A 67,715-nucleotide genomic window follows, 5' to 3' on the forward strand; every position below is an offset into this window, starting at 1 on the left:
CTTTACAGTATTTGAAATAAAAATTTAATTTCGTCTAATTTTCTGTGACATTGTTTAGAAATAGACCATTCATATCTGTCAGAATGAAATGCAAATGACCCCTTTAGCAAATGAAAGTGTGATTTCTGACTGATATTTTGTAAGACCTGATTGTTATGATTGCTACCCAGTTGTATATCCTCACCTTCCCCCAGAAGAAAATGTAATGGAAAACATAACCCTAACAATTACATACAGATGGCACCATCCACATGATTTCAGCCCTGTGTAGTGGCTTATGTTTCTGTAGTACAACTGGTGTAGATTAAATTGTAGTTGTCTTCTGCACACGTATTATATCGTATCTTTGCTAGCATAGGAACAAGAGCCGCACATCTGTTGGGTGAGAGGACACGTTGGCAGTATTGTTTATATGGCTATTGCGTGTTGTTAATGCCAGTGAGGTCCCAGGGATCCAGCTGAATTTGTGGGAAATGCTATTGGATTTCTTATATCACCCTAGCAACAATTTTTTGTCTTTGCACTGTGACAGAGCAGGCTGTGGTGTAATTCTATCTTCATTTTCTCGCACACCAGCCTTTTCCAACTGGAGTTATGGGATCGGGGAGGGGAGTATCATGTACAGGGGAGGAGGATTGGGTCTGCTGAAAGCGGAGGAGGGTGAAAGGGAAATTAGTGCACTTTGCTCAGCCTTCAAAATCCATTCTCTATTTTTCCTCTCTTACTGAATCTTGAATAAGATTTCAGAGAGGGAATAGACAAGGCCTCCTATTTCATAGAATCACAGAATGGCTTGTGTTCAAAGGGACCTAAAAGCCCACCCAGACCCAACCCCTGCTATGGGCTGGCTGCCCCCCACCAGCTCAGGCTGCTCAGGGCCCCATCCCACCTGACCTTGAGGACCTCCAGGGATGGGGCACCCACAGCTTTCTGGGCAGCAGTGCCAGGGCTTTACCACTTTCCAAGTAAAGAATTTCTCACATCTAACATAAATCTCCCTTTTTAGTTTAAAACTATTTCCTCTTGTCCTCTCATTATCTGTTCATGTAAAAAGTCAGTCTTCTTCCTGGTTTATATGATCACTTTATGTACTGGAATGAGACTTCACTTCTCCAAACTGAACACCCACAGCTCCCCCAGTCTTTTTTCATGGGGGAGGTTCTCCAGCCCTTTGGGCATCCTCATTGCCCTGCTCTGGACCTGCTTCAACAGCTTCACGTCTTTCCTGTGCTGGGTGTCCGAGATCAGGATGCTGTACTGTGGATGGGGCTTCACAAGGGGCAGAGCAGCAGGGACAATCCCATCCCACTCCCTGCTGCCACCCCTCTGTTAATGCAGCCCAGGATACTGTTAGCGTATTGGGCTACTTCATTCAGTCCGTCTTTCCTCATTGTCACAATTAATGTAATTCACTAAATAGTAACATTCTGCTTTGGCTCTGAACCACCATCAGCAACCACAGGCACTTTCCAGGTTTGGGGCTGAGGTAGGCATGGTTCCAGCCAGCTCTGGAGTGGGCAGAGGAGCTCCCATCTGCCTGCACCTGTCTGAGCAGACATACTCCAAAATTGCTGCTGCTACTGTGGGCAGGAATCAACTTTCTGTATTGTCTTCCTACAGTATTGGCTGCAGAAGAGTGCAGCGTGTGCTGGGGTCCCTGAGCTGCAGTTGGGATGCAACCAACATCTGTAATAAATGCTGTGGTTGCCAGATGCTGTACTGTTGTCATTGCCCCTGTTTAAATCTGGCATAATGCAACAGCTTTAGTAGACTTAGTCTTAATTTAAGCTGAGGTAAGTGAGAACATCTTTTAGAGGCTACGTAAAATGATTTGGGAGCTTGTCAGAAGAGTCAAAACATTAGCAATCGGCTCTTACCTGCTTTATTCATCCACAGTCCCAGGGCTCTTGCTGTAGTGATTCAGCTAATTAAAATTCCTTTTTCCTACATTTTCCTTTACAGCTTCAGGTGGCTGTATGAGCTTTCATTTCATGTCCCAAACCATTACAATGTGTAAAACAGCTGCTGCGTTCCACTCTGCAGTGGCAGCATTTCAGCAGTACATCCAGTGGTCCTCCTGAATACTGTCTCTTCCTGGCTGGTGCCACAAAGATCGCATGGAGTATTTTAGTCAAATGGTGAAGAAGAATGTGTCATTTCCGGATACTAAGGTTCTGTGAAGTAGAAGGTGCTGTTTTTATTTTACCTTCTTTCCACTCCGTGTGTGTGCGCACGTGTTTTATGTACGGACGCAAACATTGAATTAGGAGCTCTGTCTAAATATCACGCGTGAGATACAGACAATGCCAAACACGTGAGTCGTTAGTTACTGAAAGATTATGGGCCCAATCTCATTCCCAGGGAAGTTTGTTTAAAGCAGGGTTTTCTACAGAAAAGCCTGAGACAGTAACCTTAGGAGAATGAAATGTGAAACCCTCCTGGCAATTTAAATAGGGCCACAGTTGAAAAGCAGTGAGAACAGGTTCCCTTTGTACTTCTCTGAGCTACACTTGGCATCCCTTGGGGCAAATTGGGAGAGTTTCAGCCTCCAATGTCTACACAATCCCTCATTTTTCAGGAGCAAAGAGGCTTGTTACAGAAGAATGCTTTCTGTTCCTTGTAAGCCTAGAGTGGAAGGAGATCACTGATTAAAGCAGAGCTTTTGATTAAATGATGAGGCTACTTTCAGTGATTAAACCAAAAAAAAAGGTATTTTGGGGCCCACTTTCTGCAGAAGCTTGGGCTAAAATAGGCGTCTATAGAAGCAAACAAGAAAGCAGCTCAATAGCCATTTGGAGGTTGGGAAGGTGCATAGCATGGAAGGGGAAATAGCAATTTTGGGATTATGCTAGTATTCATCTGTAATGGGATCACTGTTTATTTTTGTTTCTTGAGATGCTGTCACAGGCACGTATTGTATTTATCTTCGTAATTCAAGACACACAATGCTCTGTCACTCATCAGAGATAAAAGGCTTCAGTGTCCTTAGATAATTATGGAAGTTTTATTAGCTATGATGAGACAATGATAAAAGGTATCAGGGCTTTGATTTCATGTTAAAGACTGTCTGCCTATTTTGTTTTGGTTTGGTTTTGGGTTTTTTTTCTGGTCCATATTTTCTATTTCTTTGGACAGTATTTCAAGTCTGTTAATCTTTTACGTTAGTCAAACTACCCATTTCTTATAAGCTTTTGCCTACATTCCCAAGACGAGCATCAGTAGCCATAACACTTATCATTACATAAACGCCAACTACAGCAAAATGATCTAGTGACAGGCCAGGGCAGAAATCTCACACGCCTTAATCTTAGTGCTCCATGCAGTCACAGCCAGTTTGTTTATCTGGGGCACAGATGCTCTGGTTTATGTGCAACTGCTTTGGTTTGCATGTGCATGCCCAGGTCTGTGGAACTCCCATAAAAACAAGGAAAGGCAGTTCTGTTAAAATCTGTTTCTATGTATTTCACAGAGTTGCTATGCTTGCATTTTTTAGTGTTTACATGCTGCAGTCATGTAAAAGCATAAGGTTATGGGGAAAAGGGCAGAGCTTGCTTCACATTATCATTGAAAGAAATAAAAAATGCAGAGAAATGTCAGGAGATCTTGATGAACATGTTTCTGCGGGAACTGGAAAAGAGACCAAGCCACAAGCTTGAGAACCAGATCCAGATTCCATATCCTTCAGCCTCACCCCTACGGGGATGAAAAACTCAGAACTGAAATACCACAAGTTTGGACTCAGGTTTTTTTTTTGTACTTCCTTTTGCACAGCCTGGTTACACCGACAATCTCTGAACAAACAATTGGTACCAGTTATACCTGTACCTGATTGCTGTATCTGAGCAGAACAGCAGCTTGTAATATGGGATAATATGGGACAACGCATATATGTAATTTCTTCCTAATGTTTTTTTCTTCCAGCGTTTTAATGCCGTGATCAAATCTGGCAGTTCTGCTAAATATTACTGAGCTGCCTACAAAAACACTGGGAGATGTTTCCTCCTTTTAAATGAGGTCTAAGAAAATCAGAGGACTTGTTTCCACTCCAGCCCTTATACTGATAAAAGGTAAATTACTGATTGAAAGAGATGGGTAAACATGTCAGCTTTTGGACTGAAACTTAAGGGTGTTTTATTTTGGAAAATTAATTTGATTCCAAACCACTCCAACCACGAGATTGTATCAGAAACTGCATTTAACTAAATCATCCAAGCCTTTATCTCTGCTGTTTGATTTTCTGTTATGATTAATATTTGTCAGAAACTTGGGATACTCCCTTTAATTTCTGAATATTCCTGTATTATGTGAGAGCAAGTTGTAGCATACCTCTCTGTGGCACTGCAGTATTTCCTTGTCTTTATTGTGTATCAACAATGAAGGTAAAACAAAAGAATTCTTCATGTCAGTTTTAAAAGCCACTTTAATACTGTTACGGTAATTGAATTAAATCTATTTGCAGTGGCAGTATATCCTGCCTGTTCTCGGTTAGCAAGAATATGCAGTGTACAATAAAGTGTGCTTATGCCAGAAGCATTAGTTTATGACACAACACCGGTTACCTGTTGTGATTTAAGTAGTGTGACTAAAACAGAGATCTACATTTCCTTGACCTTCAGTATTACTGCACCTAGAAAAGCAGAATTTTCTGCTGGGTCACCTTCTATCTGGGACTTTGAAAAGGTTTAGTCGTTTAATTAATTACATAATATACATTTTAATTTATTAATGTTTTATTATGTAGTATATCTTTATTGTGTAGTACTGTGCTAATTATCTTAAAGCTCAGAATGTTTCTTTCCAGTTCTCCCCCTTCTGACAAAATAATCCTGATAAACTAGAGGTAGCACAATTCTTTGATGATGATGGGAAGGAAAAGCCACATTTGTTATTGTAAAGGCAGCCAAGATGTAAAGGCTGAGATAAAGAGTCACACAGAGGAATATATTTACATTAACCTGCACCTAGCATTCCACCTTGTTGCTTTATTCCTTGGTTCTTTCCCGTATTGGTACCGGCTTGCCTCTCTGTATCTCTAAGTCAGAAGTGTCATGCCAGGTCTGCTTTCAAGTCAGCTGCAATGAAAGTCTGCTTTATTCCTATAAAGAAAAAGCAACTTTTGAACAGGCAAAATTGCATAGTTTAGAAAAATAGCCATGATGGAGAAAATTTTGAGTAGAAGTAAGTGGTGGCTGCTGCACAAGTTCAGTTGCTTCAGCCATGCCAAGTCACAGCCTTGCAAGTGGCCTTCAGTGACACAATTACATCTAAGTAAAACGTATCCTAGTTCATTTAGCACAGGTCAGTTATTTTATTGACTAGAAGTGTTACAACCTTTGACAAAAAGTGCTTGTGATATTCTTACCTTGTTCAAATTCTGCAGTGTCAAGACATCATCTTGTAGATAAGAGATCATAGAAGCACAGAACAGTCAAAGCCCACCCACCTCCAACCCCTGCTGTGGACTGTCTGCCCCTACCAGGTCAGCCTGATGGTGGTCCCATCCAGCACGGCCTTGAGTACCTTCAGGGATGAGGCATCCACAGATGTTCAGGTACGTCTGACTCAATTCATGTTGAGCTACCTTCTCTTTTTTTGTCTGTCTCAGAACCAGGAATACAAAACTGTTAATGTGTCAGACCAGGAGTGATCGAATTTGGAAGCATTTGGGTCCTGTATTTTGACAGGACTCTCTATGATATATGGAAATTCTACCATGAAAAACAATTTACATTTTTAAAGGCTTTTTTTTAGTGATACATCTTTTTGGTGTTGTATTCTGTTGACATTGGCAGAGGAAATGCTCAGAAGGTGTGTCATTTGACTTCTGTGTTCTGAAGTTCCCTGAGACAGAACATCAGAGATGGAGGCAACAGGATCTGGGCATTGAGAAGATACCATTTAGGTTTGACTCAATAGCTAACTCCTAAGTTCTGGTGTCCAGAAAATGTTGTTTGGGAAAGACTGGTATCTGGATGCTGAGTAGTGTTCAACAATTGACCTTGATAGGAGGAGAAATGATTTCAAACGAGAAGAGGAGAAATTTAGGTCAGATATAAGGAAGTTATTTCTTACAATAAAAGTGGTGAGGCATTGGCACAGACTGCCCAGAGAGGTGGTGGTGTCCCATCCCTGGAGACATTCAAGGTCAGGTTGCACAGGGTTCTGAGCACCTGATGGAGCTGTAGGTGTCCCTGCTCACCGCAGGGAGGTTGGACCGGATGACTTTTAAGGGTCCTTTCCAATTCAAACGGTTCTATGATTCCATGAATGTTGCTTGCCAAAATGGTCCTTTTCTGACTGTTCTGCTGTGAGCTGGGTGTCGGCAGGAGGAGGCTGCTGCAGGGAAACACTGCTGCAGGGAGAGGGGCAGGTTGCCTCTCATAGCAGCAGCCAAGAGAGAGGAGCAGAGTCCAGTTGATGGGGCACAGGAAGGGAAACGGCTAAAGGTGTCCAGAGAGTTAAATCATCGCAGCTGCCTTTTTCCAGCCACTTTTGTTTTGCCTCTTCTGAATTCCGACACCTACACAATTCTCCGACTTTTAAAAACAAAGTTGGAGTTCCCGACATTGAACTCTGCAAACAAGTGTGTTCTCAATTAAGTGAAGAACTTCTGCCCCCCCTCGCTTGATACGAGTGCTTGGCTCAGATGTGCTGGCCTCTAGAGGAATCACACCAGCACATTTTTCAGAAGGTTTCCCCCTCCCAAAATCCCATCGAATGGCTGTTTCTTATAAACCAATGGAGATAATTTCATGGCTTTTCCCTTTCATGGCCACCCACCTCTTCTTCCCAACTAGCTTTGATACAAAAAGACAAGTCCTTTCCCATTCACATCAAAAGCAGGAGGGTCGCTCTGTGTCACCTACCCTGGGATTTTAACTCAAGCTATTTGGAAAAAAAGGCTGGAAAGAGCAGCTTGGTTTTAACTCAACCACAGTGTGTGTCACCGAGAGTTTTTGGGGTCACTGACAGATCAGTTTCATAGACCAAACAGATAAATAGGCACAAATTATTCTTTATTACTATTGTTTATAATTTGTTCATGCCGTAAGTGTGCTGAGTGCGATACAGAGGATGCAGGCCTTTCCCCGGGGAACATGTGTCTAAGTTAGACATATGTTTTGTATATTTTCAATGTGTATTCAAGCACCTCCAGCGCTGGATATGCACTTTTAAAAACAAATTTAAAGTAATAACAATAACATGCTGAGTGATAACAACAGGCATGGGGGTGAGAGGAGGACGAGGGTTACAAAAATAAAGATCATGTGAATTGTTTTCTTTATGTCACACACGAGGCTTGGGATTTCTCTGTTTTTCTTTGAATGCTTTTGTCATTCCATTCTCTTTGGCGAGAAGAGATGACAGGCTTCAGAGGCTGAGGAATTGCTGCTGGAGTAAAGGAGCAATGAGGCAGAGGGAGGAGGCTGGCCCTGCTGATAGCTGCAGTCCTGGGGCTGTTAGGGAGAAGCATTGCTGCCCGCTAAGGGGCTGACTTTAGAGGGAGGAAGAAGAAAATCTGTCACAGCTAACAGAATTTCTACAACCCCTGGTTTATGAGGTTGTCCCTAGTACAAGGCTTAGCGCTGATTTTCTTAGATTAAATCCTGAAAGACCTTTCTTCGTATTTATTCCAGCTGTCTCTAACAATAGTGGAAGTTTGTGAATTCAAGAGCAGAAAAAAAGAGTGAATTTCCCAGGACTCAGTGCCTGGAGAATGAGGTCTGTGGTTAGTTTAGTGCTCATTCTCGTGTTATCTTTGTTTACCTGGTTCCACATGTGACCAGGGCCTTTCACTTGTGCTAGTCAGTGAAGTCATCAGTGCCTGGAGCAATCACTGCCTGCAGTGGGCAGCATTTTGGAACCCCTAAAAACTGCTTAATCTTTCTGCTCTGAACTGTTTGATTTTTATTAGATCTGAACCTGAGCATCCTTTATGGTGCATCATATTGGAACCTCCCCACTGTTATCGTTTCCTCATCTATTTACTGGAAAGTTGCTGAAGGGAAACTGCAGTAGGCGTGCTGTGACGTGGGCACTTCAGATGATTGCACAGCAAATTCTTCAAATATTACACAGCAAACAGACATCTAAAACAAATTCAGCAAGAAACTTTAATTTGGTGCAGGGCAAAGAAGTTGACTTGTAAGAGCTGATCAGTATTAGTGGCAGTGCTTCCAAAAGCACAGCTCATAGAATCAGAATCGTTTGAGTTGGAAGGGATCATTAGAGGTCTTATAGTCCAACTTCCCTGCAGTAAACAGTGACATCTAACAGCTGACAGTGCCTGAAAACATCCTGTTCTAGGATGAACCCAAGGATTTGTAGTCTCTTTCACCCTGTGTACTGTATATGGCGTCAAGAAGCTCTTAAGGACTGCCTACAGACTGAGGGCATCAGTCTAGAAAAGGCAGCTTCACACCACCCTCCTTCCTGTCAGTGGCAGTAGGGAAGGTCCAACACAAGCACGTTTGTGCTTAGGTTTACATGTGCCCTGGATGCTGGAGATGGTTCCCTGCTCTGGGAGGGCTCCCTCTGGGAGAACCTGAAGTTAGTAGGGCTGAGCAGGAATCACCGCCCTTTGTTTAGTCTCAAGAAGCGAGGTGTAAACATACTACCCTTTTCAACCCTGAATGCAGAGTAACAAACAGTTTGATTAACAAGGATACGTTCTCCTTGGTGCTGTCAGTGCATCTTACAGCAGCCCTGCAACAAGGCTTCCATTAGCATGAGTACCTTCGGCAGAGCTTCACATCCTGCATGCCCTTCTGCTCCAGCATTGCTCCACCACTGCATTGCCAGTGCCAAGCTCTGTGCCTGCCAGGCGATGTGGTCTATCCATGTTTTTTGTTTCCAGTTAGGCCTTTTTCTTTCCTGCTAAGTATTTAAAAAATGTTGTGGCCTGTAGAGATAGAACAGATTTTGCATTTTTTCCACCGTGTGAGTAAGTTAGTTGTTCACAAAGCCAGTTCCTTTTATCAGATGCTGTTTGTAAAAATATTTGTTACACATGCTGGAACTAATTTTTCAGCAGTTATTTACTTCATGTAGGGACTACAATAGGCTGGGTTTCATCAGATAACTTCTGCAGCTTATTAGATGTGAATTTACTAGCTGCGAACAGTTGAATAATACGAAGCTCACGGAAGAAACAAGCTGCACCATCACAGGATGCCAACCTTTCTAAATTAGCCCTGGCCAAAGTTGTGATTTCACAATCCTCTAAATAGCTTTCTTATGGATCACAGGGTGAACGTACACTGGGTGAGGCAACCGAACTTATAATATCTTCGGTGTAAGGTGAACACTTTCTAACAGATTATGACATTATCAAAATGCTATTTGAAATTAGCTCCATATGCTGCAGCAATGCTGTAAGATTTCACCCAGAATTTCATTTTCAAATGTTTTTCATTCAAGTTCACTGAGGGCAAATTGGAAACACTTGGGTATATCCCACTTACGGATCTGTTAAGACCCACTTAATTTTAACATGTGGATGTGTGGAGAGAGAGAGGAAGGAGAGGAGAAGTGTAGGATGGGGTGAGAGGCAATAACTCTATCTTGTGATGTCTTTGGAGGCACTGCGCAGTGTGTACTTGCTAATGGTTGCACAAATGCAGCTGTGCAATCCATGCTCTCCAGTCCACGACTTTTTGTGAAAGATGAGATTTTTGTTTGCAGTGGGTGCGAGTCAGCCTTTGGCTGCAGCAGGGGTTAAGTGAAGGAGTGCAGGCTCTGCCACATGTGGGAGCCAGTTGGCAAAGGCCACCGGAGAAGAGCCAGCCTTGAAACGTGCTGGTGCTGTGCTGCTGCTGGCAGGGCTCCGGGCTGGACTAAGCCTGCCTTGCAAAGTGGGGTTCTGCCCAGGAGGGCTTGGGAGCAGGTGGGGGAATCACTTGCTTGCCCTTGTTTGGCTTTGCAAGATGGCATGGTGGTGTTGGGGGGGCAGTGAGGAGGTGATTGCTGGATAATCAGTGCATTACAGATTCTAATTCCTAATTCTGAATTGTATGTATTTTCTCTCTTCCTAAAGGGCCTGTATGGAGAAGATGTTGCCATGAGGAATTCATATTACTTACTTCAGCAGCGTGAACTGGGTAAGGGCTCCAACTGCTTCAGCAGCTCCTGGCTGTGGGAGAGGAGCATGTCTATAAGCACTTTGTCACACTGCATTTGGGCTAATGGCATTGCTTCTGTGAACATCTTGCATTGCTACTAGGAGCATACAAAACTGGGAGTTAGAAGCGATATTACTGTCTTTTTGGCTACTCATTCAAGATGTTAAAAATACTGGTGAATTGTGATATTTAATTCAAACTAGCTTGTCATTTGGAATAACGTTTGAAGGGGAAAATATGCACTTTCAGTGTTAGTTCAGTCATGCATTTGCATATGCCTGTAATTACTACATTTAAGGGCAGATACAGTATTATTGGCATCAAGTGTCTTGGTGTCATTCTGGTCCTATTAACTATACTATCAATGGTGCCAATAGTAGTTTTGTATGTTACCTGATTTCTCTAAAATTCTGATATTTTCATCACGTTATTTTGAGCCATTTTTCTGTGCTAGACAAGATATCATTTTCCTAAAGCAGAAATGTAGGAGAGAGCTGTTCTAGGGAAGCACCAGGAAGTGCTATGCAACAGCTATTGCAGTTCCAACAGCACATCAGCTGGCAGTAACAAGAATGTCAGGGGAGCTGATTGCATAGCTTATCCATGTCCATAAGGATATGGTTTTCATTTGGAAAACGCTATTCATCTAAAATCCCAAATTCTCATACCCACAGCGTGAGTGTTTCTGAGTTTTGCATCAGAGCCTGGAGTTAAACACACGTGTGCACCTTTACATCTGGTGCTTTTATGAATCATTTTGAGGAACTGTTTCTAAGCAGCAGCAGCTATAGCGGGGCTCCATTTTATAAAGAGGAAGGGCTGTGTTACTCATTTTGTTTCCAAAAAATTCATTTGTTTTGCATTCCCAGAAGGTACTTTTATTCTCCCAGAAAGGTCAAGCAGAAACATTGATGTAAGTCCTGTTTATGGCGATTCTGTTAGATTTCCAGCAATTGCAATGGAACATACTTATAACAAGTATGTTTCTCTCTAGGGTGATACCATTAGTCAAAATATGCTTTCTCATATTTCCACTACATAAACACAAATACCTTTCAAGATTCAAACTTACTGGTCTTGAGGATTCCCACAGCCACATCTCATTAGTGGTTCAGAAGGCCACACTAGCCATGGTTTCAATTTGGGATGAAAAGGTTTCGTTAGGAGAAATAACTTCAACCAAAGTAGAAGGTTGAAAAACAGGATAATATTCCATGTGTGGGCTGTTGTCCCGAACAAAACAGCAACCCTGAGAAGTCTGATACTTGAAGCACACAGCTCATGATTCAATGTGCTAAGGATCCAGCCAGGTTCATGTTTGCTGCTTTGGTCTCAGTTGTGATATTGCTCCCTCCCTTTCTATCTCACAGTGCTCTGCTCAGTGCATGAGTAATAACACATGTCATCCCTGATGCAGCGTGGCCACTGACTCTGTACATGGTTTTCATAGAATCATGGAATGATTGAAAAGGGTTGAAAAGGACAATAATGATATTGAGTTTCAATCCCTCTGCCACGGGTAGGGTCGTCAGCCACTATACCAGGCTGCCCAGAGCCTCATCCAGCCTGGCCTTGAATGCATCCAGGGATGGGGCATCCACAACCTCCTTAGGCAAACTGTTCCCGTGTATCATCACCCTCTGTGTGAAAAACTTCCTCCTAATATCTAACCTAAACCTCCCCTGTCTCAGTTTAAAACCATTCCCCCTTGTCCAATCACTATCCACTGTTCTAGAAGTATTCCTAAATGTGTTGGCATCCTAGCAGAAACTGGAAAGGAGCAAGCTTCCCACTGATATCACAGGAACAGGCTCCACAAACAAAACTCAAACTGCATTACTGGGAAAGCCACAGACCAGAAGGTGTAATTAACATAGCCATGGTGATAAATGGATTCTGTATTCCCACTTGCATTTCATTCTTTCGTTCACAAGAACTGAAATAATGTGACAGTGCCAATCTAGAGTGTCCAGATAAAAGAAAATACCAATTTAGATGAAATGAGATTTTAGATCTCAATGAAATAATTGATTGGGTATGAGCTAATTATTGAAATGAGAGCAACAGGCTCTTTGCCCCATGTGAAGTCTCTGGAGAGCTTGTCTACAGTATATTTCAGCTGTCTTCTTTCACATTCTTCTCGCTATGAATAAGTCTTGGTAGAGTCACAAAAACTGTTTCTATAAGAATTTCAGAAATAGGGCACCCTAAATGCTACTTTAAAACAAATCTCATTGATATGCATGGCAAAAAACAACAAGCGAATAAAACTTAGAAGTACAACAATGGGTTTTCTTCCTGCTGCCGCAGTTGAAGTACAGCTGTTTGAAATGCAGACCCCCTTCTTGGGGTCCATCAGCAAATTCATTAACTATTTCTTGGCAGTGGTATTGCTAACTGATCTTCGTGTCCTAGGACCTAAGTGAGTTGAAGCATCCATTTCAGGATGAAGTTCCAAGGAATAGCATGAAGGGCGTTGTTATGTATCACTATGTTAAAAACACTAACTACAAGTTAGCAGGAAAAAAAAGCTGGCAAAATACTGCCTACTTCACTCTGCCAATATTTATAAGTACTCCTGGGGCCCATCGGCATTACAAGAGAAGAACGAATCTAGTGGTTATATTATGTTCGGAAATGTTGGGGCCAAAACTTGTTTTTCACACAGCATTTCGAGAAAATTATTTTGTTTTTCCCACAGATTATAACGGACAATTGACAATAAATCATATTTTTCTCAGGGTCATCAGCTACAATCCACGACACCCATTCCATCCTTAGCAGACAGAATCTAGACTAGCCGGAGCTTGTATAAAGCAAGAGAAAACTGGCTGTGACTGTCAAAGGCAGGCTTAAGCACTACACTTGTTTTTTGTACGCTGAAGGTTAAAGGTGACAATCGTAGGTCCTCTTTTTATATGAAATAGGTTTATTTGGAGATCAATGACAGGGTGGACGTATCGTCCACCACTGATGTCCCTGGGTGACTGCCACTGGAAAATGATTCCCTGCGTGTATTGCGGTTATACTGCGGTGTACCTCTCACTGCTGAGGTGGTTGAACTCTGTGTAAGAAAAACAGTGGGGAATGACTTTGGAACAAAAGATTAAAGGATTAAATAATTATAACTTGGATAAATGACAACCAAGGATGAAAAAGCCCTCTAGAAGTAATTGAGGCTCTTGAGAGGGAGTCGAAATATTCAGCATTTCCTGTGGGTAGGAAACTGAGAAAAGGACTTGAGGGTAAAATCAGGAATTTGGTCCCATGTACAAAGTAATTCTAAGGCGCTTAATTCTAAGGTGTGTGTTGTCTTCTCTGTGTCTGCAATGCTATGTGTATGCAGGTCATGGGCTAACAGAGGGAAAAAATGTGGGTATGAATGTTTATTGGCTATGTCATGTTTTAGGAGTTATAATGGATGGATCAGTAGAAGCTTTCGGATATTTTTCATTTATTTTCTGAGTTAAGAGTTAATACATTGCTCGTAATATGAAGACACTACAAAATAGTTCCTAGGACCATTTTAACTTCTGTATACCTTGGATCTGTGGTTTCAGAGAGGCGAGCGTATCATTAGACACCTTGTCTAAAGAAACCAAACAGTTCCAGTGTCCCCTGATAACGAATATCAGACTTCCCAGGGTATTGTGGTGTTAATTCCAGCAATCCAATCTAATTAATTCTGTCTTCAAAGTGATTTCCAGACTGACGCAGGTTCTGAAGTTGGAAAGAAATATCAGTTGGAAATGAGACTGGAGCATCCTCCCAGAGGTGGGTGGGCATCAGCAGAGAAAAGAGTAGGAAAACACACCGAGTCAGTAATTAGGGCACTGGTTTTTTAGAAATACCTGAAAATGAAGCTCATTTTTCATACAAAGCCTCTCTTGGCAGTTTGTGGAGGAGGTAGCCGTATGTTTGAGAGGTTTCTACAGCACTGGCATTTATCATGTACTTGAGTGCAGTAGACGATGTGAGGCAGTTAGCTAGGGAAGTATGTGCACTGCTGCTCAAGAGAACTCTGTCTCAGGAAGAGCAAGGTCTGATAAATCTTCCCAGCTCAGAAGGTTGAGGTTGTGTTTTACTTTCATGGGTTGAATGCCAGTGTGCTGCCGGGGTCACACCAGATCGGTTCTGTGCTGTATCTAAGGGTTTATCAGTACAAAACAGTTAAAAAAAAAATGCAATAGGACAAAATTACATAAAAAGTAAAGATAAAATTGAATAAATAGAAAGCAGGGTTTACATTTTCCATGTGACTGTTTCAGTGGGCAAGAGATCATTGACTTGAATGTCATAAATGCCTCCCTTTCAGTTAATCTTGACTGACTGCTCCTTAAAGTGATCAACCATTTATCATTAATTTGTGCTTATCAGAATTGAAATCCTAGTTGTTGTGTTCTTGTTATCTTGATCCTGTGCTTTTCTTCAAGCACCGGCTGGTAAATAGAGTATTCCTGATGATCTGCCACTGTGCTAAACATTCATCAAGAGAGCACAGGTATCCCCAGACTGAAGTGATTTCTGTTTTGCAAAGCCCATGAATAGTGTATTCAAGTCTATACCTTAAGTACGAACCAAAAGCACGCTTGTGCTATTCTCCCTATTTCCTTGAGATTTGTCCTTTTTAACTGCCTCAGGGATAAAAGCAGTAATTTGAAATTTGCATCCATATTATCTATTGCCTTCCCCATCCATATGCACCGTCTCCAAGAGCCCAGGGCAAAGATGCCATTATGCTCAGTCACCAACAAACCAGGTGCATTTGAGAGATCTAACAGAATGTTAATAAAAGGTCTGATGAAGAAGAAAAAATAAACAAACCAGCTATTGTGCCTCTAAGAATTGCTGCTACCAGGAAATTAAAACACTGCACGTGGCACATGCTGCCTGCCTGTGCCTATGCTCAGCGCTGCGGTTCAAGTCTGAAGCCGTGTCTGCCATGTCCAAAGGTTTGCAAAAAATCAGTTTGTAAGATCTTGTGAGTTTACCCAAATGCCATCCTCTTCTGCGCATCTCTGTGAGAATATACACCTGATGAATCCTTATGGCTTCAAACAAAGCTCCAAGGAATGGCCTAATGGCCTATAACTCATTCTTAAAAGGTGGCGTTGACCTAAGTTAAAAAGGCTCCATTTTGCTGAAGCTTCACCGTATCAGAGGACTCAGAATTCCACAATATGCTGTTTGAAAAGATAAGGAAATAATTAATTGCCTCCAAGTGGGTCTATCTGCTTTCAGAGTTCAGTAGTGAGAGGGAAAATAGACGATGGAGTTTGGCTGAAAAAGATGCATAGATTAAAAAATACATTTATCGCAGAATTATAATTATTTTGGAAGCCAGAAGCTGGTATCACGCTCCTGTACTTGCATGAGAACTGCATCAACATTAAGGATCAAAGATCAAAGCAGCCTTATTTCCGTTGTTCCCATTTCTGTTGGCGTGTCCAAAGAGTGTCAGGCTCCATATCAGCTCCTCTCCAAGAGCACTCCGTGAGGAAGGGCCCCCTCTGCAAGAGAAGTCCAGCCACCGTGTTAGCTAGGTTAGTGGATTTGGCTACTGCCAGCTAACACAGTAAGGCAGTGTCCAGTGTCAAATATCTGTGATAAAAGTATGGGGTTTGTTGGATAATTGCAGGGGAGGAAGGGGGTTGGGGAAGAGGTTTGCTATTGGTATACAGAATGAAATTTGGTTTTGCCTTTCAGAGGCATGGAATGAGATCTATCAACTGTCCAAATAAAAAAATGCTACCTGGGGTGTAAAATAAACAACTCCAAACTTACTGATTGTCACATTTACGGTACTGTGATTTTATTTGTTTGTTTGTTTGTTTTACCCAAAACTGTAGCATGAATGTGTTTATTCAGATTTCTAACCTCTCCAGGTTATCTGAAGGTAGCAGTCGTGGGGAAAATATTAAGAACAGTTGGACAAGGCTGTAAATGTGACATAACATGATGATGACGTTTCATCCCCAGTGACCCAGCTTGCGTCCCCACCAGCGCTGACACCCACCGGTCCCTCCTGTGACCCTCTGGAGAAGCCCTGGGCAGACGGTGCGCAGGTCGGCATTGTGTGGACTACAGCTCCCTCTAATGGTAAAAACTCTAATGGTAAAAGCTCTGCGGATTTCCCATTGAGTTACAAGCAAGATTTCTGCGTTTCCAAGAGCGGCACAAATTTTGCTGCAAATAGACACTTTTTTTTTTTTTTTTTTTTTTTTTTTACTTAGTGATAATTAAAAGTTTTTTAATGTTTCAAACAGCTTTGCTTGCAATCTGGGCTGACAGACCCTGTTAATACTCCATATACCCTGCCCACATTTCCACATCAAGTTATGATTAAATGCTGAAGGGGGATGGGATGAATGAGAAATGTAAGAGAGTAGGATGCTGGTAGTGCAGAGAGCAATGCCCCGCGCAAAGGGAAGGCATGTGCCGTACCAGACAAAGGAAGCTGGGAAACCTCTGGCAGAGGAAGTCAACCCCCTATGCTTACAGTAGTAATGGTAGGATAGCAGTCATAGCCGCAGAATGAGTTAGATGGAACCTATAAAGGTCCCTTGGTCAAACTCTCCTGCAGTGAGCAGGGACACCTGCAGCACCATCAGGTGCTCAGAGCCCATCCAGCCTGACCTTGAGTGTCTCCAGGGATGGGGCACCACCACATCTCTGGGCAACGTGTGCCAGCGCCTCACTACCCTGACTGTAAAAAAATAATGATGAAAGTCTGTCCCAGAGGTGTACAGAAAGAGCTGAAGCTGGAATGTGTGACCATGGCTCTGTTCTCTTCAGCAGAGCTTTGCTGATTTACCTTGAGAGAGCACTTTCTAGCACTTTCCTTAATTTATTTTCTTCATTAACTGCAGACTGTATCATAAAGTGCTATCTTACTATGTGGGTCAAGGTAGGATAGGACCATTGTATGAACCCTATCTCCTTTACTGCTGTAAAGTGCAGGAATCACAGAACAGATCGGCAAACTCCTGCCCAAAGTAACAAAATATAGTTTTTCCTGGGATGTCCAGGAAGTGAGAGGGAGTTAATGTGTAAATGTGACACGTTCTGACACAGAGTGGAGAGTTCCTACTGAATATGGCAAAAGAAATGCAGCTCTCTGATAGATTGGTGCCAATCGATCCTCACTACGCTTTCCCCATCTCCCACTGTCTAACTGGAAAAATGAGAAAGTGAAGGGAATGCTTTTACAAAACGTGATCCTCTGAGAAGTCACCAGTAAAAATAACGGGATCTCTTTTGAAGTCTGGAGATGCTCAGTTGCATGTAATTTTTCTTTTAAAAGGTATTCCCTAATCCTGACTCTTTGGCTCGTTACTCCTTTGAACTTCACAAGGCGGCAGCGGGCAGACGGAGCAGCTGAGTTCTGGCCTGTTTGAGACACACTGGGGAAGGCTACTGAGAAACTCCAGCTAGAGCAACCCCTGTTGTCTGTCTGTGTGAGCTGTGGGTTGTGCTGCAGCATTATACACAGCAGTCTGGATGACAGCCAGGATATTAATTGGTAGCTACAGAGCTTGGTATGGGCTGGCTCCGGACCAACTGTTTGGTTTGGGTTTTTTTTTTTATCTGTAATCAGCTGTTTCATTTCCATTTTTCTGAAGAACTGTGTTCTAACTGTTCTGCTGGAGCAGAGTTTTATGTTCTTAAAGCACAAATCTGATCAGACTGTATGTAATGTTCACTGTAAGATCTATCTAGGTACCTACAAGTACTCTGTGATAGTCCAAGATACAATAGAGGTAGGGATTGCTTCTGTGTTTTCCTACAGTAAGTGATTAAACGGGGCAGCTTTTGGGCCTCCAAGTCTTCTTCAGATCCCCATGAGAGGTGGCAATGCTGGGCTCTCAACTGGCATCTGAGATTGCCTTTGTTTCATGGATTATCCCAAATTCTTGGATATCTCAATCACTGACAGGTGGGTGGTATACCTGGACATAAGTATGTCTGACAATCAAAAAACATCTGCTTTTGCTTCACACACAAACCAGGCTGAAAATAAAATTAGATCTTCACTAGGCTTGGCTTATTTTTATTTACAACTGCTTTTTACGCCATCTTTCCACATCCCTTCAGGGCTTACATATATTATAAGCTTACACATGATTTTGAAGCTAGCTGCGGTCAAAGTCACTTGACCAGCTTTGATTTTCTGGAGTTGAGTATCATTTCAAAATGCCTGCTGCAGTCTGTGCTTGATTTCACGTCCAACACTGGGAATACAAACTGCATTTTTCAGTTGTGATTTTCTAAAGGGCAAAACAATTAAGGATTTTCTACCATATGCCGTTTTCTTGGAGCTTTTTCTCATACTTTGACCAATGACAAAGCCAGTGCTGTTTTAACTGGTATCAGTCTTATTCTGGTCTGTGAACAGCAGGCCTTTGTAAGGGCACATTTCCTGGTGCTTGCTGTGGGCAGTGGCACTGTTGAGTCACCACCACACCCTTCCTTTGAGCACCCAAAAAAGTTATGGTTTTCTTTTTTATTTTTTGAGAAAAAGCCAGAAGTCATGAGACCTGTTTGAATTGCCCTAAAGCTGCTGTACTTACTTGTTCCATCTTCTTGACTTAGCGATTCATTTTTGATGGTGGTTTTCAATAGTCTAGTTATGCACATGGGTGAAATCACAGCTCTTTGTGCTCTGCGGGAGTTTTTGCTTCTCTGTTTCAGGCTTGTGTAATGTCTGTTATCAGAAAACCACCCCTGGTCAGTATAAAACTTTATAAGAGATTACTCAGGATAATCCCACGTTTTCCTAAACCACTCTCTTCAACTGAACTATTTGCAACTGCTTCACTTGCTATGGAGCATAGTTATACTGGGCATCCGAAAAGGACTTTCTTTGCTTAATAAAGCTGGCTGTAGCTCAACTTCACATTCAACGTTTATGTGGAATAACATCTGTAGTGCTGATGTCTGAAAAGGGCTCAAGGTACCTTATAGCACTTACAGCTAAATCCAGCTGGCAGTTTCAAGTGGGGAGCTACCACTTGAACCACACGTGCAAGAAATAAATGGTAAGGATTGCCAGGTCTGAAGGTCGCATGATTATTTTGCTTGAGAGAGCTTTATTTGGGAATCTCTTACCTCAGATGAGCTCGTGTTTATATGACTAAGTCTCCCCTGGAACCCAATGAAACAAAAGACTTTTGAAGACAATCCATGTGGATCTTAGAACACGTAGGAAAAACTGGACGTTGAACAAAAAAGAAAAAAAAACAGTCTTAACTTTATTTACAGAGGTATTATCTGAAAATGTCTGCTCCCTTTCACAGAGTCCCACTGCTATCTGTTGGAGAGGTTGCCTTCCTGTCCCACAAACAAACATGAATGAAAAACGTACCATGGATGTGCTGTGCTCCTGTCACAGAGCAGCTTCGGAGGGAAAGAGGGAAAAAGAGGTGATGGGAAAGCGTGGCGGATTACAGCGGGGCTTTAGGCGGGGGACGTTCTGTTAGGTCAGTCTCTCTTGGTAGATAAAACTAATTTTCTTAATGGGGGCAATATAGTGAGTTTAATTAATTGAAGCATTAATTCAGAACACATCCTGAATATGGAGATGACCGGCCATCCTAAGGGAGCTATAAGGCGGTTGTGCAGCAGCCTGGGGAGGGAGCGGTGCTGGCTCTGTTCCACAGGCGGGCCGGGCACGGGTGTTGTCTGAGTGCCCGGATGGGCTTGAAATAGGGCAAGAAAGCAGGCACTGCGGCTGGTCCTGCGGGGTGCTGGTAAGGCTGTTTTGCGGAGATAGGCCGGTGTGGGTCGGTCCCGCGGGCTCGTTCCACGACAGGCCCCGCCGCATCCCACTCGCTGCCCACTCCTGCTGGCAGGGGGCGCCATAGCGCCATAGCGCCGCGCCCAATCCCGCCCGCCCGCCAGGCCGCTCAGCCGAGCTCCGAGCGCCGCCGCGCTGCCGGTGCCCGCTGCGGGCGGGCCGAGGATGGCCCTGTCCAGGGGACTGCGCTGCTGCCAGCGGGCGTTCGCCTGGGTGCCCGTCCTCATCATCACCCTCGTCGTCCTCTGGTCCTACTACGCCTACGTCTGCGAGCTGTGCCTGAGTGAGGGGCGGGCCGTGAGGCGGGGGGAGGGGGGAGAGCGGCCGCGCCGGGCCTCGGGTTCAGGCTCCTGGTGCCTCCGTGCAGGTGCCGCGGGAAGGGCAGGGCAGAGCGGGGCGGGTCAGCGCGGAGCCCAGGAGAAACGCTCCGCTCCTTCTCCTTCTTTCGCTCTGAGCCGCGCGGCAGCAGCAGCAGCAGCAGGTGTGGGCGCCGGCCGCGAGGCGCAGCTCGAGCTGTGGGCACCGGGCGGAGAGCGAAGGGCGGAGAGCGATGGGTGCTGCGCTGCAGGGCGGGGGGCGAGGGGGGGAGACGGCGCCCTGCGGGCTCTGCGTGCCCCCGGGAGCCTCGGAGGTTGGCAGGAGTGGGGCGGCGCTTTGCCCGTCCGGTAAATGCGGGCACCGGTTCCCAGAGCGACAGCGTGAGGTAGTGCTGTATCGCCTTCCGGTGTTGCACAGCAGGTTTACACCATAACGCAGTTAGCCCTTATTGCTTTGGCAACCGTATTGCGTCTTGGAGCGGGCTGAGGCGAAGAGCTGCTTCTGTGATCAGTCTCAGCGTGCGGCAAAGCAAAAGCCCCCAGAGCTCCGTGATGTTTCAGTGCCATGTAAGTGCAGCGGTTCTTAACACTGCTTGACTCCGGGTCGCACTGCAGCTGGTAGGAATGGCTCTGCTGAATTAGATGGGATTTGGATTGGGATTGTGTTATTCTGCAGATACGCATTAGGCTGGCAGGAGCCCAGCACGTGGCCTGGGATCACATTTTACAGCCACTGCTTTGCCTGCACTTGTCTGCTTTTGCCTCCTCGTTCTCTCTCAGGCGTTTCGTTTGCAGGTGTGAGACGTTATCTCTGCAGAAGTCAGAAAGAGTAATTTAAGTCTTTTAGGAATCAAACCTTGATTCTTGGCATGTGCAGTTACCTGAGAATCAGTGCTCAGGACTCCCTTGCTTGTCCAGATTCTACACACTGTGTGTTGCTATTGTAGCGGTTGCGGACATGCAAATAGTAGCCATTCCATTTTAATTCTTGATCTTTAGTTGTGCTGAGGGCTGGAAAGAGCGTGGGGTGATGTATCTAAATGGGGACTATAAGAAAGCAGGGGACAGACTCTTTAGCAGGGTGTGTTGTAATTGGACAATGGGAAATGGTTTCAAACTAAATGAAGGGAGACTTAGTCTGGATATAAGAAAGTAGTTTTTTACAATAAGGGTGGTGAGGCGCTGGCACAGGTTGCCCAGAGAGGTGGTGGTACCCCATCCCTGGAGACACTCAAGGTCAGGCTGGATGGGCTCTGAGCAGCTGATGGAGCTGTAAGTGTCCCTGCTCATTGCAGGGGAGTTGCAGTGATGGCCTGTAGAGGTCCCTTACAACTCAAACAATTCTATGACTCTTTGTCCTGAGGTTGCTCATGGTACTGGGATTGGAGCTTTACTGGTGTGGGCAACAGCTGACGCTCCAGAGGGGACCGTGGTTCTGTGCCAGGCTGGTGGTTGCTGCACCAGTGAGAGCAAGAATCTGGGATAAAAACTTGCATGCAGTCTTTGCTTTGGAGTTTGCTCTTTGGAGGCTGATTTGCAACAAGTGAAAGGAAATAGTAAAGTTTACTGGGCATCTTGATAGTCTGTAATGCAGTGCACAGAAACACAGCAAGTATTTGGTTTCTCCTCGCTTACATTTTTATGTGTCAAACAGCTTGCAGATCAAAACTGTTTATTAGCACAGTTTGGAGAAAAGCTCCTTTTGTGTTAGCCAAGGCTGTGATCCCCTGTCACTTCCAGCTTGGCAAGGTCTGAGTGAAGGTTCAGCCCAGGAAAGTGCTGTGTCTGTCACCGAGCTGCTCAGCAAGGTGAGCTTATCTTCCCTCTGTAAGGTCACTGTGGCAACTACGGCCGTATCTTTCCTGTTCAGTTTGGACAGTGACCCAGCAGGCCGCTGTTGTTGGTAGGTGCTGTGCAGCACACACTGCTGCTTGCTTAGGTACTTCTGTTAGCAGGGACTGTCAGGATTGCAGCCAAGAGAGGAAGAGTTGTAAAATGTCTGTTAGTAGGTATGATAGAAGCAGTTGTGTCATTACAGGGCATCCATCTTTGACTGAACAATGCCAAGGTGATTTCTCCTTTTTCTTTCTGCTGATGCAGAGCTGAGTGGGGCATGGCTTACTGTGGAGGATTGAGGCTAGCAGAAAGTGGGCTGATAAGGTGCTAGAAAAACCTGCTAATCTTGTCAGCATATGTGCAAAGTGTATATGTATTTTATAACAAGGGAAAACGCGGCATAGGTAACAGCAATTGAAACGTCTTGTCGGTGTCATTTGTGAATAAACAAAGACCTGCTAGGGATGCTTTCAGTGTGAGACTGTAGGCTTTTCTTCTCTACTGTGTTGTTGGGTTTTTTTTTCCCCTAAAACAAGCATATTTAAAATTAGAAACATCATTTGGCACAAACCTTCCTGAGATTGCTATTTGCTCTGTAAGCACATGTTTTGTTTTCTTCTTTTTCAGTGACTCTCAGCAACCCTGCAGAAAAAGGTATGCGTCTTTTATTTGTAGTACGTTGTTCAGTCTTTGTGTAAAAAATAACAACGCAAAAACTGATGAATGTTGCAGTTATAGTGCCAAACAGAGCACCCAGTAATGGTTTTTAAGCTTAACGTGCTTTTGTGGTGTTCCCTGCCTGTAGCTGCACATCATTGTAACTTCAGGATGCAGTGGGAGATGCCCCCGTTCAGTCTCAGTGTGTGAACAACGACATGAAAAGGCTGCAATCCCTTTCGCTCTTGTTTCTTTTCACTTGAGAGATGCCCCAGTATTTGAAACGGTTATAGAAGAACTGTGGAAAGCACGATGTTAATGATCACCCAGCAGAATGTAGTCATTGCCAGGTAGAGTTGTGCATCTCCAGGCAGGTATAGTTGTGCATCTCCAGGCCAGCTTCCTGTGATGGGTGCTATGCTGCTTGATCAACACCACTAAACAGTTGCAAGATTTCTCCTCTTAAATATTAAAATCAACCGATCTCCATCTACATGTGGGATGAGAATTGCATCTCAGAGTAATGAGCTGTTTTTGATTCGTGTGATCAGTCCCACAGCCCAGCATGTCATTGTGAGAAACTCTCAAGAGCTGCATTTGGCCTTTGCACACCAATTGCGTTTTCAGTCAGTCTTTGTAATTGGAAGTGCTTGCATTTAGACTTCTCCTTTTACTTGCAGTAGTTACTTCAATCTTAATTTGCAGATTAAGTGAAGGAGGTATAGAGAAGATGATGTTGTGATTAAATATCGCGTGTTTAAATGAAACTGTCTGCTAACTGATGTGTTTTACTGAGCCTTCAGTATTAAAGAAACAGTTGAACAGTTTGTGTAGCTGAAGGATTGCTCTGCTTTGACTTCCTGCCCCACCTTGGGCATCCAAAGGCTTTGCAATCAAGTTGGTATATTAAGATGAAATTGCTCAGAGTCATGCTGGGTTCCACGTGACAGCAGTGCCACCTGCCCTGCGGGGTGACATCTGCCATCGCTGTCTTCTTCCTCATCCATACAAGTGGCTTGGGTGGAGATGGGGAATCATGTGTGATAGGTAACTCCTAACTACAGCTGCAGCTCCCTGAAATTCTGCTGTCCTTCTGGCCCTAAGGTTTAGCTGTGTTATAATACTGGCTACTAGTAGAAAGCTTCGTTTTCTGCCCATTTTTATGTCTCTGTTGTGAAAGATTGGAATGATGCCCATCATAAGCAAAACTTTTGCGAAGTCACTGTTCTGCTCTTGTTTTTTTTTTCTTTTTGTTTTTTGTTTTAGTGGCCTATCTTATAATATTCCATGTTCTCTTTGTGCTCTTTGTGTGGACATATTGGAAGTCTATTTTCACTCTCCCGGTTCAGCCAGGCAAAAAGGTAAGAATCCCAACACTTCCCGTTCATTGCAGAGTGAAAGACTGAAAGCGGGGATGCTAAAGAAAAAATCATTCAGTTGAATTCATCTGCTCAACTGATTGGTTTTGCTAAAGAGGTGGAAAGGGACCTAAAGTGACCTAAAGACTGAGTCACCTACTGTTCCAAGAATGCCTTGACAACCCACAGAGCATGATTTCAATCAGACACAGTTATTACTGCAGTTAGAGCAATAGAACAGGCTGATGTTTGTGTGACGCTTCCAATATACATCGCCATAATCCTATCCAAATCACAAGAATATAACTCCGGTGTTAGAAATAGCAAACGATGGGTGGGGACAGGTTCTTGCTCATAAGGAGAGTGCTTAAGATGTCCTTTCCACTGTTAGTAATGGTTGTTCATGCATTATTCATGAAAAAATGGTATTCTGAAGCGGCAGCAGTGGTAGCAATTCTGGCTGCGTTGTTTTGTCATCTTAATTTCACTTCTGGGATTCTTTTGGATGCATTGCATGGTGAGCTGCCTGTCTGTCCACCCCTTATTTTCTCGCACCTTTTCCCATTAGAGTAATCTTGTTAAAAGGAGTGGGGGATAAAATGTTTCCAGTCTTGCCTGTATTTGAAAAACTGTCTCCACTCTCTGGAGTAACTGCTTCTCTCGTGACTTCTGCTTCCAGTACCATATGTCCTACGCTGACAAAGAACGCTATGAAAACGAAGAAAGGCCAGAGGTGCAGAGGCAAATTCTTGCCGAAATTGCAAGGAAGCTGCCGGTGTACACGAGAACGGGGAGCGGAGGTCAGTAAAGCAGAGAGCTCCTGTTTCTCTGAATCTAATCAAGCAAACTAAAGTAGCATATGCTAGCAATCCAGATTATACGGTCAGCCTGATGCCACCGCGTACACTGCACAGTTCTTGTGCTGAGAGTTTTACGTCTTATCTGTCAGGTTTTGTGTTTGGGAAAACAAGAATGCTTTCAGACTTCAGTATGTCTTCACTGGGGCAATGTGTGCTGGTTTTGAGCAGCAATACGCTGCCCTTTGTATTTACAGTTCAGCCGCCCACTTGCATTGTCTGAGTTTAGTAGTAGTAGTAATAGCATAATACCAAAATCTATAGTGATTTTTTTTACTTAAGATGGAGTCTAGCTTAGAGATTCAGGGTGTAAGGTCCAAAAATCCACTCATGGAATTGTTCTGTGATGAAATATATACTGCACTCCTTTCAAAGCTTCAGGGAAATCCATGTTCAGGTTGGAGGCTCTGACCTATTTGCTTCTGGCAGACCAGCCAAAGAATTCTGAGGTAAAGAACTGCTGCTTAGGCAGTTATCAAAATGGAACGTATTTAAAGTCTGGGTAAATATAGAAGCTAGGTGGAGGTATGTAGAGTTTTCTTTTATTTCTTTTATGTTGATCATAGGCTTTACAGTGAGGGTTGTTCCCTGTCAAAGCAGGTTCCCTACACCAGGTTGCACAGGTAGGCATCCAGATAGGTCTTGAATATGTCCAGAGAAGGAGATTCCACAACCTCCCTGGGCAGTCTGTTCCAGTGCTCCGTCACCCTCACTGTAAAGAAGTTCTTAAGCACATTCGTGCAGAACTTCCTATGCTCCAGTTCCTGGCCATTTCCCCTTGCCCTGTTTTCACACACTGCTGAAAAGAGTCTGGCCTCCCCACTTTGCCCCCCACACCTCAGATATTTATAGACCTGGATCAGGTCCCCTCTCAGTCTTCTTTTCTCAAGGCTAAACGGACCCAGTTCACTCAGCCTTTCTTCATAGTGGAGATGATCCAGGCTCTTCACCATCTTTGTGGCCCTCCGCTGGACTCTTTCCAAGAGATCCCTGTCTTTTTTGTACTTGGGAGCCCAGAACTGAACACAGTATTCCAGATGAGGCCTTACCAGGACAGAGTACAGAGGGAGGATCACCTCCCTCGACCTGCTGGCTACGCTCTTTTTAATGCACCCCAGAATGCCATTGGCCTTTTTGGCCACAAGGGCACACTGCTGGCTCATGGCCAACCTGTCCTCCACCAGGACACCCAGGTCCCTCTCAGCAGAGCTCCTCTCCAGCAGGTCTTCCCCCAGCCTGTACTGGTGCATGCAATTATTCCTCCCTAGGTGCAGTACTCTGCACTTGCTTTTGTTAAACCTCATCTGATTTCTTACTGCTCAGCTCTCCAGCCTGTCCAGGTCTTGCTGAATGGCAGCACAGCCTTCAGCCGTGTCATCCAATCCTCCCAACTTTGTATCATCAGCAAACTTGCTGAGGGTGGCAACTATCCCCTCGTCAAGGGGAAAATATTGAACAAGACCAGACCCAGCATTGACCTCTGGGGAACAACGTTACAGGTCTCCAACTGGACTCTGCACCACCAGTGATGACCAGTCATCCAGTTCTCAACCCACCTCACTGTCCACTCACCTATCCTGCAGTTCCTCAGCTTTGCTATAAGGATATCGTTGGATACAGTATCAAAAGCCTTGCTGAAATCAGAGTAGACAACATCCACTACCCTCCCCCCACAGACCCAGCCAGAGACAACATCATGGAAGGCCACCAGGTTGGTCGAGCATGACCTTCCCTTGGTGATCCCATGCTGACTACTTCTGATAACCTCCTTTTCTTCCAACTGTCTGGAGATGGCATCCAGCACAAGCTGTTCCATCATCTTTCCAGGAACAGAGGTGAGGCTGACTGGCCTATAATTACCCAGATTTTCCTTCTTGCCCTTTTTGAAGACTGGAGTGACATTGGCTATGCTCCAGTCTTCAGGCACCTCCCCCATTCTCCAAGACCTCTCAAAAATGATAGAGAGTGGTTCAGCAATCACCTCTGTCAGCTCCCTCAGCACCTGTGGATGTACCCCATGGGGTCCCATGGATTTATGAACATTGGTGTTGCCTACACACTCACGGACCACCTGACTGAAGGGAAGCCTTCCATTCCCCAGACACTCTCGCTAACCTCCAGGGTCTGGGATTCCTGAGGGAGAGCTTTTTCACTGAAGACAGAAGCAAAGAAGGCATTTGGTATTTCTGCCTTCTCAGCATCCCCCATTACCAGAACACCCCCCTCGCTCAGTAGGAGACCCATATTCTCCCTAGTCTTCCTTTTACTGTTAACACACTTTAAAAAAGCCTTTTTTATTATCCTTTATCACTTTTGCCAGATTCAGTTCCAGGTGGGCTTTAGCTTTTCTCGTTGCATCCCTGCAGGCCCTGACAACATTTCTATATTCTTCCCAAGTGGTCAGGGCCTTTTCCACATTTCATGGACCTTCTTCTTCCCTTTGAGTTTGCGCATAAGCTCCTTGTTCATTCACGCAGGTCTCCTGCCACCCTTTTCTGATTTCTTGCTCATAGGGACACACTGATCCTGAGCTTTAAATGCTGGCAAGTTCTCACAGGCCCCCTCACCTTCTAACATCCTAGCCCATGGGATAGCTCCAAGTAGGTCCCGGAAGAGCTCAAAGTTGGCTCTCCTAAAGTCCAGGGTAGCAATCCTACTTTTTGCTTCACATCTTCCACTCAGGATCTTGAACTCCACCATCTCGTGGTCACTACAACCCAAGCTGCCCCGGACCTTTACTTCCTTAACAAGTCCTTCCTTGTTAGTGAGAATAAGGTCCAGTAACACCCCTCCCCTCATTGGTTCCTCCACCACCTGTGTCAGAAAGTTTGTTTGTGAGGTGGGTTCTTTGGATCCTCTCAGTATCCTTCCTTGCCACTGAAGGTATAGAATAAAAAGTCACCTGCACTCCCATTCCTTCAACTATCTGCTCCACTTCTATCTTCACTAATATTGTTAGGGGTAGGAGAGGACAGGGGGCTCAGTGCAGCAGGAACGTAGTCTGCCTGCTGATTCCCCTCTACCATCTGTCTGCAGGGCGACAGGGGGTGACATGCTCCATGTGGAGCCTAAGCTGTGTGCCAGAATCTCAGAGCCAAAAGGGACTGGCACCACCAGTCAGTCCCCCTCTCACATTCCTTTATGGTCCTCAGCCTCTCCACCTCCTCCTTCAGGTAGACCACAAGGCTGAGTAAGTAATTTTGCTGGTCACACCTTAAACAAGCACTGACTCCATCGCCTGGCACTGCAAAGGCCAGGCTCTGGCACTCATCACAGCCAGTGACCTGCATGTTAGCATGCTGTTTTGGGACCTCTGTCTGGGTCTCTACATTTTTCCTGGCAGTAGCCTTCCACCAGGGTACAGCCACGGCAAACAAACAAAAAACCACATACAAAAAAAAAAAAGCCACTTACATTATTTGGTAATAACATGTCTTTAATTTCAGGTATTCGATTCTGTGATAGATGCCAGCTCATAAAACCGGATCGTTGCCACCATTGTTCTGTTTGTGCTGTGTAAGTTAATGGATTGTTTTTCACTGAAGTTATGTGTGTTGTAAATCAGGGAATGATGGAATCACAAAACCGTAGGGGTTGGAAGAGGCCTCTAGAGATCATCATGTCCAACCCCCCTGCAAAGCAGGCTCCCTACAGCACGGGAAAAGTGAAATGGTTCACAAATGTTTTGGACATAAGGGTTTCTCTGTTCCAGCTCCAGTCAGCAGTTTAAGTGCATTAGCACATACTGCTGTGATCCTGAAGTGTTTGCAGTTCCCACAGCTACAAATTTGTGAGCATGAAGTTGATAGGAAGCTTAATATCTAGTAAAAGATTAACTGATTACCTGTAGCAGGTCAAAATGAAGTATGATTTTCACTTTTTATCACGTTGGGCCTTTTCATGTGGTGTTTGGCAGAAGTCTTAAGTGCTGTAGGGCAGAAACCATTCTCTTTTTTTTTATTGTGCAAAGCACCAAAGTCATTTTTAGATCTTGAAAAAGTAATCAGTGTTCCATCTTAAAATGACACCTACTTTAAGAAACATCATGGAGAGAGTACTGTCTTGAGTTTGGGTCCTGTGGAAATCTGACCCACCCCAGAAATACAAAACATCTCACAACCTTTTGCTACTGATCTACAGTTGGCAAATTATTACCAAACATAACTCATCCATTTGTCTTTTTTTGTCCTCATGCAGCTGTGTCCTAAAAATGGATCATCACTGCCCATGGTATGTTCTAGATCGTGGTTTAGAATTTTCTGGAAAAGGAGGCTATTTAAATCCATTTCTTCCATAGAATAGTTTCTATATGCTTCTTTCACTTTAGACCATGTACCTCTACACAGGGAGACTTAGGAAATATGAAATGTATGTTGTTTTTGAAAGACAAATCATTGGTGTTCTCTCTATTAACTGTGTGTAAAAGACAGTTATACAGATGTAATTTAGAATCCAACTGTCAATTCTGTCTTGCTGTTCAAACTGCAAAGGAACTTCAACTTAGCCTTTAGTTTTGGTGATATAATTGTTAGAGTGTGCAGTTGGTGGTTGCTTTCAATAGTATTTGCATGGTTTGTTTCTGAATTGATACCCGTCCACTTGTGCATGGCAAAATTTGTATAGAATGATGCATGGGTACATGAAGTTTTATACTTCATGAGAATTGCTGACACTGAATCTCTTAAACTACTTTTTTTTAAGAAAGGAAAATCTCAGAAGTCAAAAGAAATGCAGACACTTCCCCAGTGAACATCTGCTGTATTCTTAAAATTAGAGGGTTTTTAGAACCGTATTTATGAGACAAATGCCTCCTATCTTTTCTGCACTCCCTTGCTCTTTGCTAGTGTTGCCCTGCACTTGGGGAATTATAATGAAATTTGTTTGACTTGTGTTATATGTAACCAAACAAGTGGTGAATCTGACTCCTGAGCTTTGCACATGAGTGAAAGGTAACAGAAACCCTAGATCTGGTTACCTCTGCAGACAAGAAACGGACATGAGTAATTAGGAACCGCCTCTGTGACAAATTCAGCAGTGGTATCAACTTTAAATAGGATTTCAAAAATATGAACTGTGCTTTTACTTGGCAGATCAAATCTTCAAGTGAAAAGCTGAGAGGTTTCAGCTCTGTTTCATTTTGTCACTAAGGGGAGCTATTTCTTAATGAAATTGTGTTGTATAATCAAGAGACTTAATAACCTCCGTCCTTCCCACTGTAGTTTTCATTGTGTTGTAACTGTGTGCTGTATATATCCTGATTCCAACTCTGCTTTTCTCCTCTAGGGTGAATAACTGCATTGGATTCTCTAACTACAAATTCTTTCTACTCTTCTTAGCCTATTCTTTGTTGTATTGCCTGTATATTGCTGCAACAGTCTTCAAGTATTTCATTAAGTATTGGACAGTAAGTCATGGAACCTGGTTATTTTTTTGTATCTTCTGAGTCTGGTGGGATTTAGTCACTCTTACTACTGTTTTGCTTTCAGTCAAAGGAGGGCTGTATTATGTGGGTTTGGGGGTTTTTTTCTTTTTTCTGCAGCCCTTTTTTGAGTATAACTTCCAGTATGACTGAAATGCACAAAAAAAATCATCCTCAGGAATTTCCCATTGTAGAGTTAGCGTCTGGAGAAAGAAGTTATTTCCTTCTCTTGTACAAATGTGCTGAAACATTTGCATCTCACATTCTTTTGAAATTGATCACAAGTTTGTTAGCTTAGAAAATTCAAATGTTGTTCAGAAGAAGAAATGTTTCACTGAATGAGAGCACAGGATTGCTATTGATAAAAATATTCTGGTGGCTTTTCAATATACGTTAAGTTGTATCGTCAGATATACCTCCAAAGTCAGAGGTTTTGCACAGGGTTAAGCACAGCTTGAGTTGGGTTCAACTGACCTTAGGCATGAATGTGGTTAATTTTCCCAAATCAAAATACAGCTGTTGTTGGCTGGCCAGGCCTCTTCATTTTAAAATATAAGCAAAAAGCAACAGCTGTTAACAACAGATTTCTACCAGATATGGAAAGAGTTACCTTCTAGGTAGAAATTCTTAGCTGTCAACACTGGATGTTTTTTAAGTGGTTGCGAGAGTACTTCCTGTGTATTGCTGTCTTATTCCAGGAAGCCATTAATTGTGGGTGGGTGGTTTTCTTTTATGTTGTTTCCTGAACTGCCTGGGCATATTTCTTTCCACTTTGTGTGTAGTGTTGTTTTAAGGATTAGGCCCCTTACCCTTAAGGGAAGAGCAAATAAAGAGGTGCAGAGCCTGGAGTTGCTACCATACTGCTTACTGTAACTGATGGATTTCAGACTTCTGAAGAATATCAGTCCCCTTCTCTGCTCTGATCCCAAACTGTAACATTGTGGCACTGATCTGTACATAAATACTGAACGACATCAGAAAAAAAGTTTATTTTCTAATTTCCATATTACTTTTTCCTTAATAGAAAGTTGGCTGAAATAAAGCGTGCTTCTTATTCAGTTATCAGTTATATTTATATGCAAGCAATGCCGGCTGGCAGCTCCAATAGAGACTGGCCTTGTATCTCTAGACCTTTTGCTTTAATGTCCCTGTGCTGCTAACCCTGTATGGCAATGTTTAAGTAACTTAACTTTGCTGTGCATTGACTTAGCAATTTCTGTTTGTTGAACAGCAAATCTGAAGTGCCTCCTGAGATACTCATAAGGCACTAGCAGGAATTATTTTTAATGCTAAGAAAGACACAGAGACTTTGACCCTCTGACTGCATATGTATGTTGTGCATAAGCCAAGAAGTAATTTTTGTCATCTTTGGGATATTCGCAGCCCATCTGTAGGGGTGAGCTTACAAAGATCTTGGGCACTTTACTCTTCTAATGTAGAAGGAAGTGGAGAGCCTCTTCTGCTTTTAGGATCCTGCTTGGTTTTTGATTTTTCCAAACCACACATACTCAGATCTGACTTTATTTGATTGCTACAGCTGTGGAAAAGCTCAGGGTTTTTTTGGCCATCCCCTATATTGGAAGTGGTGCAGTATTTCATATATACACACGACATTCAGCAAAATGGAAATGAGACTTCACGACCTTGTCCCTGCCTATTCCACTGTGGACAAAGAATATTGTGGTGCCCAGGTGGGAAGCTGACTGTACTGACTCTGTCACATGCAAAAGGTAGCAAAACACCACTCTTAAAACTTTGGTTACAGGAGGGGAAATGAATGGGATCATTTCTTCACTGTCTCTTTGTGCTTTTTATAGTAAGGTGCAACTTTTTAAATAAGTTTGATACAACAAAATAGGAGTTTTAGTGGGATATCTTCACTAGGAACAAAGAATGTTCAGTTTTTATTTGTTCTTATCACTTGTCCTGTGCTGTTTTGTTTGTTTTCTTTTTTGTTGTTGTTGTTTTTCTAGGGTGAACTGACAAATGGACGTTCCAAATTTCATATCCTTTTCCTTCTCTTTCTGGCGGTTATGTTCTTTGTTAGCCTTATGTTTCTGTTTGGCTACCATTGCTGGCTCGTCAGTAGGAACAGATCTACCTTAGGTAAGGCTTTTGTGTCTTCTTTAGGTGAGGTGCAACATTAAGTGCTGCTATATGAAGAAAAAGAAAGGGGGAAAGAGCACGCATTTTTGTTCTACTTCTGTATATTCCTGCTGGGTAATGAGGGAAGGAGTACTTAAGCAGTGGAACAATACTGTAGAAATTTGTCACTGCAAATAAGTTGTGTATTTGAACTGTTTTATAAGGGAAACTGGAGCCTTAAATACAAGAGTCCAGTTATACAATGTTATGCATGTGCATAACTACATTTGCTGTGAAATGAGTGTGGCTTTTCAGGAGTAATGGTTGCTTACGCTCATATGCTGGAGTGCATTCTAAGACAGCCAACTAAGGTTAGGAAAAACAATGTCCATCCTCACTGAGAAAGAAATTAGGACTGTAAAATGGCACCAATGAAATGAAGGTCTCGACCAGAATGATTTTATTGAGTGATTTCTTTTTCTTTCCTCAGCTAAGCCTTTCATTTTTTAAAGATTTTTGGATAAAGTTCTGTAAGAAAACACAAAGACAAAAGTTGAAGCAGATATTCAGATTTTGTGTAATTATTAACTTTTAAACTCATTTTGAGGGGCATTAAAGCTCATCCAGCCCAAAGCATCCGACTTCTGCCGCAGCTTAGAAGGCAGATAAAATTGTTTCTAGTTCATTCTAGATTCTCCTCCCCCTCTTTTCCTTTAGCTAATTTTATTTCTCATCATAACAGAGGGTCTGTCTGCATATGGTTGTTCCCAGTGCTTGTTCATTATGTCGTTAATGAATGAGGCAATTGAAATCTCCAGTGCCACTTCTGAAATATGCATTTAAGACCTACTTAATTCTGCACAGTTTTTTATTTAGGAATTTCTACCCGCTGAAGTTCAGCAAATTTCATGCAAAGATCTTTTAACTCCCTTTTGTAGATTAAACAGTGTGTTTGATTACCCCATGCAGTTCATGTGCGGGGCCAAATTCCTGCCTTCAGTTTGAAAACCCTTGCAAAAAAACCCCCCAATAATGCTATTATTTTGACATTTTGTATCTTTGTAGCGCTAGTTTATAATCTGGCATGTCCTGCTCACTTCAAGTGGCTACAACGTGAACAGTCTGTCTCAGTGTATTTGGCATTGATTTTCTTTTCTTTTTTCTCTGAAATGGTATCTATGTGTAGAGGCTTTCTCAACTCCAGTGTTTCAGAATGGCCCGGATAAAAATGGATTCAATCTTGGCTTTGTAAAGAATCTTCAGCAAGTGTTTGGAGAAGAAAAAAAGCTTTGGCTACTACCTATTGCCTCCAGGTAAGGAATAATCAACTATGTGCAAAAAGTTGATACAAGGGATTGACTTCTAAATCTCTAATACAGCCTTAAGTATGATGGCAGTGACTTTGTGGCTTGGCTGCTGTTGCACATTGCTGTAAAAGCACCAGCAAACACAGTCTGTGCTAGTCCTGTACACAAGAAGTCTGTAAGTGAAAGCGTTCTGCCAGGTAAATGCACTGCGCAGGGTTTTTGAATTTTCTGGCCTCCTGTGACTTGTGAATGGAGATGCTGATTCCTTTGTTCTTCAGCCTCCTATGACTGAAATAGTTTATTCTGTTTACTTTAGGAGAAGATGCTATTTTGGCACTCAGTAAAGTATATGCAAATTCCTTTAGTTATTGGACACAATGTAAAGTAACTACTGAGCACAGCAATTCACAGCTTTTTCAAGTAGTGGTGTGTGAGTGTAAGACCTGATTGCATCCCCATTGCCATCTGTTTTTTGCTCCTAAATACAGTCAGTAGGAAAAGATCAGCAAAGGAAACATTTCCAATAATGAAAGACACTGATGTGCAAGTCAGAGGCACATTACCAGTGAGTACAGCAATTCTGGGGAGAACACCCAGCTAATTTACCCTGGGTGAAGAAAAAGATCTGGTGGTTTCATCAGAAGAGAAAGGCACTGTAGTGAGCTTGCAGCTCCTCTAGACTGCTGGAATGCGGGTGTTGTGGAACAGAGTAGAGCAAACTGTAACATCTGGTTTTTGACTTTTCTTGTTTATGTAACATGAATTTGAATTTCAATCATTTGTTTGAAATCCAGACACATGAACACGTTTATAGTTTGTGGAGTGTCACAAAAACAACTTGGCAATTTTAGAATTTTGCAGAGGGTATTTCTTTATGTGCAGGTAAGTCTTTCTTGTCCTTCAGTAACATTTAACTAAGACAGGGAGTATTTTCTACTTGGCATCATTCGAACATGTAAGTCTAATTTCTGCCCCGAAGAGTCTACAGTATAAATAGATAAAGCAGGTATCATCATTCCTTAGACATAAATGTTTTCCTCAGTCTCCCCTCACTTCTAGCTGCCCACAAGTTGATTCTTTTTCTTTTATGTCTGAGGAACCTGATCAAGTTAGACATGTGAATTCTGCTGTAATCACTTCATTTGGACTGCAGGTTTTGCCTTTCAGTCTCTGAAGAGTTTGAAGGAATTCAGATTTGAAACTGCTCACTGGTAATATTTGGTATCTCAGCTGCCACAAAAAAAAAAAATAATAATAATAATAATCAGTGTTTTTTCACAACTTAATAACATAGTAAGTAAACCTCAGATACTCAGGCAAAAGAAAACTTTGTTTGGAGATGAAAGGGTAGAAATGATAATCGTTTTGAATTGCTTGCTATTATTTACAGCATCTTTCTCGGTCTTTTGCTATGCAGTCAGGGCGATGGACATTTTTTCCCAATGAGAGCTCTGTGTGAAGCTCAGAATCCTCTCCTATCAAACGAAGAGCAGTGGGAAGATGATGGGATAGACGAGGAGTCTCATGGTAAGGTAGTCCTAAAGGAAATGAATTGTGTCTTGACCTACAGTGACTAATGCATGAATAACAACAGTTAATCAAATGAAAAATAGCATTGGCTAAATCACTAAGTGTGTCTGACTCTCTGACTTGGCTAATGAATACAGACTAAAAGTAAGCCCTACTTTGAAGCCAGTTCCTTTTTTAAATATAGTCGTAGCTTTCTACTTGCAGTTAGATGTACTAAGAGTTTGTTGCTCAGACATCGCAGACAGGAATTGAAATCGACACAGAATGAGTGTATTTATATGCTGTTGTATGCAGCACGGTTACTGTAGACATGAAGTTGAAAAGGCCAATAAGTATTTTACATGCATTTATCCTCTGGAAGTTTGAGTGTGTGCATGAAAGCACCTGGATGTAGTTTTACATTTAGGAAGCTTCTTTATACTTAGTTTGTTCACCCTTAGTACAGTAGTATATAAATTCATTTGGTGTTATAACATCTGTGGGTTAGACAGTACCTAGCTGTGTCCTACATCATCTTCATAAAAAAAAAACATATGCTGAGAGCAGTTCTAGGTGAACTGCCTTGTTTATACAGTAGATTTGATCAGTTTCCAAAATGGTTATATGCTTTTTACCCTATGAATGTCCTATTAGGAAAAGGACCCATTAATAGATTTTTGCTAGATGCATCCGGAATTAGTTTATTGATTTATTACAGTACTCTGATCAATTACTGTTCTCTGCTTGAACTTGAGGTGTTTTAGGATTGTTGGTTGGTTTGTTTTTTTTTTTGTGTATATATCATCAGCATCAAACTTTTGGTCTTTGGAGATTACAGTATGTATCAGAATATCAGGGTTAATGTTGGAGACAGCGTTCGAAAGTTCAAAATCCTGCCACAAAGTTAAGCAAGAGCAAGTGTTTGGATATTTTTTTGAGGACCAAGAATGAAATTCACATTTATAGTAACTATAACACTGACAGCAGCTCTACCACTGCAGGAAATACAAGAAGAAACTATAACAGAGGAAGAGACTCTTTAGCAAGGACTGTTATAATAGAACAAGGGGAAATGGTTTCAAACTAAAAGAGGGGAGATTTAGATTGGATGTAAGGAAGAAGCTTTTTACAGTCAGTGGTAAGGCACTGGCACAGGTTGCCCAGAAAGATGGTGGTGTCCCATCCCTGGAGACACTCCAGGTCAGGCTGGATGGGGCTCTGAGCACCTGATGTAGGTGTCCCTGCTCACCGCAGGGGGGTTGGAGCAGATGGCCGTTAAGGCTCCCTTCCAACTCAAATGATTATATGAAAGCCAATTAGATACCCTTAAAAGAAATATCATAATCGCACTGTTCTTTTCATTTTTACAGAATGGTGAAAGTATGGCTAATTTTAAGTTTACTATTATTAGCGCATCAAGCAAGTGTAATTTTGGTCCAGATACTGCTGCTGTGTTGTTCAGAGACACTGTTTCTATGGGTTCTTTATTGCTTCAGAATGGTTTTCAGAAACTTTCCAATAACATTCCTTTTCATGGTATATGTTTTAATGATACAAGCACAACATATGTGTAGGAACCCATGAGGAAACCAACATTCTTGGTTAAAAGGGGAAACAAGAATTTTCCATGTGAACTTTGTATACATGTGTGAAATACCGTGCAATGAGCTATTTAATCCAAACAGCACGGTATCTAGTTAGGTCTTACTGGCAACTGTTTGTTCAAGTTACTCCACTGCAAAATAAACCATCTATGGTTTTTTCCAAGGCACGCTGCACATACTGTGGGGAAAATGTACTCTCCAGGATTTTGTGACTAGAACTAAAGAGATTTATTTCGGTTTTACTTCAGATAAATTGCTTTAATTAATTAGTGGTTGTGTGCTTGAAAACTGTCTGTTCTTCCTGTTTTGTTCAGTATATTTTGGCAGTGATAAGGTAACACAACTTGACTGCAAAAATAACAGAATATGGTATCACTGTGTATTGAATATGATGCTTAAAATTTCCTTTAGGAATTAATCTGAAGCTCTTCCAAGTTTTACGAAGTATAAAAACTCTCTGAATAAAAAAATCCATAACTATGAACATGTTTGACAGTGATATGAACTTTGGCCAAGTCAAATCCCAGAATCTGGATTTGGAGCTTAGATGAAGTTCCACAGTTTGTAGTGCTTGTGAAGTAGCTACTCTTTGTCACTGTGAAAAATGGTTTGTAATTTTATCCCAAGAACCTGTAAAACTGTAACAGTGGTAGAATTAGAATGTCTTACTGTCTTACAAAAGCCAACCTGAGACAGTATAAAGACACAGAAGTGAGAAAATGGGCTGAGCACACGCTCTTGAATGGATGGCTAGCTATTAGATTGGATGCTGCTGTGGGCAGTGCTGCTGGTCTGGGAGCAGCTCACAGCAGAAAGGCAGTGTTCATTCTGTCCACAATCCAGCATCACAAGCACAGTGAGGCACATGATCTTTCATCAAAAAGCTCGATAGCAGACAGGGATGCCCAAATCTTGCACTCTGCAGGTTCTGTGTCTCTCATGACCACCAGGTAGGGTTACAATTAATTCAGTAACAACGCATGTTTCCAGATACAGCTTTTGGAGCATTTTCTCTGGAGTCATTAATGTTCTTTTCTGCCTGTGCAGATAACAAATGTTTGCTTGTTGTCTTTATCACTATAAAAGATGCTTTTAGGGATGGAAATATGTATAAGGAAAGGTACTAGGTTTGTTCTTTTTCGTGCCACCTGGATGTTCATCACTTAGACAAAGCGGGAGCTGAGTAATAATGAAAGTTCATGTAGGGGAGCTTTGGTTGTTTACCCCGGAGAAGATGAGGCTCAGGATAGACGTCATAGGTCTATACAACTCCATGGAAGGAGGTTGTGGTGAGGTGTGGGTGGTGGCCTCATCTCCCATGTAGCTCACGATAGGGTGAGAAGGAATGGCCTCAAGTTGCACCGGGGAGATTCAGGTTGGGTGTTAAGAAAAACTTCTCCAAAAGAGTGGTCAAGTGCGAGAACAGGCTGCCCAGGGAAGTGGTTGGGTCACCATCCCTGGAGGTGCTCAAGAAATGATTAGATATTGCAGTGAGGGACACGGTTCAGTGCAGAAATACTGGTAGTAGGTGGACAGTTGGACTGGATGATCTTGGAGGTCTTTTCCAAACTTGGTGATTCCGTGATTCTGCAATTTCAGTCCCGCAGTCTTAGGAGATTTCACTGCCAGCTGCATCAGGATCAGAATAATAACTTACTGTTGTCTTGTATTTCAAAGGAGTCTGTCTCCTGGAGTTCTACCTCTAGTTGCTCGTGTAATAGGAGGAAAGAAAGTTATCCTGGTCAGTCCCTCACTCCAGGCTCATGCAGAAGGGAGAGCAAACTGCCATAGGAATAATGAAGAGGGTGGAGTGCAGAAGTTTGGTGAAGCTCACCTCCTTGCTTGCATTATTGCACTGTATTTCTTCCACTCTGGTTATTTTGTGTCTGCATAAAGACGCTTTAAAATCAGGTCACGTGGATACCAGGGTTGATGAACATAAGGGGACTTGAAGATTCTTGAGGAGCAAACAAGTCCAACTGAAAGCAAGGAGGTGAGGCAGCTCCATCTTGGGTTATTTTCGTACAGTGGCTCAGGGGACCTTATTGATTGTCTAGGTCTAGCCCATGGGCTGGTTGCACCCACCAGATCAGGCTGCCTGGGGTCCCATCTCACCTAGAACATCTCCAGGGATGGGTCATCCACAGTTCTCTGAGCAGCCTATGCCAGGGCCTCACCACCCTCTGAGTAAACATTTTTTTCCTGTCAACTAAATAGCCACTCTTTTAATTTAAAGCCATTCCCTGTTGTCCTATCACTATAAGGCTATGTAAAAAGTTATCCTTCTCCTGCTTATTAACTCCCTTAAAGTGCTCAAATGCCTCAATGAGGTCTTCCTAAAGCCTTCTCCAGACTGAACAAGCCCAACTTCCTCAAGCTTTCCTTAATGAAGAAATGCTCCAGCCCTTTGATCATCTTCATGGCCCTCCTCTGGACCCACTCCAACAGCTCCACATCTTTCTTTTGCTGGGGTCTTCAGATCTGGATGCAACACACAAGATGGTGCCTCTCAAGGGCTCAGTTTTCTCAGTCATCTTATCCATAAGGTTGTCCTTATATTTTCGAATATTTCAGTATGCCCTTACAGGTTGGGTTTCCATTACATACACCCTGACTTGCTCAGGTTTTTAGTGTTTCGTTTAGATGGAAAAAAGTATCATGGGGAAGTTGTTGGTTTTTTTTTCATTTCTTAGTGAGAGACTGAAAACACCTGCTTCCATAGACATGGTAAATTGATTTTTTTCACAGATTTATTAATGCTCATCTCTTATTCACAGGCATCTGTTTAATCTGTCTAGCCAGAGAGCTACCCCAATTCATATGCTGGCAGCTTATAAGGTTATCATATTTTTTCAAAGAATTCATCTATAATACATTTGATGTGTTGGTTGAGGACGTGGATGTGTCAGTACTGTGAATGCTTGCACTCTTTGTCTCGTGGAGCTCAGGATAGCACAGCCTTTCCTGTACATTTATAGCAACATCTGATCTCTGAGAGTGATTAATAATTTAATAATATGTTTCATTTTAACTTGTACAAAAAGCTTCAGTGTGAATCAAATCTTCCCCAAATTGTTCTCTCTTCAAAAATTTGTCATCTATACTAAGTTACATGTTTCCAGCAGAAGCCAGCATATCCCGAGCAATAGGTGGAAGCTGATGATCTCTCTTGATGAGATGAAGCTTCAGGTGTCTAAAGGCATCTGCTTTGAATTTCAATTCAAATTGGTAAGAGCCTAATTAAAGGAGCAACATGTCCTGAGACACCAGCTAATTTGGCAGAGCAGCCCTTTGAACAGAGAAGTCATCTGTTGTGATTGCAAGGATTATATTTCTGTCCATCGAGTAATGTTAAAAGCTGCTTAGATGTTGGAAGAGAGCAGAGATGGCTCAGACAATAAAGCAGCGCATTGTGCGACACAGTAAACTGAGACAAAAGGCTAGATTTGCATCTCTGGATTTCAGGCATGATTTAAATGTTTAAACCGTGTCTGGCAGGAGATGAACATAAAGCAAAGCTAAAGCCTGCATCAGTGCCTGCATTCTAATTGATTTTTAAATCATGATGGGGTTCCTGCAGAGGAATCTGCATCTTTTTAACTAAATTCATGGGTAAATATGTTTAGTAATACCAATCTGGTATAAGCAGTCAGGGGAACAAATGTACATTTGGGAATTGGATCTTTTTCCTACAGGTGCCGCATATTTTCAGGGTTTTGTTGGGTACCTTTTAGTGTTGTGGTTTGTTTGGGTGGTTTTTCTGTTTGGTTTTTATTGGTCTTTTGCCTTGTGTGTTTTTTTTTTAATGATAAGGCAGTTTGTTTCACTTAACCATGCAGGTGGGGAAAGGTACGATATGATAATCTCCCTCGTTCTCAGGCAGGCTGTGAAGATAGATCTACATATAGATTACATATAGATCTGCATACAGATTCCTTGAGGATTACAGTGCATTAATTATGGCCAAAATACAGTTCAGCAGTAAAGCAAAATGTAATTATTGTCTGCAATTAGCAGGATGCTGTTTCCAGTGAATATGAACTAGGAGCTGCTTTCAGACCAGCTGCTATTTCAAACAGTCTACACGCAGTTGCAGACTGCTTTTAGATTGACCTCGAGCTGCTGCTTCACCAGATTAACCAAGCCTGACTGCCTCCATCTCTCTCTATAATTTTACAATAGGAATTTCTGTTCTGCCTTCCTGTGGCTGACATCTGATCTGAACTACTTTCAGGTTTCCAATTGATTTGAACTGTGTTCTTTTTATTATTATTATTCTGCAAGTGAAAATGTTTAGGAATAAAATATCACGAATGTGTGATGTATTCCATATATTAGTGCATTACCGTGTATTTCTACCATTTCTGTACTAATGCAGCTGTATTCAGAGAACATGATTTCGTGGTTCATTAAGCTCCCGTACCCTCCTTTCTGACAGAATGGTTTGGGGAGAATTCACTGTAGACGGAAATGATGTTTTTCTTGTTTTCTTACCGCTGCTGTTTTTTCTTTTTGATAAGGCATCAGCAAATGAAGTGCTCTAAGCTTAAGAGTGTTCAGATTACATCTCACACGGCAGAAGTAACGCGGTATAATTTTCTAATCAGAACGGTCTGAAATGTTCCATTAAAATGGGAAGGTTTTTATTTGTCATAGCAGCTTTACAATTTGTGATATGGTTATGAAATAGATGAAGCCAATAATAAAGTAATCTCTCTTAAGAAACTGCCATTCAGTCAGCTCTGACAAGTGATTGTCTAATTCCTTTGCGATGATTCTTCAAAACACTCTCCCACCGTTAGTGACAAATATACTTGTAGTGAGAAAAACAGGTTTACTTATCTAACTACTTTGTCTTTCATTGTGTAGATTCTGGTGAAGCTGTGTCCCTGGCCATAGAAAGGGAGACATAGCAGTTTAAAAAGTGCAGCAGTAGAAAGCTTGTTCAGAAAGGTGAGTATGTCTTTGTTATCCTCAAAACAGCCTCTGTGCGGGGAATCTGGTAGGTAACCTTGAACAGATTTTGATTTTAGCAGTCACCTGCCTCTCATGATATTTGACAGTCATTTAACACCCCAAAGCCTTCGGTGCAGCTGTGTGCCCACAGAGGGGCAGATGGCCCTTTAGCACAGTATCGTGCTGATGCAACCATGCATGGTAGTATTTCACAAATATGTCTCTATATTGCTCAGAAATACATTGTTTAAGAGAACCTAAAAGAAAATAGTGTCTGCCTTGTAGCCCTGGGCTGTATGTTTGGATGTTTTGCAGAAGAGCCAAGAGCAGTTTGAAGGGGAAGATACAAACCCTGCAGCTCCTATGGTAAATGCAGCAGGAATGGTTCTTTCCCCTAAGCTGTTCAGTTGCAAGAATGGGAATCTGTTCTGTGTTTCATGAGAGGTGTGGGAAGGTGGAGATACAATCTTGAAAGAAACTGAGGTTGAGGACAACCACACTGTGTGCTCCATGCACTTGGGAATAAATGAAAGTAGCTTGTAATGCCCACGTCAGCCATTATTCTATTTATTTTCCTTCATTCTTAAGAATCTTGAATGCGATGGCAGATTATCTGGTTTGTGGGAGGTGTTGCTGCCAGACCATTAACACAGAACGATAATTTGTTCTGACTTTCAAAGCAGTGGGGAAGTATCCTGAATACGTGCTCTTGCATTAAGCTACAGACAATGTGCTCTTTGGTCTCCATGAGGTGTTTTCACAGTAGAATACTGCTGACCAAGATTCACTGGGTATCTTCCACTGTCCCTCTTACAGAAGATGGAGTAGTTAGGTAGAACTTTGCAGTCTACTTGCTCTGGATGTTAAATAACTTGGCGTTGTATGTTGAAGCAGTGTAATCAGCTGCTTAGTTCTGCTCATCAGTGGAACAACTTGGGATTTTTACAGATGGGCTTCTTGCACATTGTAGGTGCAACTCCATTTTTTGCCACCGAGAAAAAGGTATGACAACAGTGTTTCTTCTGTAGGTAGCCACTGACAACTACATATTGCCATTCCACTCAGGGTGTGAAAAAGTATCATTTTCCCTGTGATTCTGCAGGGTTTAAAATGATGCTGAAAGTTGGGATTCGAACTCACATATTCTTCATCAAATCAGTGTTCACATTGCTTGTTTTTCTTTATTCAAATTTCAGCTTCCCTCTCAGGAGTCAACATCCCTTCTCTCTGCATGGACTTCAGTCTCGAGAGGCAGAAAATAAGTGGATCTTCAAGATGTGAAAGCATCAAGAAGTATCATTTGATTGGAATCTGCATTCTAGAGTGCTTCTCCAGAAATCCTGCTATCCAGATGCTTCAAGGCTTTATAAGTTTAAGTTATGGAGTGAACAGAACAGTTTTACAGAGTGATTCTGGCCAATCTTCTTTGGCCTGCTCTCTTTATTTTATAAATAATATATATTTTTTATTCAGAATAGGTTTAAAACAAAGTATTGATGCAAGTGCGTTTCCAAAGGCCTTTTCGTTTTGCAAACATCAGGGACTCGAGTTCTCAAAATTCTTCCAAGCCATAATATTCTTGGGGATGGGAATTATACTGAGACTGATGCTCTAACCTCCTCAGCCAGGCGGCGTTTGCTAGTATGTTTAAAGTTCTCCGTCTGTTCGACTCAGTGAGATACAGACTCACTTAAATTTGGCACTAAATTGATAGTTGATATATTTGTGTTGAAAGAAAAAGCACTGAACGTGTGTATATACATGTGCAGCTGTGTATGAAAACAAAATGATCACATTGCCGGTATCAAGATTCAAGAATATTGTGGCCACAGATGCTTTTTTTCCTAGGGGAGTGTAAATATCTTACAGTTTGAGTTACAGCCCTTCAGTCCTACTTACAACTACCTAAAGTGCAAACAGGAATTTTAGGCAGCACAATGTGCATTAATTCCTAGGGCTAAACCGACAGTGTTTGCATGGTAATTAGAGCATTATCAACTCATTCCCAGGCCCATGTTCCATGGAAAATCTTGTTTGTGGAGTCAGAAAAGAAGATGTAGATTTGAAGCACACGAGCTGGAAATGTGTGCTGAATGTATAGCTCCCACAGTCAGGCTTGGAGTCTTCATTCCACAAAGGTGGTTTCAGCCCTATAATGCTAAAGAGACTTTTAATGTACTGAATTATCTCGGACTTCTTCCTCAGTAGATGTATTGACTGATATTTGAAAGGTTTTTCAGCACTGAGAGGTGATTGGATTCTTTATTTTGCTCCATTTGCAGTCAGAGGAATGTATTGTTACTTTTACTGTGTGGAATGGAACTGAGAATTTGCTGGCAGGATTATATGTATTTTTCTAGATCCAAGTCGCTATTTTATCTGCATGATTCAGAGCTGGCAACTCCATCTCTCGTGTTTGAATGAGGTGCATGTTTACTGAATTGGTATACTGCTTTTAAGATCATTTGTTAGCATTTTCTATCCTGGTTTTGTGTTTGTTCATCAGCCCGTTTGTGTCTGCTTTAACTACAGTAGCAGTTGTGAGAAATCACCTGATCTAAGTGTCTGCTGGTGACAAAGGCCTTGGCTACAGATTAAGACTCTTCTCTGTTTCCTCTGTCCTGCCACCAGTGGAAGTATGTTAGTGAGACAGAAGAGACGTGCAAGGACATTTTATTGATGAGTAGACGTTTAACTACGTGGTATAAACCGTGCCCTTTGGACGTGGTGTTTTATACGTCAGACTGTACTTAGGAGTAGCACAGGCAATAGACTCTGCAGAATGTGCTACTGCTGAAGTTTCGTTCTCAGAAGTTGGGTCAGGTTCTCCCAGTCTAACTTACTCTCCTTTCTCTTCAGAGTTCTATGGAACGCTCTTGGTATATTCCTACCTTGGCCACTTCAGTCGGGTGGTTCTGTCACCAGGTGGCTGTTGACCACTGCAACTGTTTTTCTTGTTAAATCTCAACCTGCATTTCTCGTGAATGAATCTCGTGCTCAGTTTTAAGCCGTGAAAGGCAGTACTAGGATTGATCACATCGTTTCTGGTAAAAGGGGATGGTGAGAAGGAGGAGCCAGTTGTTTGCTGTAGGAAGTGTGTAGGAATTTAGCGCCGTTACTTGTGTGTTTGTGCCTTTAAAACTCTAAATTCCTTGTATATAAAAGCAGGAGGATAAATTGCTGACTGTTCCATTCTGCCGGCTGAAGTGTGTTTTTCAGATAGGAATATCAAAGCTGTGTGAAGCCGTGTGGATTTACAAGAGTTTTCTGAGCAGGATCTTGTGTCCTTTTGAGGTTTGGTTCTGTTTACAGCCATGTCATTATTTTAATGCTGTTTCCCTGCCAAGTAAAGAGCAGAAGAGTTGCCTAAAAGAACTGCAGGCTGCATCCCCACTCGCTGTCTAGATGCAGTGTCTAGATGCAGCACTGTTCTTCAGTTAGTCTGTAAAATCCATTCTTGCCTTGTGGTTATTATTAGAACAGATACCTTTATGATAATGCAGCTATCCAGTTCAGATTTAGAAGCAGCTATAAAAGTTTCCAACTACTTAAATAATGTGTTGGCATCAGTCCCTATCTTACTCTTGTTAAATAAACTTGCTCGTAGGTAATTACGGCAAATTCCCCCTTTTCTTAAAGGCAACTCAGCTGCACAAACACACAGGTAAAAGTGATATGGCCAGTTCACCATGATTATTCAAGGTTTCTTTCCGTATGATGCCATGATATGGAATATCCATCTGGGTAGTTGAGATCAGCTGTCGTGGTTGTGTCCCCTCACTGGCAGGATGATTCAAGGAGTAGAGAAACTGAAAGGTGCTTAGCTCCATGCAGCACCGCTCAGCAGCAACTAAACATCAGTGTTATATCAACATTGCTTTTCTCCTAGAGCCAGAACACTGCATTGTGGCAGACACTATGAAGGAACAGTCAGCTCTAGCCCCACTGAAAGCAGAACAGCTGAGCAGGCTCCTCTGCCTCCCAAGGTCAGAGCTGATGCAGAAAGCTGCAGTGTAAAGTCTGGGGGGTGCTCACCAAAGCTGTAAGTGAGCAGCTGGATCCCTGGAAGAAAGCTGTTTCTCCCAGTACTGCTGCTGAGATGTGTTTGCTCTGTGCGTTACTGCAGCTGATGCTTCAGACATCACTGCAGATGACCTAATAAGGAGAACACTGTTTTTTCACTTGGCATTTTTGGCTTTTAAGACACCTGTTAATTAGAGACCTGGGCAGCATTAAAGCAGTGATTTTTGACTGCACCTCCTGCTACCTACGGCTTTTAAGCTGGGTTCCTATTTAGTTTATTATTTGGCATTGCTTTCTTAGATTCCGTACTAAAGTTGCATACAAAGAATGTAGTATATGCAGGTTCTGCTAGGTAAGTGCATTGGGAAACAAATGCTTCAGGCTGTCTGCAGGCACTGCTGCAGGTAACAGAACAGCTGGAGTATTCAGCCGAGTGCACATTAGTTTTTTTTAACATGCAAATAGCTCTTTGATGGGTAAAATGCATTTCCATTTTCACTGGTATGGTCCTGCGGGCTCGGTCCGCATGATACAGTGTGGAAAAGGCCTGAAGTAACTTCAGTCCTCAGTGGGTATCAGACTGCCAGGAACTGTAGAAGAATTTGTCTGTGGAGAACAATTTTGCTGGCCTAGCTTCATATAGCCAAGGGAGGTGGGAGAGCACTCTGTGTTGCCAGCAGGCTGCGGGCACAGCGGTGCTCGGTGCACGTCAGACCTTGGGCTGCCCGCGGTGCTGCCTGCCGGTACTGTCTGGATTGCTTGGTGGGAATGTGGGAACTGGAATACGGCCATCAGAAGCTGTAATTCTACCAGCCATCGTCAGCTAGCAATGTGCGTGGCTGGAGTGAGATGCCGTGCGTCAGTATCAAACACCTGAAAGCATTGAACACACCAGTGAGCTTTGTTTGCTTACATCAGGGCACAGCAGTGTGAGAATTCAGCCTGTGGATGGCATACCTTGCCTTTGGCCTTTCATCGTCTCTATTGAAGCATTTTACAGATGTTTCCTGTAGCGGGAGTGAGAACTTTTCCAAGTGGGTGTCATCATGTGAAAGAAAGAATTCTCTTGCTGGACTGTACTGCGGTACCTGCCAGCCTGTCTTATCCCTGTTCTCTTAGGCTAACCCTCCAAAATAATTCACTACTAACAACCACCTCCTCACCTCTCCCATTTCTCCCACTTACATTCAGGTAGGCTGTACTCTTAAGAGAAGGCATCATATTGATGCCTCTGGATTGCATTTTGCCATGTCCTGTCTGTGGCCAGTGGAGTACAGTCCAAGGAATCAGGACTGTAGTAAGCATCACCACTGCACCTTTTTTCTCCTGCTGAATCGGTACAGTGTTTTTGGAGTAGAATAAGATTATATTCCTCTGAACAAGGAGCAGTACTGTATGTTTTAGTAGGCCGTACTGTAGCTGATGGGGCCCGGGAAGCTTTTTAATAGCACTACGGCAATGAATGTTTACTTCCTGGAACAAACCAGAAATGTGATTCAGCAAAATAGCTGTAGTTTTTCTATCCTGTATGCTGGTGCGGATTGTAAGCACAACTTAGTTAGTTACAAAACTTGATGTGTAAAGTCTGTAACATAATATGAATGTAAAATGTCAGGGAAAAATAGAAATTTAACCTTTTCTTCCCCTTAGTTAGATATAAAGGAAGATGTGTTGCAATGCATTCAGGGACCAGCTGCCTCCGATGTAGTCGATAAGCCAGCAGCACAGATCTGCTGTTTGCATAGCTGGCTCATTCATGCGAGTGTTGAATTAGCAGGCTAAGGAGGTACTGTTGATCTTGTTTATTAAGCCAGATTTAATTAACTCAGAGTCACATTTTCATTTCCATGACTCCTTTGGTACAAAGTTTCGAAACCGATCCATACGACTTGAAAATAGCTGGATTTTAGTGATATTTTTCCAATTCTGTCAGCTTCTGTTTTGTTACAGAGCACTTGTTCTGAAGCCATCAATTAAAGCATCTCCATGGTAGAGCGGCTTTTATTCATTAAAATAAAGGCCTGTCAAACAGTTGGGCTGTGATGAGCATGTCCAGGCTGTGGCATCACGATGTACCCTTCCTGCTTAATGCTTATTTCCTTTTCTGGTAGTTAGCACTGAGATCATGTTTGCTCTTGGTTTTTGTTCTTGCTCTGCTTTTTCTCTTATCCCATTTCTCTTATCCCTTCTGCTCTTCCCCCTGAATATGTAGTTGAAGCATCTCAGCGTTCCGCTGTTCGTGTGGTTTTGTCTGGATGCTAACAAGGGGAGGAGGTGTCACTTTAAACAGCAGGGCCGTGTATTTGATTTGTAATAACCTTCACGTTTGTCAGGGGCCGCTTTGTGATTCCTTTTGTTCAGCTTGCTTTGCTCAGGGCAGTGGGATCCAACTTTCTGCATCGCTTTCCTGTTCCCTAAAAACCTTTGATTTCCAGCTTCAGTTTGAATTGTGGACCATGTGAAGTAGAATGTAAGTTTACTTTCCCGATATGAGCACATAAGCTGGTTACGCCTTCATGCTGCTTGGAATACGTGTTGTTTTCTGCATAAGGTGTTAAGATTTACAGCAGTATTTGCTAAAGCTTTAGTGAATAACAACCGCTGCTTTATTAAAAAAGGTTTCTGTTAAGGAAAAGAAGAAAAAGGATGAAGGGATCATCCTTGGTTCTTATTTCAACCGTGCTTAAAAAAAAAAAAAAGCCACAATTGTTTGCATCAAATGCTGGTATCAAACAGCTGATGTAACCCAGAGGTGTTGTACCCGATGGCACTTCTGTAATCTCAGGACTTAGGCTTAAACTACTCCTGTAGCTGGGGCTACAGGAAGTCCAGGGAGGGAGAAATGTGTTTGTCCTGTCAGTCTCCTTTCTGAGCTGGAGTTGTGTGCTGCACCTCCTCAGATCGCCACTCTCCTCTCCAAGAGAAATGAGATTCTATGGACTTTTTATAATGTTGGCTTATTTTCCCTGCCTGTTCCTGGAGGACCCAGGATGTGTACGAGCATCAGATTCTCGTATCAGCATCTGGCATCCTGCTGATGTAATGAAGCTCTTGGGTTGGTGCAGACGTGGCCTCCAGGGAGGAGCAGAGGAGGTGTTTCTGACTCAGAGATGATGTGAAGAGGTAGGTGGGACACTTGTGCTGATTTGAATGAAGTCCACATGCAGGCATTCTTCTTTCAGTTATGCTCATTTCTGTCGTGCACAGATTGCCTCAGCCTGAGCCATTCCGGCTGGTTTGGGGTTGCAGTGTTGGAGTAGGGAACCTCCAGTGCTCCCTGTCCCAGCTTCCCTCCAGTACTAACACTGAAAACAGAGAAGTTGCTGTCAATTACTCTCCCTATTTGGCTGTTTTTCAGCTGAGAATCATTTGTCTGATCTGAAAATGGGTATCTCAAAGATGGAACTTAACTAACTCCCAGGATTAGATTTCAGATCTCTCTTTGTATGTTAGAATTCAGCATTAGAAGCTGCTTTTATGTTGCTTTAAAATAAAGCAGTTTGGCTCATTACTGTCAATGGATGGTTTTGATTTGGTCATAAACCTTGTGTGAAGCAGGACACAAACCTACAGCTGCTTTGGGACTAGCCAGCTCCATAAGAGCCAAGATACTACCTCTTCAGCTGGGCCAGAACTTACTCTGTAAACCTCTGTAGTGTAAAGAGCTTTTCACGTCAAGGAGGACTGGCCTCTCGGGCTCTGTGCCAATAACTGCTGGATTATTTGGAACGGTATAATGAACTTTATTGATTTATTGCTTTCGGTTGCTTGAGAGGTAACCAGGATGATCTGGTGTCATAAAGATCCTGAGTCTGCAAGGTCCGCATAGTTCACACTACTCTGCTCAACAATGGAATGGCACTCAGAGCTGTGTCGTTTGATCCCTTAACTTTGTAGAAAGCAAATGTTTTCCAGGGAACATTGCAAGCAGTCTGCTGACAGCACGTGGGTGTTTAGTGTGGAGTTCAGGAGTTTAATGCTGTTGCCAGCATTGATACTTTTGATATCAAAGGGGTTTTTACAAAAGCTTTGGATATTTGTTTTTACTGTCCAACAAATGTCTTTAATATGATTGTTTTGTGTATGTTTCACTAGCGTTTTCCACGTGTTTGTATGGTTTCTACAGGTGAATATACTGTACATTCTGCTTTGTCATTTTCTATTATGGTTTATACTAGAAAGCCTGCATGGTTTCTACTGTATCGCAGGCAAGGACTGCATTAAAACCATTTTGGGTTAATTTATTATACGTGTGAATTCTTATTTCCTAGGCCTTACGATGTTTTCCCCTGAGCACGGGCTATCTCTGGAAGCCTTACACAACTGAAATTGCTATCGAGTAGAGAAGGTTCATTTGGACCAAGGAAAGGATACACTGAATCCCGCCCCCTTGTCTTAACAGCGCTGTTTGGAGCAGCCAGGCCTCTCAGCAGGATGCTCACCTTCAGCCATTTGACAAGTAAGCACCTGCTTGTGATGGGCTTGTGAGGGCACTCTGTAATCCCACATCTCCTTGAACATGGATGTTTGTAACAGGAGCAACAGACTGTACTGCTTTGATCTACCTGTTATTCAAAGCTGTATTAAAATGAGCTGGTAGCTAGCTGACTTGTTGCATATTGTCTACTTACTGTCACGGATCAGAAAGACAAAGTTGGCCAACAGGTGAATGTCTGCTCTGACTCACACAGCCTGCACTGAATGTTTTGGAAGAGCGCAAATCAAAGGGGGCTGCATTTGTCTTTTGACTTTAAGCCCTACTTTAAGCCAGCTTTTTGCCAGTTACTGTTTTTGTGGGTTAGTGAGACAGACTGAGTCACAAATGGTTTAAGAGGAAAAACTACAGCACTCTGCAAGTGGAATTTGTGTAAGCAGTGCTTCTCCTGTTCTTCATTCCCACCTGGCTTGCAGAGAGGGCACACACACTGCAGCAGGAAGGTTAGTATTTCAGTGCCATGGATCAAGACAGCTGCAGATGTTCTGCTTCTGAAATACAGAGAGATCAAAATTCAGGGGTGTCTATCTTTTAGTTTTGGCCACCATCCAAAGGAAAACACTGCCAGGAGTGCAACGTGGCTGCTAACCATTACCTGGCTGCTAACCATTACTGTGAGTTCCAAGTGCACCCATCATTCTCAGGTAATTAGAGTGGCTGTACTGGCCAACCTGCAGTGATGGAAACATCAGCAGTAGAAATGAAGTGCACACCTCGATCACGTAGTTGTTTTATTTTGCTCTTGCAAGCAGCCACAAAACAGGCTATAGAAGAATAAATAAATTAAAGCAGAGAGTGTAGCAGTTTATACAGGTACAACATGAAGATGCTTGACTTTGCCGTGATTCGATGTTTGTTACCGCACTTGGTTCTGTGTCGAAGCAGTAACCAACAAGAAATAATCTAGGTCAAGTATTTCCCCCTTTGGCCAAAAAGATTCTTAAACGTGCCCCCAACCAACTCTGCTAGAAATAATAATAATAAAACGTAGAAAAAAAAACCAAAACCAAACCCTCTCATGTCATATCATACAGTCAATATCAGTTTGTTCCAAATGTGTCAGTCCGTCCCAAAATACTTCTGTCCAAAGTGTGTTGGTGCGACAGGATGAACTTCTGTCGTTAAAATTGTGATCTCTGGGAATTCCTGGATAATAGATTTGGCACCTTTTGAGAGAGAGAAAGGCAATAATTAATGTGACACCACAGCTGTTAAATCACGATCAGCAGAATTCTGTGGATGGCTCTGCCTCTGTTCTTCCGCCTCATTTGTGGCTTAGCTGACTGCCTACAAGGAGTAACTTGCAAAATGCTGTGGATCATCCCGGGTTTTCTTATTTGGTTTTAATCTTCTTCACCATACCTGTGACTTCCAATCTAACCACCACTCCGGTTACAGCACGGTTGATTTGTGATAGCGATTTCTGCCACGGCCAATTTTTAAGAGAACCCACAAGATTCGCGGTCTTACTTCCCACAAACAGCCGTCAGACCAGCCCAATGCAATCCTTGGGCTCCTGTGCTTTAGAGCAGCAGGAAGGTTTGCATTACCTGGCGGCAGTGCTGCAGTCTGTGCTTGTAGGAATGCACAGGCTTTAGGAATCCCCACTTAAATGTGTTCTCCCTCTTCTGCCCCTCACAGCCCCTCAACTTACCATGAGGTGTGGAGAATAGGCTTAGCAGGATAATGACACTTGGTTGTACGCCATGTTCTATAAGAACTTTTACAGCCTCAATTACAGTATTACCAGTACCTAAAAGAGGAAAAAGGAAGATTTTCTCCTGTTTGAAGCACTCACCCTAAGCCAGCTGGGGTTAGTTGTCCACATTAGAGCTGGTGTGTGGCTGAGAGGGGATACTGTCCTCTTCCACTGGGCGACTATCACCTCAGCAAGCATTAATTATGGAAGACTTTGGTCTCCTGACAGAGGAACTTCACCTCTACATTAAAATAACTGACTGTGCCAGGTCTTAAATGCTGTAATCAGTGGATTTTATTAGAGCCCTGAGGCAAGAACGTTCATCTAAAATAGCAATTAAGGGCTCCGTGTGCTCGAACAGAATTGTATCTTAAACTGGAAAAGTTCCTTCATCCTGATGATGTCCTGATACGTTTTTAATTGCATTTAATTTTAAAATAATTCAGAATTAGGGTATTCATCAAAAAACCTCTTTTACTAGTGTAACAAAAATACTGTGAGAAATCTTTTCTCATATAAATTGAGTTTTCTAAATGTTGCCATCAGACTGTAATGCATCAGCCTTTCTCCCACGCAGCCGTACCCAATGATTTCTGCAGTCACGTTAATGCAGGCTGACCGAGTCCCTGCTCTGTCACCTAAATCCAGCCAAGCTCTAATAAAGGCCCCTGAAATTCAGGCACTTTCCTTCAAATACAGAACAGTCGCTGCTCAGGCAAGCCCAGCCGTAAGTAATACAGATACTCACTTAGTATTGGGTACATAAGAAGAACTTTTCTCCTGTAAATGTCTGGTGGAAACTTAGCGTAGTACACTTTTGCTCTCTGAGTTTCCTCGTCGCTCTGTATCAGGATCTTTCCTATGCGGATTGATCTGCAGCAGTCCCGTAAACCTTGTTCCATGGCTTCGCCTCAAAACAGCAGGGAAAGATTGTTACATGCTAAGGAAGGGCGCAGCTACAAGATGTTACAGTTGAGCAGCACGGCCCCAGTCCTGGATTGGCAAAGGGTGCTCAAAAGGAGTTTTTCTTGGTTGCAAGTTTTTAGAAGACTGAAAGTTATTTCATTTTCCTCTGATTAGACAGAAAGAAACCCAAGGCTGTTCAGCGTTACTTCGCTCCCAGGTGTTAAGTGTTCTCATGTACTAAGGCTAAGCAGGTTTTCAAAGGAGCGAGGTACAAACATCAAAACAAACTAGGTCATAATTCACATGTGGTTTGGAAAACGTCTTTGAGTTTTGCCCAGAGACGCCGCAGTGCAAAAGAGCAGCACGGGAACCTGTGGGGATTCGCAAAGCTTCGAACAGAATAATGGTGTCCCTGCCATCACTGAGCACGGCTCATTGGGAGAGCTATCTTTGAGGAGGAAAAAATTAGGAACAAACGAGGGAGGAGAGATTGCTAGAGAAGAGGTCAGCTGAAATCTGCTGCAGTTATGTGATGGAGCACTGAGGAAGCATGTTACTGATGTTCTGTGATCAACAACACCCAAGACAGAAATGGTGACTAGCAGGTTAAGCTAAAAGGGTGCTGCAGAGAAGTGTGGTTGTGCCCTTTCCAAAAGAAGCTGGTTACAGGTTTTAAAGATGTATCACTCGTACTCATTCAACAACCAAAATCTGCCTACCACTTCTCATTATGCTGACTCCACAGTTTCCCTTTTCAAATTTCACTCCTTCATACTTGTATCCTAGGAGAGGAAAGAAACCAAATGTCAGTGGCAATGATTGCTCCCTTCCGTCCCTTCCTGGTGCCCCTTCAGGGCATGCTATTTTAAGTGACCCTGGTGCGAATGGAAGGGAGATGCCCCCACACACCAAGGGGACAGTGCTGAGCTCCACGTATCTCAACAACTGGCACGGTCCAACCTGCACACCACATCCTGCAATCCTCAAGCAATGGGAACAGGACCAAAAACTATTAAAGAACTTTTGCTTTCTTTGCTTGTAAACTGCTTCAGAAGTGGCACTGCTGTGAAGGATGTGTGGCAATGTTCTTCATGGACTTTGCATGTTCCCCTGCCGGACTGAAAAGTCCAAAGGCTCCTTTAAAGGAGATGTAGTAGGGTATTTCATTAACGGCCTTGAGGGACGTTCTGCTTGTGAGCTTTAAAGAATAGAACTTGCGATGCTGACAGCATCTTACAAATGCTTGGAGGAAAGGAGTTCAGTATAGGTAAGTAAGAATTCATGCATTGGATTCCCAAGGCACTGCTCCTCCTCGAGTTAGCACATCTGAGGCCCTTTCAGCTTCCTCACCAGGTACAGGTACTGAGCAGCTGGGCTACCACACCGACAGAGCTCTGAGAGCTGATGCAGCGTCAGAGGGTAAGACTCGACAGTGTGGCCAGGAATGATGGCAGAACACAGCCTCTTCGCCAGCATGACTTGTGGCCAGGCAGCAAGGCCCAAGACACCCGTTGCCCACAGCCAGGCAAGCAGCCCCCTGAAGAACCACTGAGCTGCAGAACGGCGTTTCTTGCAGGGGTCCTTCCAGTCAGGCTGCGTAACGCACTGAAACTGATGGGCATTGAACTACCTGTCACCAGCTGACCTGGAACAGATGTGAAGCCAATGCTTGAGAAGTAGCTGCTGATCTATTTTAAAATGAGCAAAGGTAAGTGACTTGTGGCTTTGCCTTCTTAAACTTTAGCTAGCTTCAAACAGAGTGCTCTCAGCTCATCTCTTCTGTAACTAGAAGTAGGGTAAAGAATGCAGATGACTTATTGTGAAGGGTAGAGGGGAAGAGCACACTAATAGAGCTGCTCTCAGTCTGAATAATGGCCCCCCCTGTTGCAAAAGGGGCAGATTTAGGCTGGCAAGGTAAAATCACTTGTGCAGAGTATTTTTTAATGCAATAGGCACGTGAAATGTCAGCAGCTTTAATTCAGGGTTACAGTGTGGGCAAGTAAAGTGATAGTGCATCTACAATGGGAAATTTTCCTTGCAGTTTTGCAAAAGCAATTTCAAGCCTTAGTAAGATAATTATATGACCGTGTTCCGTTCATCTGTGTTGTTACACATTTTCTAGCTATTTTTAATACCTTGAAGAGGCTTTAACTCTGTACTCTAACCTGAATGTTAAATTGTTCAGGCCTTTTTGTAACAGTTCCATGCTTTGTTATACCCATTAAGCTTCCACTTCCAGTCCTACCAGGAGGGGAGGAGTAATTTCCCACCTACCTGTTGGAGTGGTCACTGTGCATTCTGTGTATGGCAATTGATTCAGTCCCTCTTCAACCACGAGTCTGATCTGTGGAACCAGAACAAAACAGCTTAGAGGGATCTGTTACCCATGAAGGTAAGAAATGCTGGCTGTTTTTGCAAGAACAGGGTGAACACCTCACAGCCAAAAAGATCCTCTTTTACTAATAGGGACTGATACAAAGGGGGTTTTTCAGAGCAATGTGTGTGTATGTACACAAATCAAATGAAGGCTCTGAAAAACAAAACTGGCAAGGGGAGCATCCATCAGTAACAACGTGATACAACTGACTTGTTTTCTACCTGGCAGATAAAGGTACGAGGGACAAATCTCCCACCAGTGCTGGCAAACCACCAATGTGAACTTCCACTTTGCTGACAGAAAATACTACTGTGACAAAAAGGACAATTCCCCCTTAAGTTCCCCATCAGTTGTGCCCCAACCTACATCCACGTTTCTGTGCAGAAACTACAGTGGGGCTGCCCAGAACAGCCACGGGAGCTGCAGCAATGTAAGTACACCACTAAGTGCCCAAAGACAAGTCTCTTTATCACCCTTTCCTTCTGGCACCTGGCAGCTGCGGTTACAATGAGTGCACTGCCGAGCAGCTGCACTTCCACGCTGTATGGCCTGCCCAGCTGCAGCAGAGATGGCTCTGCTGGAAGGAGAGCTTGTAAGTAAGTCACACGTCCCTTCAGAGGCCAGACAACCTGCAGCTGTACTCAGGCAGAAGCGCTGAAACGTGCTGATCTGAGCCCAGAATGACTGCCCATCAAAGATGCTCTGGGTATTACAGATGTAGAAAATTCTCTCTGCTATTGAGCCAAAGGTTTGTAGGCCAGAACTGCTCAGTGTAATAGCAAAAATGAGGTGACTGCTCCTGGGACTGAGCCAGGTTTGGAAGAAACTTTTTCCCCATACTTCTATCTTGTTGACAGGGCTGGCATCGGTCCGCATTACGGCAGATGAACTGGTGTGCAGGTCTACAGTCAGATTGCAGATCTCCTTGTTTTTACTACATGTATCAATGTTTTATGAAGAGGCTGGGAAGACTCTTTTGTTAACTTGTCGGTGCTGATAAAACATTCATGTTTGTTCTACACTTTCTGCTGCCCTCACAACCGAGCTACAATAATTTCCACCCCTTCTCCCTGTGATGCAATGCCCAGCAGCTCTGCTACCCCCAAGTGGCTGCCATTGCTCAGAAGCAGAAGCTGAGCAAGTATTGCAGTGGCCCCACAAGAGCAGGGAGAGGTGAAGCTTTGGTCCAAACCTAGAAGAGTTTGACCAGATATAAAAGCCATGAGTAAAAGTTAGCAACAAGGGGGAAAAAAAAGTCTATTCTGGAGGGAGTGGGGGAACTAAAGCAAGCGTTCCATTCTCATTAAAGCATCATGGCTTACTAAATTCAGTTTATGCATTCAATGCTGATACACATTTATTACAATTAGACATTTACGACTGCCTCTGCAAGGAAAATACTGTTTGGTTTCAGTCTTCTTTAGCAGACCTGTTAAAACTGCTAGCAAAAGCCACAGCTGATAGCAGACAAGGAGCTTCAGCTAACTACCACATAAACACCTTAAGGATGTTAAAATGTTTGTGAACCTGCTCTTTCTCGGCCAATTAAGCGCATGAATAAAGTCTCACCACTGAAGAAATCAGGTTTGACCAGTCCTTCAGGGTCCACCAGCAGAGGAATCTGGATTTAGGCAACCAGAGAAAGCAGGCTGGCCATACTGTCATTTAGAAGAGGTGTAGCTGCTAAATAAGGCAACCAGGCGCAGTGCAGGGAGCAGCTCTGAGCAGACAAACCTTGGAAGAGGGACCCCAAAAGAGAGCTGTAACCCAGCTGGGCCTTACAGTTCTTATGTCTGCCTGCAGTTTGAGAAAGGCAAAGCAGCGAAACTCCAAGAAATTAGAATTTAAATCAACTTAAAAAAAAATAACCTATTTTTAAAGCTTCAGTTGGACTGGGTGACAACCTCTGAAAGTCCCTTCCAACTGAACTAAATACTGCAGTAGCCAATATAATCTTCTCCTAATTGTTGGGAAGACAGCAGTCTAACCGCATTGTAGGTGATAACTGCGCTAATTTCCCAGATGACAGTAATTCCCGAGTGGATCCTCTGCCCCTCATGCTGCAGATTTGCTCAGGAGCTGAAGGAAGGCAGAGCAGCAGGGCTGTCGGCACCACTTCATGTTTATACAGCTCTTCTCACTTCAGGATTTCAAAGCACTTTCCAAGCGTGCATCACCACCCTTGGTATGGGAAGAGAGGTGGACAGGGAGGTGAGGTGACCACACATGGCTGCTGGAAGGAACCAGCTCCTCTCTCAGAGCTCAAAACTGCACAATCTGCATTCTACTCTCTGCAGAATCGCACTGCAGTGCTGTGAGCTGATGGCTGCAGGGCTGTGCAGGTGACAAACACCTCCCTGAATCCCGGCCATGGGTCTGTTTTGCTTGGTCCTTGCCCAAAACTGGACTTGGACATCCTCTGTGTCTCTGGGAGACGTGGTGGGATCCCAATGTAAGGTGAAATAAGAACGTTAACCAGAAACCTTTACTGTGACTGCAGTACTGAAGGAGAAGTGGCCTGGCACCTGGACCAGAGATCCGTACCCTTTAAACACGTGGCATTGCTGATGTTGGCCCTTTGTTGGCTTTCTAAACCTTATTCACACATTTAAGCAAATGAAGAAGTTAAAGCCACAAAACAACAAAAAAACAGGAAGGATGACCCACACTTGAGCTCTGACTTTCACAAGCTGTGGATGTTTCCTGTGCTGTTCCAACTTGTTCAACTGCATGAAGGACATTGTGTCTATTTAAACAGTGTCTGCTGAGAACTGCTGGCACAGAACTAAGCTGGGACTGTGACTTTCTGCCTGTTCCTTATGAAGCATTATTGGCAAAGTCGGTGGCTCGATCCAGCAGTTACGGGGATGAGTTTTGTTGGCTTGGGCATTTACTGAACGGGAATGGCAGAAACGTCCTCAAGAAGGGAAAAGCAGAGGGGAAAGCTGGAAAAGCTGCAGTGATAAAATGCACTGCAGTCGCAGCCTTCAGTTGTGGTCACAGGTAAGCCCTGAGCAAGCCTAGATCAGGTACAGATTAAGATTGGGCTAAACCTGTCTGGTTTAGTGCTGGTAACTGAATCTTTATTAGAGGGGGAACAAAAGGCTTTTCTCATTAATGAGTGTGCAACTAATAAGTGTGCATCTGCAAACAGGAAGCACTCTCGTGAATACCGGTAACAAGCCTTCTCTTATTGGTACTTATTGATCTTGCTGTCCTACAGCAGTTGCATTTGGTAACATCACTGTTTCTGGAACCCTCTGAGACGAGAGCAGTCTGTAACAAGGAACAGACGATCCTACATAGAAAGCTGCAGCCAAATAGCGGTTTCCAGTTAGGAGAAGTTCCTCTCACACCATTATTCTTGCCTGAAAGATCCATTGTATGAAAGAGTTACAAAGCACGACACCAAGAAGAAGAAATGCGTCACCTACCAGACGATCAGCAGAAAACACGAAGTCTCCTCTACTGGCTGTCCTGAAAAAGGGAACAATTTCTGTTTTAAACTGGGGAATCATGTTCAGGACATTGCTTAATTAAGGCATTTCTTGAAGGACAATACGTCCCAGGGACAGCTTGTAGAAAAGCTTCCTGCTGGATTCCTACTTGATCCTGCAGAGATCCCACTCTGTGGGTTTTGTGGTGGGTGGAGGAGGCTGAGGGGCTGCACACTACTGAGGGCTCTGCCTCTGATTGCTGGCAATGCTGCTGCACTGCGTAAACAGCAATTAAACATGAAAACCTGATATTCTGGAGGTGTTCCGCTCTACCACCATTCCAGCTCAGCTCCAGCACCTCAGATCTCAGCAGCCTGAGAGACGTTCCAGATCTTGAAGCAGGAGAGCTTTGCTTTGCTTACTCTTACATCTCGGGACAATGATAATGCAGATTAGCCTAGTGAACTCGAGATGAAATGAGCAGGGATGCACGAGTACCACCACAAAGCACCTCTCTGCTGGCCTACAGCTTGGCTTGCCAACGTGCCTGCTTGGCTTCTGGCCCACTCAGAAGACAGGAAGAATGGGCTCACCTCTTCCTGCCGCACACTGTGCAAATATGCCACGTTGAAAGCTCAAGAGAAGTCAGACCAGGTTTTAACACCTTGCTTCCCACGTCAGCATGTTGTGGTCAAGGAGCTGAAGTTTACAGAGCACTGGCCTTACAAAAATCCTCCGGGTCTGGTGACGGTGCTCACATCACAGCGGGCAAATTGTGCTTTTAATAGAAGCCCGCTACATATGTTTGTCTTACGTTGCACGCTAAATTTAATACACTATAGTATCACCTTCCATGTACAGAATAGAGACTGACGAGCACGGCGCATTGAATCATCACGTCCTGAGCACCTCGCCTTTCACGTTCGGCACAGGGACACCATTTTGCATTCATTTTTGCACTTCAGGTTTGTAACGGAGCGCTCACGGCCGGGGGCGGAGCGGGGCGGCTGTCAACTAACGGCGGCGCTCCCCGAGCGGCCGGAGCAGCGAGCAGCGAGCAGCGAGCATCCTGCGGGAGCGCACGGCCGCCGGCGCCGCCGCAAGGGAAGGGGAGAGCGCCGGGAGCTTCCGAGCGGCCTCCGTTCCCCGGAGCAAGGATGCGCCGCGGGGCACGAGGCTGCCGGCCCCGCCCGGAGCTGCCGGGAACGCGGCGCCGCCGCCGCACGGCGGTGGGGAACGGCCGCCCCCGCCCCGCCGCACGTCACCGCAATGGCCGCGCGGGAGGCGCCGCGCAGCGCCGCGGGAGCCCCGCCGGGAGCACGCGGCCGTCCGAGCGGCACCGCGGGACGGCGCTGCCCGGGGCGGGCGGGGGGGAGCCGCGGATCTACCCCTATCCCCATCCCCGCCCGCCCCCCCCCCATCGGGAGCCGCCCGCAGCCCCAGGCCGCGCCGCCCGCCCCGCTCACTTGTCCCTGATGATGGTCTGCAGCTCCCGGATCTGGTCGTTCATGGGCAGCAGCTTCAGCTGAGCGCTGAGCGGCGACGCGCACTCGTCCGCCGCGGGGCTGGGGGTCGCCGCCGCCCCGTTGCTGCCGCTGCTGCTGTCCGGGCTGGGGCTGCCGCTGCCGCTGCCCTCGGAGGGCTCGGCGAAGCGGATCAGCCGGGAGCAGCCGCCCGCCGGCGTCGTCTGCTCGTCCTGGGGCCGCGGGCCGCCGGCCGCGCCGAGCCGCTGGTTGTGGCACGGCATCGCCTCCATGCGCCGCGGCCCCCTCACCCCCCCCCCGCGCCGACCGTGGCCGCCACGCGCCGCGCCGCGCCGGCCCCGCTGCGCCGCCGAGGGGCGGGGACGGCGGAGCGGCCCGCCCACAGCCTCTGCCCATTGGCTCCCGCCCACGTCGCTCAGGGTGGCGCGGGGTGCTGCCGGGCCGCGGTGTCCGACACGGACCGGCACCGTGACGCCGCGTTATGGGATGGGGGCAGCGCGGGTTGTGGTCCGTGGGCCCTTAGCGAGCCTCTGCAGCGCCGTGTGCTCGCACGGGTCTTGCCCTGCCTTAAGTGCGAAGCGCTGATTGTGCTGCGCGTGTCCCGTGCTTGCTTCACCCGTCGCACACAAGGTTTCGGCCACGCGGTGCCCCGTTTGAGCTCTGGGCAGGGGCTGCTGCTGATGGAGATGTGGTAGAGAACCAAGGATGCACCAACACGCACCTCTCGTTTGACTCGAGCACTTCGATTCTGCGGTAATGAAGGGATGGATGGCAGCCGATTTGTAGGCAGGTGTTTGTTAGGGGAAGGGGATTTAAAGGGGAAAAAAAACGGAAGCCTTGACACATCTTAATTAACTTGTCAGTCTAGTTAACGGGTAACCAAACCTGCAGGAACTCTGTGCAGCCGAAACAACACTTAACAAGAACTTAGATTGCAGGCTGACTTGGAAACGTAGCGCAGAGAGAACAGAAGACAAAGCTGATGAGAAGGTGGAAGGATTGCAACAGCCTGTGAAGCCATCTGCTCCTACAAACATTCGCGTACGTTCGCATTTGCTTTCTGTACCTATAGATACGTTGCTGTGAGCGTTGGCAAAGGGCACTTTGAAAATGGAACTTAAAGTGCAGACGGGACTTTCAGTGGTTGGGATTGGAGTATTGGTTCACTTGGAGGTGAATCAGGGACCCTTGCACTTGTTAAAGATGAGCTGTGCCTGCAGAGCGAGCAGGCTGAAAGCCAACCTGAGTGCTGGGAAACTGGAACCTGCAGTAGGAATGGGCTGCTGCAGCTTGGGGCATGAAGAGAGGTTCTTTGGGAAAGGCTAATCATGCAACTATGGATTTCAACTGAATACAAATGACCACTTGTTAGATTCACGTGAACCATTTTCTTTTCTTGTTTGTTTTGGTTTTTTTCCCCTATATATATATATAGGAAGTTTATGTAACTTCTAATTCTGTTTCACAGGGAAAAGGAAGAATGTATCTGTACACAGTGGCTGTTTGAGAGGCAAAGCCAAAAGAAGGGCAGTATCTCTTGTGCTCTGGTTTGACTGTATTGATGGTTAAGCTGAGATAACTTGCTGCCAGAGTCTCAAGTAGCAGGCCATCCAGCCTAGCAAAACACAAAGGATCCAAGCAAAAGGTATGCCAAAGAAAGAAGCATTTTGCAACAGGTTTGGAGGTTATCTTTAACAATTTAATGCTTTGTTTCTGTTGGGAAACTGCAAACTATGAAGTAGACAAGTCATGGAATGAGAATACAGGTAAAAGCTGCTTGGGAGGATGGGATGCTGTTCTGAAAACTTGGTATCATAACTGCAAAGTCTCTGGCACCAGCACAGCTATCTGACAGAGTGCTGGAGCTCATTATAGTGCCATTAAACTCAGAGGGCAGCAGGTTTTGCTGCCATCATCACATCATGACAGTCTTCCAGCAGGTGTGTGCTAACTAAATTTCTAACCCACAGCTATTTGTCCTCTTTACAAAAGCTGTTTTATCTCTAAATAGGAATAAACCTGTTGAGACAGAACCTAAGGATAGTTTATTATTTGGTGTTCCATCTTTGTGAAAAGGACCTTGAGTTGCTACCACAGTGCATGTTGTACAGTCAATAGGTGCACAGAGATTAGGCTTATACAGATGGTTGGTTAAGTAAGATTATCATGATAAGGTAATTCACCTGTGCTCCTGTGGCTGACTCCTTGCTTGCCTCTGGTGATCAATGAGAGGTTCAGGCCATGATCAACAGTTCCCATACACATGTGAACTCCGACACCTGTAGCAATTAAAGACCAGTTGCATTTTCACCAAGTTCAGTGAGGTTTGTTATTGACATCAACAAGTCAGTCACCTAAGAGATGAGATACGCAAGGGAGTTCACATGCAAGGTTTTTCCTTCAAGCAAGTACTCTCAGCATTGATTTTGATGCTTGCCATTTTGGTGCTGCCTCCTCTAGGCTAAAATCTTGTGTGCTGCCATCTGAGAAGGCCTCTTCTAAGATCTCAATACTGTGCCAGCCCTGCCTGATGAACTTCAGAGGTAAGACAGGTGTTTGCTTAGATAGAGGTACCATGAAGGGTCAGGCCACGTGCCAATAGAAGTCAGAGGTTATTGAATTGGAAGCCTCACTTCATCAGCGTATGTATCTAGATGTTGAACTAGAAACGAGGTGTACCTCTATTCCAGGGCTTGTGCACCAGACATAGGATTATTTATAAAGGGACTGCTTCACAGGATTAATAAGATGATGTATTAAATTCCATCTTCTTGACATTCATACAGTGGGTCAGATTTGGTGTTGTTGTTGTTTTTTTTCTTTGACTTTAGGTTAGTTAACTGTCAAGACTCAAATCTGAAACACATGTAAATTGTGCTGTATCCTAGTTACTGTGCTCTGAGTGCTTATTTTTAACCAGGCACCGAAACTTCTAAAATTCAAGTTGTTAGTTAGGTGACACCGCATGGCCGGTAATTAATGTCAGTATATCAGACTTCCACTGTCTGCTTCGAATTTAAAGTTAATGCTTCTAGTTCCCCGAGGACAAGACATGCAAGGGGAGAAAGATACCACAGAGAGTTAGACTGTTAAGAAGGCAAGTTCATTTATGCTATGGGCAGAAACGGTGCTTCTAAATGTTTTCTCCAGTATTGCCCTCAGTGCCTGAAAGTCATTTCTTAGCACACTAAGACAAAGTGCACAGTGAAGTCCAAATGGGTGTATTTTCTCCTTGGTGGTTGTTATACACAGTGAGTATACTTCTGGTGTTTCCGTCTTGAGGTTGTGATCCATTTAACAGCACCTGGTTTGTGTGTAACTGAATGAAGCTGATATCAAAGTGATAGGAAAGGAATTGAGAGGACAGTATGAAACAAAGAATAATAAAGTATTTAGTATCCATATGTTCCCCGATAGAGATTCAGAAGAAGAATAGCTCTATTTTTTTCCAAGAAATCACAAACTGTGCAGGTTACAGCCATTAGCATTGCACAACTAATTAAGTTAACCCTTTCTTCTGCTCACCACACAAACACGATGCTGTTGCAGTGTTTTACAGACTCGGTATCTGCAGGAGTTGAGATTTCATCCATTCACTCCAGAACTTAACCATTCTTACTGTAATTTCCCCCCTTCCCCAACATCTTGTTGCAGTTTCTCTTGTTATGACTTGCAGTCGTTGCCTTTTGTCCTTTTGCAGCGTACCTGCAGGAAGAATGTGTCACTGCTTTCTCTTCTATAGGTGTGTTTAAGGTAATGGAAGACAGCAATTGCATAATCCCTTAGCCTTTCCTTCCCTGGGCTTGTACAAACCCCATTCTCACCTCTAAGGCCATGCATGCCATCAGCTTAACTGATTTGTGTGAAATCTCCAGGCAGTCCCACTATAACACCGTGTAAGGAAATGGCAGGTATGGTTTCTTTGAACCATATATGAGGAACCCTTCTGTTGCCCCCAGGTGGGTCTGTGGTTGCAGGAGCTTGTTACCTTAACCGCCATCTACTGGATAGCAGTTCTGTGAGGGGAGGGTTACCCTCTGTGAGTTAGGTCTGATTTTATTCCACATGCACAAAGAGTTAACATCTTTGGTGAGCTATTAGGTGTGTATAAGAGGAAGTAAACCAGCATTTGTAATCAGTTATTTTCAATGCCGGTCGGTCCCACTGGACGTTCCTGAAAGGCAGTTCTTGCCAGCGTGTCAACTGGATGCCTTTTCTCTGAAATGCTGGAATTCCCCCCAGCCTTTGCCAAACAAGCCTTTATGACCTGGAAAGTCCCCAGCATGGGGTGCGCTGGGGTGAGACCTTGGTACCCCTGCTCCTTTATGGAAGTGGTGAGGGTTGGAGCATCCTAGTGCTCATCAGGCCAGCATTGCTGGCTTAATGCATGAACTAATTCTCTCCTCGATCTTTATTAGCAGCTTTCATACGGCATTCCATAGACTCCACAGCCCTATTAAATTCCCTGTGACAATTACAAGAATTTGCCTTCTGGAAAAACTAATTCATGCAAGAGCTTTAATGAGTGTTTTTCCCCCTCCCTGTGGATCTGTGCTTAAAAATCCTCTCTCACGCTGATACAAAAACACAGTTGCAGATTATATCTTTAAAAATACAGTTATGTTAGCGTGCGTCACAGGACTGAGTCTCTTATCAAGCTGGTAATGAATTCGCTGTTTGCTGTTAAATGAATGCTCTGATTATTTTTCAATGCATTGCATTACATACATTTGCAATTCCATTCTTAGCGAGGCTCTGTTGGAAAATGTGCTGATATGAAAAAAATTATTTTCATGTTCTGCTATCATTTAGGAGTAAATGGAGTGTTATCTTCCATTTTTTTGTATAACACTGTAGACTAGCCATCTGCTCTAGTCACTGCTTTCATTACTAACAGGAGAATGTATTTTTAGGTTTATATAGCGTGTAATGCTCATGTATTGATGCTGATCCTCAATGTATGCTTAAAAAATTAGCCGTTCTTTATTATGTATGAATAAAAAAACCTCCAACCTATTCAAGAACAACAGAAGGGAAGTACAAACAAACTATCCTTATTTGAGGAAAATTCATGGTTTTACTTTGTGAGCTCCTTTACTAAGAGCCTAGTGAAGCTGTTGGTGCTTGAGGCATTTACAGCTCAAGGAATCCTCGGAAACGCGAGTGAGTCATCAAATTATTCCTCCTTGCTTCTTAGCGAGCTGAAACAATGATCAGCCACCTAGTAATAAAGGAACACCGTGCTGCTGATTATAGGCTATTGTATGAGTTATCAGTGTGACCTCAATATTTCACCGAGATGCAAATTTTTTAATTACTAATCTAGACCGGGTTGTTTTTTCTATTCTTGCTGGTCTTGAGACGTTGTAATAGGGGTATAATTTTTCAAGAGATGTGTTGGTAGCATGGTGTTAGTGCTGTCCTGCTCAGTTCAAGTATTCCGAGCAAGAAAAATGGAAATACTTGAAATCATTAGTCACCAGTAATGAGGGTGATTGTGGCTCTAATGTGAGAGGTTAAACAACATCGTTCAGCGGTTGCCATTCTGGCTAGGATATTAGACGGTGCCGTAGCCCTGTGATATTTGTGGTGTAGATGGTATGATGTGTTTTAAACCAATTTGTAGAACAGCTAACATTATGTTTGTGTAACGTTGCAGCTGTCACGGTGGTAAATTAGTTTTTGTCCCCGACTCTTGTTTAGTGTTAAGATTAACAAAAACAACTTCTTAAAGAAGAGAGCTCAAAAGCCATTTTCATGATGCAAGCGTACTTATCAAAACAGTTCATTTATGTTAGTTCTTTAATTGGCTTCAGGGCATAACTAAGCTGTACCTCAAGTGTATACAGAGCTGCTCTGTTCTTAAAGGTAAGGTCTTAGGAATAGTAGATCATATTTCTTCAAGAAATATGCCTAAGAATCGCTGTCTCAAAATCCAAACTGTGTCTTTAAGCACATACTCTACTTGTCAAAACTAATTTTATGTATCTCTGAGTGAAGAGTTCCTTTTTTTTTTTTCTTATTTTCCCCCTCACAACCTTGTCCTATTTTTCCCATTTTTATTTTCTCCTTTAATTTCTTCCCATTAATTTTCCCTCTTCCCTTCCTTGTGTTCATTGCCTCCCAATATGGATGACTGAGTATCACCACTTTTATGTATTTTCTAGCCTGACTTCTGATCTCACTTTGATTGCTACAACTGTGGGGACGCTTTGATTTAACGTGATGCATACCATCACTGGAATTGTCAGTGTTATCATACAAAATATGGCGTCGGTCTCCCCTTGGCATACAGAATAGTTAGCATTCAGTGTTGATTCTATGCATCTTAGAGGACCATTTAGTAATTATATAGGAATCACGGAATCGTTAAGGTTGAAGAAAACCCAGTAAGACCATCAGGCCCAGCTGCCTTCCCATCCCCACCATGCCCACTGAACCATGTCCCTGAGTCTATTCTACCCCTATAAATAGTCTCCATAAAATTGTGCTCTGTTTTTTTTACATCTGGAAGAAGTAAACACTTGTCACTATTAGTGAAGTTCATTTCAGTAGTGTAATCATACAAAGTGCCTTTAAATGGAATTTAATACCTCTAAAGTGTGAAGAATAAAATAAATTTCATGTATTTTAACTGCTGTGTGTTAACAGTTTCCTGTACATACCCATCAGCATGGCTGATTCCAGCATTTGGATTTTAAGTCATAAGCTTAGCCACTGTGTTTGTGCATATTCACGATCTTGGGTATTTTATATGTAAATCTCAGGATTTCACTACCATGCATATTCCACTGCAAGTACTTCTCTGCCGTAGTGCAAGTCTCCTGTGAGCGTAGCCTTGATGAATTTTTACAGATAGTTTTATTCCACTTGCATGGCTAAGACATCTCGTGTATGTGTGCCAAGCTGTCAAAACTGCAAGGATCTAAATGAGGCCAGAGCTGCCACCCTTAGGAAACAGAGAACACAGAGATTTGAGGGCATGATGCTCGAGAGTTGTAATATCCTGCTGCAGTGTAGGTTAGGTCTCATGCTGAAGGGCTGGAATGCTTAAGGAATGAGGGCTAGGCCAGCGTAACTGGATATTGTAAGGTTTATTTCTGTGAACAAAGAGCAAAACTCTGCCAGTTTTTTTAGGGCTGCAGAGCTGGAAGAGTGTCAGGCGTACTGCTAAGGGGGCATCTTTTGTCTGAAAGAATAAAACCTACGTGTTATTAGTGCAATAATTCACTGTATGAAAGTGCCGGAGCAGTCCAGTTGTAAATGAGTTACACCCTTTGCGGTTTTTACTAATTCTCAATCATTTAAATGTGCTGTGATCCCTCCGTGTGCATGCACCATCTCAACTGCCTCGCTGAATGCTAATGAGCTTCTACCGAAAGTAATCACAGAAAGACATCTCTTCCACATCAACACCTATTACCAGCTCCAAAATTGGCTTGTTAAGCTTACAAGGGATATGCCCGTAGTTT

At 43.6% G+C, this 67,715-nt stretch overlaps 2 protein-coding genes across 3 annotated transcripts; one reads left to right on the forward strand and one right to left on the reverse strand.

Annotated features, from left to right (window-relative positions):
- Positions 1–20,021: 20,021 nt before the first annotated feature.
- Positions 20,022–50,450, forward strand: ZDHHC15 (zDHHC palmitoyltransferase 15). 2 transcript variants are annotated; one of them, XR_011903394.1, is made up of 13 exons: positions 20,022–20,200; positions 22,698–22,724; positions 23,994–24,088; positions 24,765–24,885; positions 28,389–28,458; positions 29,140–29,172; positions 30,226–30,346; positions 32,335–32,467; positions 33,633–33,759; positions 35,171–35,280; positions 41,736–41,819; positions 43,019–48,968; positions 50,117–50,450. XR_011903394.1 is itself a non-coding variant. In XM_072334845.1 (12 exons), the coding sequence occupies exons 1-11, from the start codon at positions 20,083–20,085 to the stop codon at positions 41,777–41,779; spliced, it is 999 nt and encodes a 332-aa protein (XP_072190946.1). In that variant the 5' UTR covers positions 20,022–20,082; the 3' UTR covers positions 41,780–41,819; positions 43,019–50,094. The 2 variants fall into 2 exon arrangements, 1 of the variants encoding a protein (XP_072190946.1); XM_072334845.1 differs by lacking the exon at positions 50,117–50,450 and having other exon boundaries at positions 43,019–50,094.
- Positions 50,451–51,058: 608 nt separating this feature from the next.
- On the reverse strand, positions 51,059–60,596 carry UPRT (uracil phosphoribosyltransferase homolog). The gene is made up of 7 exons (XM_072334969.1): positions 60,226–60,596; positions 58,757–58,799; positions 55,220–55,289; positions 53,665–53,727; positions 52,788–52,949; positions 51,995–52,093; positions 51,059–51,506 (listed from the first exon to the last, which is right to left on the reverse strand). The coding sequence occupies exons 1-7, from the start codon at positions 60,513–60,515 to the stop codon at positions 51,400–51,402; spliced, it is 834 nt and encodes a 277-aa protein (XP_072191070.1). The 5' UTR covers positions 60,516–60,596; the 3' UTR covers positions 51,059–51,399.
- Between the last annotated feature and the right edge of the window lie 7,119 nt (positions 60,597–67,715).

Source organism: Excalfactoria chinensis, chromosome 4, assembly GCF_039878825.1.
Source record: "Excalfactoria chinensis isolate bCotChi1 chromosome 4, bCotChi1.hap2, whole genome shotgun sequence".
Taxonomy (NCBI): domain Eukaryota; kingdom Metazoa; phylum Chordata; class Aves; order Galliformes; family Phasianidae; genus Excalfactoria; species Excalfactoria chinensis.

What these genes read in the sequence shown, in the direction of transcription:
- ZDHHC15 (XM_072334845.1), top strand. Translation starts at nt 20,083, where the DNA reads ATGGCCCTGTCCAGGGGACTGCGCTGCTGCCAGCGGGCGTTCGCCTGG. An exon ending in ATGGATCATCACTGCCCATG is followed by an intron (nt 29,173 to 30,225) that starts GTATGTTCTAGA and finishes TTTCTCCTCTAG; the next exon opens with GGTGAATAACTGCATTGGAT. An exon ending in TAGGAACAGATCTACCTTAG is followed by an intron (nt 32,468 to 33,632) that starts GTAAGGCTTTTG and finishes ATCTATGTGTAG; the next exon opens with AGGCTTTCTCAACTCCAGTG.
- UPRT (XM_072334969.1), bottom strand. Translation starts at nt 60,515, where the DNA reads ATGGAGGCGATGCCGTGCCACAACCAGCGGCTCGGCGCGGCCGGCGGC. An exon ending in CAGACCATCATCAGGGACAA is followed by an intron (nt 58,800 to 60,225) that starts GTGAGCGGGGCG and finishes TCCCTTTTTCAG; the next exon opens with GACAGCCAGTAGAGGAGACT. An exon ending in CCTATTCTCCACACCTCATG is followed by an intron (nt 51,507 to 51,994) that starts GTAAGTTGAGGG and finishes CTCTCTCAAAAG; the next exon opens with GTGCCAAATCTATTATCCAG.